The sequence below is a fragment of the Vicia villosa genome, linkage group LG4 (assembly GCF_029867415.1).
Source record: "Vicia villosa cultivar HV-30 ecotype Madison, WI linkage group LG4, Vvil1.0, whole genome shotgun sequence".
NCBI classification, from domain to species: Eukaryota; Viridiplantae; Streptophyta; class Magnoliopsida; order Fabales; family Fabaceae; genus Vicia; species Vicia villosa.
In genome coordinates, this window is record NC_081183.1 from 197,275,524 (window position 1) to 197,347,612 (window position 72,089).

The window sequence follows — 72,089 nt, forward strand, 5'->3', positions numbered from 1 at the left end:
TTCAATTTGGCAATTATCCATACAACACGTCGTCCGACACGTAAGTGGTTTCAACTCTTCTTGATATATAAGAGTTAAGCTCGTCATTTTTAGGTATTTAAATTCATTCACACTCACACATTACTTATAATTTCTTTCACTGACTTGAGCGTTGAAGTGCTAATCTTGCAGACAAGTCCTCTCTATCACATTGGAAGTACTACTCCACTGCAATGAGACACAATTTCACTACCTCGTATTTGATTTCTAGTTCCTAACTGAATAGTGGCGCTATATGTGGCAATTGATTTCGGACTCACACTAATTTCCAATATAAATCACTACTTCTTCACCAAAGATATAGATCATTGATCTTCTTTCTTGAAGTTTCAATCTCCTCCTCAAACAGTTCTATTATCATATTAATCAAGCACAATAACATTCAAAGTTACTTGATTTATCGTTCAATGACAAGTTGTTGTTGTAGTCGCCGAAGTAGTCAACATTTTGCCTCTTCCCCCTCCTCCTCCTCCTTAGGTGGAAGACAATCTAGTTCCTGTGACCTCTCCATATGACCATACGCGACAACATTCATTTCCTTCAAGAGCTGGTTAAGGAGTGTTTCAAGCTCTCACATTATTCATATCCATACAATAGACTCACTAGGTCAATAATAAATTATAAAGCACCTATTTAAGGTGATCATATCCTTCTTTTATCCTTATTCCATCTTTTACTTATCTTACATGCTCTCTAGTTTTTCTCTTTCAAATTTGTGTTAGTTCTTCTCCTAATTCTTACTCATCCTCATGGCACCGTCAAAATCGCTGCCATCCTCCTCTGCCTCATCCTACTTATATGAAGATTTCTCTACCATGGAGCAAAAAGTCATATTGTACCGAGAGTGTCGATAATGAGATTTTGTCCTCAAACTTTTTGGAGGAGAGTGATTTCAAAAGTTGTGAGTTATTTAGGATGCTATAAGGAGCAAGGCTAAAGAGTTTCATTTGTGATGCGCCAATAGAGATCTATCCAACTTCGATGAGGATATTCTACGCCAATCTCATATATGCTCGTGGAGTCATCACCTATAAAGTTAAGAAGCATCAGATCTGGCTCCTTTTTCTACTCTTGATGTTGGTTGGTAACTTCTAATATAGTTTTCTTTTATTCTTTCCTTTGCCAAATTGTGGCAAAAAGGGTGAATATTTAGGTGTAGTAATGATAGTAATGGTGTATAGTGATGTGTTATGAATGGTAGTAATGGTTTGTAGTGTATTGCTCTGAGTGACCTGACTGACTACTGCATTTTATTTGTGTGCATGCATGGTTAATTGTGTGTCTGACTATGGGAGCATTTTGATTCTCTTTTGAGTGTGTAGCAACCACGTTACCTATGTGCTATTTTAGCTAATACTAATTGTGATTGTTGTTCTTATTGTTCTGAATGTTCGTGGTGTGCTTATGATGCGTAGTTTATGTTAATTTTGAAGATCTATCCAACCACGTCTTGTAAGTTTTATAAGAGTTGATTTCGCCAAAATTTTCCAAAGGGGGGAGATACTTGTTTCTTTTTATTTGTTGTATTTTTCAAAACAACATGATGAAGAAAGGACACATGTGGGACACAATGTTCCATCATGTGTGCAACATTTGGCCTTTGTCAATAGGCCGTGATTATTATTATTCTGAACAAAAATTTTGATTATGTTTCAATCAAATTTATTGCTATCTTTTAGAAATGTGTGATTTAGAATTGTTTGGAAGATTATGTAAGGTCAAATTAAATTATTCGGTGATTTAAATTTGAATCAAAACAAATTAAATATTTTTTGAGGCGTTTGGCAAAAAATTGAAACAGAATCCTCTACAAATATGGACGTGGTAAAATTTTATGCCCATTGGAGAAAAGCCCGGATTGCATTTCTATTTAAGGAGACTCGAACCTAAGGATTGAAGGGTGTGAAAGTATTTAAGAATCTTTGTGTTAAGGTTTATATTTTGAGTCTTTTGTTTATGTTATTGTTTATGCACTGCTCTAGCGCCTGTATTCATATCTAAAGGCATAGAGATTGGTTTGATAGTTGAGTATTAATTCAAACACCAATATCTTTATTAGTGTATTGATCACTAGGATTAATGGTTGAGAGAAAATGAGAGGGGTCTCATATTTAAGGGGGATCCTAAATAGAAATACACATGTAGAATTAAGAAGAGAGGTATTGGACAAGGATTGTTCATCTAAGACACTTTGTACTAATTCTATTAAGAGTGGATTTCCTTTATTGGGTTGGATACCCCTCCAGATGTAGGTGACGTTGCATCAAACTAGATTAACAATTATTTGTGTTCTTTATTACTATTTGTTATATTTCATAGTTGTTGTCAAACTATTATCATCAAGTTGTGCACAACTATCCCAGACATTGTGTCCAACATCTGTCCCTTTTAGAACAAAATTTCAATCTCTCTCTCCTCATATTTTCCTTAGTGATTTTGAGAGTGAACTTTTATATTTGTAAGGTGTTTCTAATGTGGTGTAAGGGCAATATTTTAAATTCTCACTGGGAAAAATTTTGTTTTGGTTGTGAGCTAAACCAATTTAAAATATCTTGTTTGGTTGGGGATGTCTCTGTAGTTAAAACTCTTGGTCGATACGTGAACTTAGCTTGTTGTTAAAGGATCCTAGTTGGTTGTGGAGGTCTCCTTAGTTAAAACTCCCCCGTTGGTTCGAAAGTTAGCCATTGTAAAACTTACATCCTTTTATAAGGAGGTTCAAGGGTAAAGCATGTTAAAAGCCCTTATCATTGTAGAAAATCTCAAGAAGGAATTCTTATGAAGGGGACGTAGGTCCCTTTGTTATACCAAACCTCTATAAATGGTGTTTTATCTCCTCCCTTAACTTTTTACTTTCCAGCTATGTATTTCCTTTCCTTTTCAATTTATCTGATTTTTCTGATTTTTGCTGCTTTTACTTTATTTGTTTTGCAAAAGCTTTTTAAACTCTGATTTTGTGAAAGATTTTTATTTGAAAATGTTTTTTCAGACCCACACAAATCACACCTCCTCCTTTTGTGTTTAGAGTCACCTGACCAATAAAAATATGTGTCGAATTATTTGGTCGGACATGATCGCCAGAGATGACCAATGAAACTATTACAATCTGGGGAACGAGTTATCCCCTAATGAAACAAACTCAGAAGAAATACTGAAATAGTTAAAAATAATGATATATTAAAATACACATTGCAAAGTAGGACCCATGAAATGTACATATTCATTGAAGTTACATTGGGTAGGAACACCGCGAACAAAACAAAAAAACAATAAAGGACTATACATCCAGCTCATCACTAGCAGGAATCAGCTTCATATCCATCATTTCCTAATCAAGACAAACTTTCTCTAGCAAAATATGAATTTGAGGATAAAAATATTCACTTGCTGCAATCAATTCTTAAAAGATACATGCACGGTGGAGAAAACCTCTTCCACTGCCTTTGCATACTCCTTAGCCAAGGAAAGATTTTCAAGACGCATCTCCCAAAGGTCAACCTTATTTTTCTTCCAAGCTTCTCGAGTTTCTCTCATAGAGTCCTCTAACTCCTCCACCATTTTATGAGAAGAATCCAACGCCTTGTTGGCCTCAGAGAGTGCAACCTTAGCCTTGGTCAATGTTTCTCGTGTATAGACCGGAGCTGTGTACTTTTTCTTCACCTCCTTTACGAGCAACTGCACATTCTCAGCTAGTATGTCAGGATACTTGAAAGGTTCTACAACGAACCTTATCCCTAGAAGTAAGATAGACGCCCCTTGGAGCTCCTCCAAATACTGATTTTGCTATATTATAAGAGATTTGTCGTTCTTTTCCTTTCGAAGATGATAAAAAAAAGACTTTTTCCCTCCCGACAACACCAAACATCAAGATCTTATAACTTCTTATGGAAAACGACTTCAGCCTGACTTGAAAAGTATGTGTAATCAATCCTCTTCATAAGTAGAAACTCGAAACTCTAAAACCGTTCACGGACAAGGGCAAGCAAGGAGCAAAGGAAATGGCCACCAGAGGCGACAAAGTCCCACCCATAGAGCGGCATTTCCTTCTGTGGCACCTCAAGCATGAGACTAATGGTCAAACTCCTTCCAACCATAAATGGATGTCCTTAACGTAACATCAATTAAATTAGTTTTAATGTAATTTTTGAACATATCAATAGTGTGTAAAATTTTATAAACATAAAAAGGCTTAAATAGTATTTTCGTCCATGTAAATTAGCGTGTTTTTAATTTTGGTCCCTATAGATTTTTGTGTTTCTTTTTGTTTGGATCTAATGTTAAAATGCAAAAGTTTTTTATTTCTTTTTGTTTGGATCTAATGTTAAAATGCAAAAGTCTAAAATTTTGCTCTCAGCAAGGGTTGAACTCATGCCCCTTACCCTCACGTATTACTCTTCAACCACTAGGCCATGCTTAAACGACTAGGTCATGCTTTCTATTTTTTCATTACAATGGAACAACATGTATATTACATAAATGTTTCAGTATTTAATAAATAGTTGAAATATTTGAAAGATTAATGCTTCAATATTTAATAATTAATTAAAATTAGTTGAAAGATTAATAAAAACAAATATACATTTATTTAATACTTCAAATATTTATTTAATAATAATATCAAATAAATATGAAATAGTTAAATATTTAATAAACTAATTGTTTAATAAACTAAATACTTAATAAACTAATTGTTTGATAAACTAAATAATTAAAATATTAAATATTTGAATCATTAATAATTAATATTAATGGTTGAAATATTAAATATTTTATAAATAGTTTATTTAATAATTAAAATATTATTATATAATATATTTAATGCATTGGGTATTAATTTTTGTTTTGTTCTAAATAAATAATAGGGTTAAATATAGTAAGCCCCCTGCCATTATAGCGAGTTTTGGTTTGAGCTCCCTGAAGTTTTTTTTTTACTAAACCTCTCTTATAAAATATAAATCCCGGATTTACCACACCCTTTTATCCTATTTGCTGACTGAACTTTGACTTAATTAATAATGTGGCAAAATGAGACTTGATGTCTGTATATGATCACAGGCTTTTACCCTTTTATCCCACCATTATGAGATTGTTGATGTGATGAATATTGCATATTTACGAAACGGAGAACGCTGTGTTCAAGGTGTTGTTCGCCGCGGATTCGTGTTGAGGTTGTGATGTTGATAACGATCTGAAGCGTTGCTGTTGATGAATTTTTATTCTTGTAAGTGAACTTGATGGGGAATTGAAGGTTCGATTGGTTCTTGAGATTGAAGAGTTGATGAAGGTTGAGTGTTCGGTTGCAAAGATATGAAGATGATTATGCAGAGCTTTTTGTGAGGTTCAACGATGGAGGTTCCTGGAGAGAGGTGAAGGTTCGTTTTTCCCGCCCCATTCTGTTATGAATCTTTTTTCTTTTTGATCTCCTCTTTTTCCCTCTGATTTTCTCTTCTGTTCTGTGAGTTTGTTATCTCATTTTCTGATGTGGCCTCTTTGTTTTTTTTTTCTTTCTTGATATGCTGCAGGTTGATTACGATTTGAACTAATGTGTGGGCTGCAGTGGGGTTGGTCGGGGTGGTGATGGTGGTGGTGATGGAAGTTGGAGAGGTGGTGGTGGAATAAAAGGGTAAAAGCCCATGATCATATACAATCATCAAGTCTCCTTTTGCCACATCATCAATTAAGTCAAAGTCCAGTTAGCAAATAGGATAAAAGGGTTTGGTAAATCCAGGATTTATGTTTTATAAGGGGCGTTTAGTAAAAAAAAAAACTTCAGGGGGCTCAAACCAAAACTCACTATAATGGCAGGGGGCTTAATATATTTAACCCTAAATAATAATATACAGTAATTTATATATTAAATAGTTTAACACATTTTAATTATTATTTAACTATATTATTTTATTATTACAAATTAAAATATTTAACACTTAATATTTAATATTTAATATACTAATTCAATAGTTGAAATATTATGAAATAATTATTTAATATATAATTATTAAAATATTTAATAGTTGAGATATTAAATAGTTAAAATATTTAATAAATAGTTGAAATAATTATAAACCTATTTAATAAATATATTGAAATATTTAATAAATTAATTATTTAGCGTTAATATTTATCAACTATTAAAATATTATTACTTATTATATCTAAAATATTAAATATTTGAATTATTTATTTTAATTTATTAAATATTTTATTTATTAACTTTTTAAATTGAATACTAGTAAATACTTGAAACATTACATAGTAAAAATAATATGAAATATTTAGTAAAATATTTACGGTTATTTATTATTGTATATTATTATTTATTAAAACAAAACAAAAATTAATACCAAAACTCAAAAATAAAATAAAGTTTATTTCAAAAAAGTTACCTAATTATGTAATATATACAAATGAATTGCAAATATATAAATAGTAGAATTGGCTTGGTGGAAAGGCTTTAGAGGTGCACGCCACGTCATTACCTTTTGCCACATATGCATTTTTGTAACGGAAGTTGGACCGCAATAAATATATGGGGATTTGAACAATATCTTACAGGGACGAAAATAGCGAACATAAAACTATAAACTATGCTATAATAGATTTAAATCCAACAAAAAATTAATTTTGTAATCTAAATCTACGGTAAAAGTTTATTGAAGATGTCATAGTATTAAATAAAGGCATACGGTTGAATTGATCATACAGCTAACCTAGAAAACAGAATCAATACACTAGTTTGGAAAAATAAGATAATCAAAACTTTATTTAATCTAACATAAAAGACAATTGACAGAATATATTGCCTGTCATCAGCTTACACATTTTACATCTCATATCGACAATAGCTAGCAGTCTTCTACCGACAAGCCAAATAAATAACACAATCTCAGCAAAACAAGAAAAGAAAAAAAAAAACAATCAAATTAAAAAATAAGATACATCTCCTAAAATGGATTAGTTCGTGCAAACAGAGTCTCTTAGCAAGTAAACTATAAAATGAACAAATAAAATTGAAGTAATCCATATTAAAATTGAGACTAATCACTTCCAATCAATCTAAACTTTAGCCTCACCAAGTTCAACATCTTTCAACGGACTGTTATCTATCCCTTCCCTCAATAGTCTAATTTCTTCTTCTGTTAGGCTGTTTTTTGCATGAGGAAGAGTCTTTACATTTGAGGACTTTTCAAGCTCCACAGCCCAACTATAAATTACCATCCCAACAACTGCAAGAATCATTCCCATGATGTTCTTCAAAGTTAGCTCTGAATCGAATAGTAGCCACCCCAAAGTCAGAACACATACTGTTTTCATGTGGCCTAAAACCTGGAAGGAAACTGCTGAGAAGCGCCCAATGCAGAGGTACTGGCTTATATTGCAAAACACAGCTAGGGTGCATGAAAGAAGAATGAATATCTGCAGAGATTTACAAAGACCCCAAGTAAACAATCTAACACTATATGTAAAGCAGAACTATCTAAACTCAACACAGAAGAGGGTGATAACTTACAATGGCACCAGAAGACATCTTAAAGTTGGTTATCAACTTGCCACTGAGATAGTAATCAATAAATGGACCAAGAATAATAAGAGAGAGGGCTTGAATAGGAGCAGTCTTACTTAGCAGTTCAAAAGATCCAATTGAATATTTCTTTTGTAGAGATCCAATTGACTGTTAACACAAAGGGGAAAATAAAAAATCAGGGGTTAAAAAATCAAACTGATTATTATACCAGTGTAAGCCAACTAATTCATGATTAATTAGTTCGATGACCACGGTTCAATTGAGTGATTGAGTCAGTGATATATAAAATATATTTTTAATTATATAATATATTAAGTAATAAACAGTGATAATCATAAGAATAATCATGTTAGTCAAAATTTAAAATTAGCATAACTGACCATATTTATGTTCTACAAGATAAAAAATTTAAGAACAGGCTAAATAAAAAAAAAAAAGCTAAATAGGCTATTGTAACATTACATTCAACCTGTATTAAACTAATCAATAATTTTGATGAAATTGAAAAACTAAAAAGACTAGTGCTCACTTCGGTTTTGAACTTACCACTTGACCGATTTTAAAAATTATGTATTCAATGACTGATTTTAGAAATTACATATTCAACTCTCCTGTTTTACAATGAAGTAACAAAACCTTCAAAAGAACAGAAATGATGCTCCATTTATGATTCTACATCTATGCAAGTTCCACCTAGTACTGACCTTCTATTACTCCAATTCAAATTCAAAATACACAAAAGAATAAAAAAACTCCCATGCTACCAACACTTGGTTATAAATGACGGCAGAAAAGGAAATCACAATAAATTCCACATTACCCATATGGTGGAATGAAAACATATATAACACTTACAATTTGCTGTAAAGATGATGATACAACAGCTAGACAGGCACACACGAAACCTTTGAGGTTAACTTTTACATCAGTTACAGTGCAAACGCCCACACCAATAACCACAACCATGACTGCAGTTTTCACTTCTCTTGAGTAGTGTTTACCGTGAAGGATCCATTCCATGACACAAACCACCGGAATCATGCTTAGTTTTGATATCTGTTCACATACACAATGAGAAAATGAACAGCTGAAAAATATAAGAAATAAAGGTACAAAGTGAAAACATGAGAGTAGGGTCCTTTAAAAGTTAGAACCCATTGGACAAAAAAGCTGAACCTTGATGATGGAGAGTTAGATAATAGTAATTTGAATTGAGCATAATTTGAATTTATTACAAGATGACAAAGAGCACAATGTTGCTATAGCTTGAACAAGTTTTCCGGAGAGCAAGCATTTACAAAATGCTTTGCTTAAAATTCAAAGCTTACATAGTGATAATCTTGATGAAGATGTAAAATTATACTAGAATAAGTGCATCGGTATTCCTTACATATACTAATACTGTGAGGGTTGACAATGATTACCAATCCCAGTTGCAGAGAGTGAAATAGAAGGAAATAGTATTATAGATTTGAATTAATTAAGTGTAGCACAGAGAAGTTAGAGTAGAAAATTTGAATAAGGAATTATTGTTACATTGGGGTTTTAGAAATGAATCCATGTTGGATTTGAGGCAGAAAGTAGTAATAGAGTGGGAGGGAGGGAGGGAGCTGCTGCTTACTTGGTAGAATCCAACAGAATTGAGCATGAGGCTGAGGTTCATCCCAGTGATAGATATATTGGCAATAGCAGAGAACCAAATAAGCTCCCAAAGAGGAACATGCTTTGAAGCAGAATAACCGGTAGCATTTGAAACAAGACCGACGAGAGCAGTTACGGCGAAGTGGAAGCCGGTCAATGTAGTGGCTGTGTATGAAAGTAAAGTAAATAGATTAGAGATCTGGGTGCAGATCGAGAGGGGCAAACAAGTAGGAGATCTTACCGAAGGTGAAAGCATAACCATTATTGGACATGAGCTGTTTATTAGCCATGATAATTCCAACGGAGCTCACAACGTTCATACCCCATGCTCCAAAGTTTGATATTGAAGACGATTTCTTTTCGCTCTCCATCGACTAGATCTGAATTTGAGTTGTTGTGAATTGTGATGTGAGAGAGATCGATAACTCAAGATCGAATCGAGATGGATAACTCAAGATCGAATCGAGATGGATAACGGAATTGAAAAAAAGAAGAAGAAAGAATAAAGGAAGTGAGGGAGGGAGGGAGGGGCTTTTGCTTTGGGCGTCTTTAAAACACTTTCTTCCTCCCACAACACTTTCCTATTCCTTTCCCTCACATTAATCTTTTCTTCTGCCTGCCTGCGTCTTCCACTTAAACTCTCTGTAAAAATATTTCTTTTATTTTACAGTGCTGCTGCTCAGGACAGCATCGGTGGAAGGAACAAGGGAATCTTCTCTCTCTCACTTGTCTTATGTTTGGTACCCAATAGAACTCAAAAAGAGCTGGAATATCACGTCTTTTTCTTGGCTGCATTGCATAATTAAAGGAAATTAAAAACAAAGAAAATCATTTTTTTAACAATTTTAAAATATTAAGTGAGTTTAATTTGCAATATAACTAGCGCGATGGATAATCATTTATTCTAACCTGCATAATCAATTACAATTTAAAATTCACAGTAATCCCATATCAACTTCTCCTCTTAGTGTGTTTGGTTCTGCGGTGAAAAAAATAATTTTGATAGAATTGATTTTAATATAAAGTGATTTATGTTTGAATATATTCACATCAAAAGTGATTTGTATGAAAAATGTTTGGATATTTTCATCAGAATTGTTTTTGGATGTGTAAATGATAAAAAGGACACACAACAAAAGATGATGAGAGTTATTGATGTTGTTCAATTTAAGGGTAAAAAAGAAAAACTGGAAAAGGGAGAATTGATTCCTAGATTGATTTCAAGAAGTTAGAAATTGTAGCTTCATGAAAAATCAATTCTGAACCAGAAAAAGCACGGTGGCAGCAGATTATTTGAGAATGCCAAACACTCCAAAATTGATTTTAAGGGTTCGGAATTGATTCTGATGCTTTCTACCGGGTAACCAAACATAGGCTTAATCAATTACATATGACAATGATTAAAACACGATCATTTGAGCGCAAGAGAGGGGATACTCTTTCCATGTCAGGCTGACATATGAGCGCATCACGCTTGAGTTCTTAAGCACTGTTAAGCTCCACTTATAAAAAAGGTGGACGGGCACCACAAAATATTTCTTTGGTACTTTAAATTTTCGCCTGCATAATAATGATCATGAACTGTCTGTTGAGGAGTTAGGAGGCATCCTTCGACTTCCATAGTATGGACCGGGGACTATTCTGGATGACTTTGATTCGAAAACTTTTTGGACAACTATTACTGGTAAGACAGATTATGTCGCAAAGGGTGCAAAGACCTTGGGCATCCAAAACCCCTGTTTCAGATATGCCCAAAAGAGCTTGACTTACACTCTGTTTGGAAGAGGTGACAGTACAAGGGTAGCAACTCAGGGGGAATTATTTTTCCTGTATGCCATTGCAAATATGATGTCGGTGAATGCCGCTTCCTTTGCGGCTAGTTATTTGGAAAGAGTGGGCCGAGCATCTCAAGGTGGCATTTCTATTGGGGGTATGATTACCAAATAGCCAAACACTTTGGTTATGGTCCTGTTTTGCATAGTGAGACTCTTGTAGCTAGTAAGGATAAAATTGACATGAATGCTTTTATTCAACAGGGCATGATTCAGATTATTCGTGATTACTATTCTGTAGTGAGTCATAACAGGTTTATTATAGCACTTCTTAATCCTGACAGAATTGGTATATCTGATTGTGCTAACTAGTTGTATGAGAGTGTCGTCCAGGATGAAAAGAACGAGTATGATACTGAAAATGTTTTTGCAGGTGTCAATAATGATGAAGATGCTCATGACCATGAGCAGTTTGTTCCTCCTCCCCAGATGTCACCCCAACTAGGCGTCGAGTCATCATCCATGACTCATGACCAATGGACTGGGTACAGTTTGAATTAGGGGACCTCCGCACGGAGCAATCACAACAAGGATGCAATAATTGATGTTGTATTTCTCACCTCGTCAACCTCCTCAGTAGGGCATTGCGAGTACCCCTCTCTATCTAGTCCTTAAACATTGGTGTCAGTGTTTGGTTCAAGTGTGGGTTTTTTTTTACTGTTTTATTGTTTTTGGTTTTTGGTTTTGCTTTGTGATTTTCTGCTTTTACTCGGTGTTATTTGTTTCATGCACTGTAGATTCTTGTGTTTTTGTCTGGATAGATGACAGAGCTAGTATTAGTGGGTGAGAAAACTCCATCCTCTTGCTTGTTTTCCATGAAGTCCCCCCAGAAGTTGATACTACTGAAAAAGAGAATTGGACGTAACTTTCACAAACTTGACTGACAAAGGATCCATGTGCATCCTGAGCTGAATGAGAAGCTGCATCACACGAGAAGTATTTTGGAATCTGTTAGCCTTACCCAACATGGTGTGACATAAAGGCCAAACACATATTCATCATGAGAGATAAGTCAGGTATGTCTCTATCGCTCCAAGTTTGCGTATGTTATTTTGGAATATCACTGCATAACCACACACACTGAGACACGTTTGTTTTTTTACTCCTGAGCCTTTTCAGCCATTCATGTGTAATTGTTATCCCTTGTTAACCCCGTTGAGCCTATATCCTTTGTTTGTGTTACCACCACATCTGTATAAATCCATGGCCTAAACACGTCCTTACCCTTCTCGGACAGGCGTTGTATCTTAAAACTGTGACAAGTTTAAGTTTGGGGTATTGGACACCAAAGATAGACTAGGTAAGTGCAAAATAAAATTTTAAAAAAAGAAGAACAAGAAGAAAAAAAAAAGAGAAAGTCTTGATAAAAAAGAACAAGAAAAAAAGGACAGAAATTTATGCATTTACCAAAAAGAAGAGACCCGGTTTGAAAAATCAAAGTTGCACACTCAAAGAAAATGAGTGAGTAGAAACTAAGGAGTCAAGTGAAAAAGGTGTCTAAAATACCACTATGATGAATGTTCCAAGTTGACATAGTCCAAAGAATGACAACACTGAGTCTGAGCCCAAAACCATTTGTTTTCCCGTTGTTTTGTTTATCCCACCGTAATCAAAGTCCTGTTACAACCTAAAAAGACCTCAAAAAGTGTGTATTGTGTGAAGTGAAAAGAGAATGTATTCAAACTCATGAATTGATATTGCATAGTTTGATATTTGAGTACAAACACTTAACCTAGAGAGATTTGGTGAGAGTGTGGCAGAATATTCGATTCGGGACCACAGGAAAACTCTGGAAGGAAAGTGAATGTAGGTTGCGAAAGATCTCAGTAGTATTGTGGTGAGTTAATTGTTAACATATTTTAGGGGGTGACTTGTCTTGTATCCCGAGCATTGCTTGAGGACAAGCAACGAGCTAAGTTTGGGGTTGTGATCGATCACCATTTTTACTATGTTTATGCCACTTGTTTGACAATAATCCAGGTAATCTACAACAATTTATTTCATATTTTGTTATCATTTGAGTCGTTTACATCTTCCGTGCATATTGTCCGAGTTTTATTGTTTTAAGTTTTATTTTATCTTTTATGTGTTTTATGTGTTGGTTGGTAGTTTGTGATTGTCTCCAGGTTTAGGTGTACGATCCAAAGGTCTCGGTGCGAGAAAGTGAAGGAATCGGAAGTTTCGAGGAAGAATTGGCAATGTTACAGGAGGCCTGACACGGCCACCCGTGTCAGGATGGGAACCCCTTGGAGAATCATCAACAAAAGGGAAATTATGGGGCTGACACGGGCCATGTCAGCAGGTTTGAGACTTGAACAGTTTGTGGGAAAGAGGCCGATGGCCAACACGACCAACCGTGTCAGCTGACACGAGCTGTGTTTCCCCAGGCGCTGATTTTCTTCACTTTTCTAATTTTTCACTAAGAATTGAATTGGAAGGGTATTTCAGGCAATTCAAAACAGGCAAATGGACTTTCACTATTTAGGAGAGTTTTCACGAGGAAATAAAGGACTTTTGACGGCGAAAGAATTTCACGATTAGATATTGAAGCATATGAGATTATTGGCGAACAGAGACTTTTCATGAGCGGAAGTAATGGAAGATCAAATTTCATCATTAATTTGTAATGTTTAGATTTTATCTTATTGAAATTACTTTGAACAATATGAGTAGCTAATCCTTCCAATGCTAGGGGTGTCATTGATTTAGCTCTGTAAACAACTTTTATTTCAAATTTCTTTAATATATGTGTTTTTCTTATTCAATTTGACACTGAAACAAGGATTGGATCATGGTTAACAATTAGGCTTGACCGCCATTGTTAAGGTTTTTGTGCGATTAAACTATAGAAGTTATTACTTAGGACTAGGATAACCTATGATTACCGGCTAAATCTTGATATAACCAAGGCTTGAGTTTATCATAAATCACTAAGGGCTTATGATTTAGGATAAATAATCAGAAGTTTTCCTTTAAGACTTTAAAGGAAAATACTCTAAAGATCTGGTAATTGAGCATTTTGAACTTGTTGAAGAAATCAGGATTCATGGTTGTAATAAGGCAAATCATATTCTTTACCCTAGCATGGTCCTCATATCTGTGAAAAACCCACTTTTCTATTCTGCTTATTTTTACTTATTGTTATTAACGATCTTCAAGCAAAACCCCATTATAGTACACTTTCTATTTTTCCGATCAAGTTTTTAGCGTCGTTGTCGGGGATTGCCAAAATATAGAGTTTGATTTTAGTTCAATTGAAATTTTGTTGCTCTGCGACTAAAATTTTATTTACTGTTATATTTATATTTTTATTATTATTACTAATTTATGTCTAATACTTTTTATGCGAGGAAAGCCCTCTGCTGAATTTCCTTTTGACGCGGAAATAGAAAGAAATTTTCACGCAAGACGCAGACAAACTCGATTGGTGAAATTGGAATCTGAAGAAGAAGTTTTCTCATTTCATTCAGGTTCGGAGTCTGAAAGTGAAGAATAAAATATGGGTGAAAATCCTCCACCACCCGAGAGACTACTTAGAGACTATGGGGGAGCAGCTGCTCCAGCAGGTCGATTGACTATTGTGAATCAACCGGTAAATATTACAAACTTTTAGCCGCACCCTTCAACACTCTAACAGCTCGAGAAGAGACCTTTCACAAGAAAGATAAATGAAGATGCAAATAAGCATTTGCAAAGGTTTCTTACTATAAGCAATACTTTGAAGATTGAGGGGCATTCCGAAGAAGAAAATAAATTAAGAATGTTCTCGTTCACACTTTATGAAGACGCGGAATAGTGGTTTTACTCATTACCTGCTAGGAATATTACTACTTGGGAAGAGATGGAAAATTTTTCTGAATGAATACTTTCCTGCTTTTGTTTATATTCGCAAAAGATATGATATTATGAATTTTAAGGAGAAAGAAGGAGAGTCGCTAGGGGATGCATATAAGAGGTTCAAGAGGTTGTTGGTAGCTTGCCTCACTCACAATATGGATCAAACTGAGCAGATGAATTTTTTTGTAAATGGCCTCAGGATGAAGATAGAGCAACTTATTAGTGGCTCATATAACTTTATAACAACCACTAGTATTAATAAGATCATTGAAGCCATTGCTGTAAATGAACATATGGAATTATATGACCAGAGTATGAGTAAACCCAAGGGAGTGATTAACTTGAAACTTAAGTGGTAAAGATGGAAGATCAAATTGCTGCAGAGGTTGAAAGAATACTCATGGGTATGAATTTGGATACTCAAACTGTAGCCAAAATTCAACCCGCTCAGACTGTCAACTATGAGATTAGTAGTGGGCCTTACCACACAGCATATTGTTTTGCAACCCTGCAACAAATTGAAGAAATAAACTTTTTGAAGCAGAACAATCCTTACCCTAACACGTACAATCCAAGATGGAAGCATATTGTTCAATAATAGGGTCAAAGTCAATATCACAATCAATATCAACAACAACAACAAGCCCCAAAGAAAGCATATTGGGAAATTGCTATTGAAAAAATGGCTGCTCACAATATTCAGTTCCAAGAAGAAACAAGGAACAATCAGAGGAACACCGCCGCTTCTATCAAAAATCTTGAGGTTCAGATGGGTCAAATAACACAACAATTAGCCTCCTGTTCTCAAACCTGAGGTACATTACCTAATTGCCTAGCCCAATCTTTTCTAGATGGATTCACCACCTTCTCTAAAATTCTTTTTTTCTCCCTATTAGAGATTTCAGCTTGTCCATTACATTGTGGATGATAGGATGTAGTAACTTTGTATTTTACTCCATACTTGCCATTAAATTTTCAAAACTTTTGATGCAAAAGTGGGTTCCTCCATCACTAATGTTCACTCTAGGCGTGCCATGCCTTGACATGATATTCTTAACCAAAAATTTGGTCACTACCCTAGAGTCGTTAGTGGGAGTTGCTATTGTCTCAATCCATTTGGACACACAATCCACAGCTACTAATATGTACAAATTGCCAAAAGAGGGAGGAAACGGTCCCATGAAGTAAATTCTCCACACATCAAAAATCTCAATTTCCAAAATATTTGTTAAAGGAATCTCTTGCCTCATGGAAATGTTTCCTACTCTTTGGCATCTATCATACTTTCTAACATATTCATGAGCATCCTTAAAGAGAGAGGGCCAAAAATAACTTGATTGTAGAATCTTGGCTGCAGTTTTGCCTCCTCTAAAGTTTCCTCTATATGATACTTCATGACAGGCAGACAAGATTTGTCTTGCCTCAGGGTGATCCACGCATCTCCTTAGTAACTGATCAGCACACTTCTTGTATAAGAAGGGCTCATCCCAGAAATAGCTCAGTGTCATGTGAAAGAACCTCTTCCTCTGTTGAGAGTTGAACTTAGGTGGCACGACTCTACACAAGGTAGTTGACAATGTCAGCGTACCATGCAGTCAAGCCATAAGTTATCATCAAAAGCTTCTCATCAACAAAATCCTCGTGAATTTCTCCAGCATATTTATCATGAACTTATTTTGGTATCCTTGACAAACTCTTGCAGCAATAGTACCCATCTGATAAGCATCGAATTGGCATCTAATTTCTTAGCAATGAGGTACTTAATTGTTGCGTGATCAGTATACACAACGACCTTGATGCCCACCAAGTAAGATTTGAACTTGTCAAAGGCGAATACTACAGCTAGCAACTCTTTTTCAGTAGTCGTGTAATTGATTTGAGCTTCAATAAATGTTCTACTAGTGTAGTATATAGTGTGAAATACTTTTTCGTGCCTTTGACCAAGCACAACGCCAATTGCAAAGTCACTCGCATCACACATCAAATCAAATGGAGAAGTAACTAGAGCCTTCACTATAGGAGAAGTAACTAGAGCCTTCTTTAGCAAATAGAAAGAATTCAAACACTCCTTACTGAAGATGAAAGGCACAACATGTTGCAGCAATTGGTAAGAGGTTTGGTGATCTTTGAAAAATCTTTGATAAACCTTCTATAGAGGCCAGCATGTCCCAAGAAGCTTTTAATACCCTTTATATTCGTAGGTGGGGGCAACTTCTCAATAACTTCTATCTTGACTTGATCAACTTCCAAACCCTTTTTTGAAATTTTATGCCCTAACACAATTCCTTCTTTTACCATGAAATGGCACTTCTCCTAGTTCAGCACCAAACTAGTCTCTTTACATCTTGTCAGGACTGTATCCAGGTTGTCTAAGCAATTCTGAAACGACTCCCCGAATACAGAAAAGTCATCCACGAAGACTTCCATGGAACTTTCTATGATATTAGAAACTATAGTCATCATGCACCTTTGGAAAGTAGTTGGTGCATTGCACAATCCAAAAGGCAAATGTGTCATAGGGACAAGTAAATGTTGTCTTCTCTTGATCTTCGGGTGAAATGGCTATTTGGTTGTAGCCCGAGTAGCCATCTAAGAAGTAATAATACATCTTTCCCGCCAATTTATCCAACATCTGATTAATGAAGTGTAAAGGAAAATGATCTTTCCATGTGGCCTTATTCAACTTCCTATAATCCATGCAAATCCCCCAACTAGTGACTATTCTTGTGGGGATAAACTCATTCTTTTCATTACTGATAACTCTCATGCCTCCCTTATTCAGTACACATTGAACAAGACTAACCCAGACGCTATCAGAAATGGGATAGATAATTCTAACATCGAGCCATTTGATGATTTCCTTCTTTACCACTTCTTTCATAATGGGATTCAACCTTCTTTGACTCTCTATATTATTCTTGGCATTTTCTTTCAAAATGATTTTATGCATACAAATAGTAGGGCTGATACCCTTTATATTTGCAATTTTCCAAGCAATAGCTCTTTTATGCTTCTTTAAAACATCCAACAGTGGACTTCAGCAAATTCTTGTGAACAATTCAGTCCTAGTTGAAAATCATTGAACAATCAACCACCTCTTCTTCTGGGTATTGTAATGCATTCAACATATTAAACACCACTTGTTGACCATTTACCCTCATAGTGAGCTCACATTTTTCCACATCAATTAATGTTCTTCCCGTAGTAAGGAAAGGTCTTCCCAACAGAATGGGAATGTCTTCATCAACATCAAAGTCCAATATGATGAAGTTAGCAGGAAATACAAATTTCTCAACCCTGATCAGAACATCTTCAATATTCTCTTGAGGATAGCAAATCCTTCTATCTACTAGCTGCAGAATGATGTTTGTAGGTATGGCAGCGCCTATCCCTAGCTTCTTGAACATGGATAGGGGCATAAGATTAATGTTTGCTCCTAAATCGCAGAGTGTTTTTCCACAAAATGAGTCATCAATGTTGCAAGGTATAGTGAAACTTCCAGGATCCTTTAACTTGGGAGGGAGATTTCCTAGCACCAATTGACTACATTCTTGAGTAAGTGCAACAGTGGCAAATTCTCCCAATTGTGAGAGCAATACATCTCTACCTGTATTTTACTGATGTCAAAACCCTTCCATTGAAGTGAAGGTTCATTAAGAAAATGTGTCAAGATTAGAAGTCAGGAGCAACACTCAAGAAATAAGAGTTTTTGCAAGAAAATATTGGATGTGTCGACTCATGACATCCTTGAGTCGAATCATGAAGCAAAGTTCAGTTTTGGATAAACCTCAGAACAACTCACGCCGACCTAATGGTCGAATCAAAAACTGGAAATGGAAAATTGTTGAAAGTATTCTGGGTAAATATTTTCTAATATATCGTATCCACAGAGACTGAGTAATATTGCTGCCGTTCTATAGTTGGATTATAATGAGTTAGTGAAAAGTAGTGGTTTTGATTGTTTGTTCTCAAATTGCATATAACAGAATAATATTTAACTGATAAAAAGCTTAAAGACGAATAACAATGGTGAATGAATATGTTGAGTTCTAGGGTTCATCAACCTATTCACATATAATAATCAATTAATCCACGAGTGAACATTATTTAAGTTATTATCTTCATTCATCCTCAAAACTGATATTATGTCTAATGATCAATCTAGAACCACCTCTACCGGTATGATATTCGTTCTCTTAGAATAACTATAAAGATAAAGGGAATTAACCACGATGATTTATGAAAACTTCTTCAAAATCTCATTTCTGAGTATTAATCAACAAGTCAATGTAAAAACCTAGGGCAAAAGTATAAACCCTATCTCTCGATTGATAGTTCAACAATGATATAAAATAAAAGCAAGGTTTTTCATTGATAATAAAGCTTAAACAATTGTTCACAGGAATTAATCAAAGTAATTGCATCTTCATAGGTTAACTACTACCTTAAACTCAACACAATGGGGTTTAGCTCTCCATAGTCATGAAGAACACACAAGATTTCATGGAAGGATTCATCTTCATCAAGGGAATGTCTTCAATTGATGTTGAATTCTCCGTCGGAAGTTGTTTTCTGCTCTAGAATAGGATTGCTCTCTGAAATTCGTTCACCAAGGACCTTTCTCTTATGAGGATTAGGGATTCTATTTATAACAATTTATCCTTGTAACGCAACCATCGCGCCTCGGCACGTATTGGCGTGGCGCGAACCCAAGTCAGAAGGGATGGCGCGTCTCGCTCATTATTGGCGCGGCTCGGCCTTTGTTTCACCTTCCTTCTTTGTGATTCTTCCTCTCTAGAAGCTCTACACCTGCGAGTTTCTTCGTCTTTACTTCTAAACTTCAATATTTGCACAAATAACACCCAAAGTGACGCAAGTTGTTCTACAATTAGCATCAAACCTCTAAAGTTCAATTCTAACTATAAAATCCTTAAAAAGCACAAGATATGTTCACTTCCAGCTCAAAAAGTAGTTAATTTAACACATGAAAACACTACTAATTCACTCCTAACACAAATTTTATGTATGCGTCGATGCATGTCCCACTAGGGTTGACGCATGGCTACGAGAAACTTAATTCCACCACCCTTGGGAGAGCTCACACCGACCCCTATGGTTGACGCATGCTGGGAGTAGATACTTTATTTGAATGTGTCGATGCATGGAGTGAAAAACTTGCCTCTTGTCTGCGTCAGGAAATCTCGCGCCGCCTAGGCTCTTTGGAGCGGTCGACCACTCGCTACTGGTATCAAAATTTATGTTGCATTCTGTTATGATTTGGCTAGCGCATATATTTTCATTCTATGACATTTTTCAAAGCACAAGAAAAAGTGAAAGATATAAAGTGCTCTTCATCTTCAATCATTCAAACATTTATCAACAACTACACAATAATTCTTGTTGATCATAGTGCTTGGATAGATTGATAACGTTCAAACTAAAGTTAGACATTCAAAATTGGGTTGAGCATTTGTGGGTTTTTTCTTGGATAAAACCTTTGGGGTTTTCTCCTCTAAGATCTTGAAGATTTAGGAGGTTTTTGCATAAATCGTTGCTTCATCAAATTCAGCCGAGTGAAGGGATTGAGGAAACTGTGGGTTTGCTCAATAGTATCACGCTAACCGAAGGATTGTGAAGAAATATTTAGGGTCAAATTCTTGAGATTGAAATCAGCCAAGTGAAAGGTTTGCGGAATGTTGATAACGTGCAAACGAGTAGCGTTAACCGGAGGTTTGTTCAAAGGATTTGACATACTTGGTTCAGCTCGAATCAAGGGAAGAGAAGAGTATTAGATCAATTTTCTGCAATTGTAAATTGGGTATTGGTAACTATTCTTATCTTGTAAACACTTTGCAACTTAATAGCATATATCCTAATTCTAATTTTAGAATTAGGGGTAGACGTACCCTACGCGAGGACGAAAGGGAACTGCCTAAACAAATCATGTGTTGTCTTTCTTTCTCGCATTTTATTTTCATTCAACTTAATTCGTGTGTTTGTGAACTGTTTTAACTCGGTGTATCTTGCACATCATGTGTTTGACAAATTGACAAACACACAAATTATTGTCGTTACTATAAACAGATCATTGGAAGTAATAATCACTAAGTGACTTCGTTAAGCAATTGATAACATAGACTAAAGTATTGAATTACTTTTCATCAATATTATACCATTCGGTTTCTCATATCCGGTCATTCCAATAACGGATCATTTGTAGACGAATTTGAATCCAGGTGCTTTCGCATAAAATTGAAAAAGCGTGAAAATTAAACAAGGGATCTATTTAACCCCCTTCTAGATCCGTCCTATCGTCTAACATCAATATCTTCCTTTTAGTAAGAATGTCCTTCATGAACAATGATTGAATCATGGTTAACAATTAGGCTTGACCGCCATTGTTAAGGTTTTTGTGCGATTAAACTATAGAGATTATTACTTAGGACTAGGGATAACCTATGGTTACCGGCTAAATCCTGATTTAACGAAGGCTTGAGTTTACCATAAATCTCAAAGGGCTTAGGATTTAGGATAAATAATCAAAGGTTTTCCTTTAAGGCTTTAAAGGAAAATACTCTAAAGATCCGGTAATTGAACATTTTGAACTTGTTGAAGAAATCAGGATTCAAGGTTGTAACAGGGAAAATCATACACTTTACCTTAGCATGGTCCTCATTTCTGTGAAAAACACACTTTTCTATTCTGCTTTGCTTTGCCAATTTTGCTTTACTACTAGAAAGAATATAATCGTAATATGCTTGAAAGATTATATAAGCATTGTTGGTTTCTTTGAGGCTGAAGTTTGTTGAGCTAGAAACATTGATAACACTCAGAACTAAAAATGCTCATAAAGTGCTTGATAAATGCATGAGAAAATGTAGGGATTTAGGGAGGTTTGTAACCCCCTCAATCTAACTAGTTTTTTTAACTTTGATTTTAATTGACGTGGCGTGTCACGTGGCGTGCCACGTCAGCTTCCGTTAGAACAAATAGACGGCAGAGACCAAAATTAGGGACAGAAAATTTTAGGAGGACCATTGTTTAAAGGAAAATTTTAGAGGGACTAAAACCGAAAGTTGAGATATTTATAGGGACCACAAACATATTTAATCCTTTAAAGTATTTTCAAAAAACTCAATTTAACAGTATTTTCAAAAAACTCAGTTTGACTGTATTTTTAGAAAAACTCGATTTTACTGTATTTTCAAAAAACCAGATTTTATTGTATTTTTGAAAAACTCGATTTTACCGTATTTTCAAAAATCACAAATTACGGTATGTTAAAAAGCCTAATTTTATTGTACTTTTGGAAAAAATCAATTTTACTGTATTTCTGAAAAATCCGATTTTATTGTATTTCCCATAAAAATCGATTTAACAGTATTCTAAAAAAAATCGATAAAACTGTATTTTGAAAAAAAAACTTGAGTTTACAGTATTTTCAAAAACCCTAATTTTACGGTATTCTGAAAATAGAGTAATTTTGTTTTTCAAAATACAGTAACATCAAGTTTTTACAAAAATAGAGTAAAATCAGATTTTTTGAAAATACAGTAAAATCGAGATTTAAAAAATACTGGAAAATCATATTGTTTCCAAAGATATAGTAAAATTGGATTTTTCTCATAATACAGCAAAATTGAGTTTTAAAAAATACGATAAAATCAGTTTTTTTTTTAAATATAATAAAATCGAGTTTTTCAAAAATACACTAAAATCGCTTTTTTTTTAAAAATATAATAAAATTAGGTTTATTGAAAAATACAGTAAAATATGTTTTTTTGAAAATACTGTAAAATCGAGTTTTTTGAAAATACAGTAAAATCAGGTTATTTAAAAATATAGTAAAATCGAGTTTTTTGAAAATACAGTATAATAGTGTTTTTTTAAAAAGACAGTAACATCGAGTTTTTCCGAATATTCAGTATAATTGGATTTTTTGAAAATACTGTAAAATCGAGTTTTATAAAAAAACTGTAAAATCGAGTTTTTAAAAAATACAGGAAAATCGCGTTTTTCCAAAAATATAGTAAAATAGGATTCTTCTCAAAATATAGTAAAACCGAGTTTTTCAAAAATACTGTAAAATCAATTTTTTTTAAAAATATAGAAAAATTGAGTTTTTAAAAAATACAGTAAAATCGATTTTTTTGAAAATATAATAAAATCATGTTTTTAAAATACAGTAAAATCGGGTTTTTTGAAAATTCAGTAAAATTGAGTTTTTTTTTTAAATACAGTAAAATTGGGTTTTTATTTTCGGAGAATTTGACTTCTTTATTTTTCGTAAAAAATCAATTTTTTTTGTTTTTATTCTTTCACAAAATTCGATTTTTTTCTTATTTAAAAAAAAAAAAAAATTTTCTAATTTTTTGGAAAGAAATCAACATTTTTTATTTTCAAATAAAGTGACATTTTTTATTTTTCGTAAAAAATCTACTTTTTTATTTTTAAAAAAATCAAAATTTTAATTTAATTTTTTTGGAAGTAAAATTCAATTAAGAAACAAAAATAACAAACAGTTCGGTTCTGAGTTAATTTTAGATTGGTTAATTGTTTAACGATTCGATTCTTGAACCATTAATAATATATAAGTTTGGTTCAATGCCACACATCTACGAAAGTAGGATGACATTTTAGGCAACTCGCATGATGTGTGAGAAAATCAAGGGATGGGGTAAGAGTTTCTCATATTTTATTATAAATTTATAAAAACAATATTAAAACAGATTATCGTATATAAATTTAGATTATTATATATATATATATATATATATATATATATATATATATATATATATATATATATATATATATATATATATTAAGAAAATAGATTATTATATATAAGTTTATTAAAACAAATTTTTTATTAAATATTATAGAATATATATAAAAAAGATTATTATATATATTAATATAATTTTAAAAATTAAATATATTATATATAATTTTAAAAAACTGATTATATTGAAAAACTGAATATATCAATATATAACTTTAAAAACTGAATATATTAAAAATAGAAATAGAAATAGAAATAGTTTTTAAGTTATTTGAAATAGAATTTTCATTAAAAATATAATAGAAATGAATTTTTTAAAGAATAAAAATAGACTTTAAGTTATCCAAAATAGAATTTTCATTAGAAATACTATTAATGTTTTTCATTAGAAATAGAAGTATACTATATATAACTTTAAATAACAAAATATATAATATTTAAGTTTATTAAAAATAATGAAATTGTTATTGTTTTAAATGATATAAAATTTCTTAAGTAAATATTATATATTGAGTAAATATATTTTATAAGTAAGTGTTATATGTTATTAAACATAATAAAATATATTATTATTAACTAGGAAATATATTATTAAACATAATAAAATATATTATTATTATTATTATTATTATTATTATTATTATTATTATTATTATTATTAAGTAGGAAATATATTGTTAAGATATTATAAAATTTTGTTAAGTAAGTGTTATATATTGAATATGTATTTTACATTAAGTGATTATATATTTTAAGAATAGTTATAAAATTTATTTGTTATTAATATATTAAGTAAGTATATATTATTTTGTAAATAGTATAAAATTTACTTGTATGAGAAGTAAGTTTATTAAAAACAATGAAATAGTTATTATATTAAATGATATAAATTTTCTTAAGTAAATTAAATATTATATATTAAGTAAGTAAATATTTTTTTTAAGTAAGCGTTATATATTATTTAACATAATAAAACATATTATTATTAAGTAAGTAAATATATTGTTTAAACATTATAAAATTTTGTTAAGTAAGTGTTATATATTGAATACGTATTTTATATTAAGTGGTTATATATTTTAAGAATAGTTATAAAATTTATTTGTAATTAATATATTTAGTATATATTATTTAGTAAATAGTATAAAATTTAATGGGTTAAATATATAAAATATCTCCGTAATGTTAGTGAGATTTGATTTTAATCTCTGGTAAAATTGTTTTACCCTCCCTTGTAATTTTCAGATTTCTTCAGGTACACCCTTGACTACCATATTGCAGCAAAAGTTCTCTTTAGTAGCCTATGTGGCAATCATGTGGTATTTTCTTTTAATTTTTAAATCTAAGTGGATTTTTTTTAAAAAAAACTTAATATTTTAATTTTAAAAAAACTTTTAATTTTTTTAAATAATTTTATTACTGTTTTAATTTTATATTTTTGAATATAAAATATTGTCCTTGTTTTGCATTCAATTAAATATATATATTTTAAAACAGGTCCAAAATTTCAAATTTTGAACTTCATCTTCAACCTCAAGCTCCTGGATTTTGAGAAAATGCAACTCACTCATTTCTCAACCAATTCAAATAATGTAAACTTGAAACTTGTTCAAAATTGCAACACGAATTCAACGAAGTAACTCTCATAAATTTATTCAACATGTGACTCTTTAATTTTGCAAAAAAACTCTAAGTACCCTAAAATTTCAAAATAAAATTAACTGACCTATAACAATGATAAATGATAAACAATTGAGAGCTTTCATTCATTACATCATGACAAACATAATATAATCGAGAATTATCAAAAATGATGCTCACGTGATGGAGTTTGAAAATTCAAGAAGCTTACCTATTGGAGAAAGTCCAATGCTTCTTCAAGCACTTCAGTTGTAATGTAACGATCCTAAAAGCTTCATGGGACCTTCCTGAAGTTAACTGAATGCTCAATTGACTTTGGAGTTGCTTGAATTCTTCTGTTCACTTCAAGTTGCAAGTGACAAAAGTTGAAAATGGAGGATGGTGTTAGAGCTGTTACAGATGCAATGTTAAGGTTACAACTTCTATGTGATATATGTTAAGGTTCCAATGTGATCAAGCGAATTATGGAAGGAGGACAAGTAACCAGCTAACATGTTTTAATGAATTTGGCTCCTTAAGAATTTGGGATGATCTTTCAAAGGACCAATAAATGATTATTTCATGAAATATTTGGGGGCTACAAAAGACAACCAAGAATAAGGAGTGACAATGCAAACGCAAAAATTCAAAACAAGGACAATATTTTATATCCAAAAATATAATTTAATTAAAAATTTAAATAAATAACTTTTTTTATATCCAAAAAAAAAAAGTATTTACCCTTGTAATGTTAGCGAATTTTGATTTACTCCGTCATAAATAAAAACAGAAATAAAACAATAATTTTTTAAAAAAATGTTATTTTTAATTTTAAAATAAAAAATAAGGCTTAAATGCACCTTTAGTCCTTCTATTTTGTCTTTTTCAGGACTTTGATCCCTCTATTTTAAAAGCCACTATTTTAGTCCCCTTTTAAGTTTTTAGTGCAATTTTCGTCCCCCTATTTTACTTTTTTCTGCAAAATTAGTCTTTATGTTCATTTTCAACAGAAAACTCAAAAGGGGAACTAAAATCGTGGTTTTAAAAATGGAGGGACAAAAAACGAAAAAAAGATAAAATAGAGGGACCAAATTTACAATTAAGTTAAAAAATAAAAAATTCCATGTGAATTTAAAAAATAATTAAAAATTAAAAGAAAATATCATGTGGACTGACACGTAGGCAAATTTGAAGATTTCGTGCCACTTTGTCATTTGAGGGGCTAAAGACATGAAATCTTAACATTACAATGGGGAATCCAATTTTTTTTTACAGAGACTAAAATTAAAACTCGTAAACATTACAGGGGTTTCATATATTTTGAACTACAACCATAATTAAAAATTAAAAGAAAATACCACGTGAATTGTCACGTAGGCAGCTAGAAAGAATCTTTGCTGCAATGTCACAGTCAAGAGCGTACCGGAAAGAATCTAAACATTACAAAGATGAATAAAAAACAAAACTTTACCAGAGATTAAAATTTAATCTCACTAACATTACATGACATGAGTGTTTCATATATTTAATCTTATGTAATATTATAAGAAAAATGTATAAATGATAGAAAAACAACAAAATGTAAAAAATATTTTAAGAAATAATTGTATGCATAAATATATAAGTATTATTTGTATTTATCAATTTGATATGTTGTTTGAAAATTTAAAGTTATAAAGTTTATATTTTCTATTCTAATTTTTTAAATATTTAAACAGAAACATAAGTGATTAACTAAAATGAAATTTAAAAGAATATATATATATATATATATATATATATATATATATATATATATATATATATATATATATATATATATATATATATATAGTGAAAAACTCATGCTGTATAAAAATAAAACAAGTGAAGCTTACTTACATTATACAAGGTTTATTAATATCAATAGCTTCCCTAAGAAAAAATGGATAGAAGTATAAATTCAAGGCATGTCGTCGGCATTGCTCATCAAATTACAAATATCTGAACACTCCACCAAACTGCACAGAAAAAGTACATGGGAGGGTAAACATCTTGTGGCAATAACAATAGTCAAGCAATAAAATCCTTGGATCAAAATTCAACAATTCATATGGTAAGTTTCAATTTAACAAATTTGCATATAAAGATGGATAAAATAAAATTTGGATTCAAGGTGGTTATTGTTGGATTTGGTTGAAATTATATGTTGAAAAAATCTCTCATTGCTTAGTTTTTTGAAGGAAAAGGGAGTACAAGGTTATATATAGGATTTAAGTTTTTTTTTTTACAAGATGTACCAGTCAAAAACACTTTAAATTTGTATTTGACTTTTTGTATTTTCTCTTATACTCTTGGTTTATAGTGTTGTGAGAGGTAGTTAAATATTTATTTTTGGAGAGTGCTGGTGTATTGGGACCTTGGGGTGGTTGAGGGTAGCCTATGTATTGTAACAATTTTTACATAGTGTTTTTCTCTGTTTGTTATTTGACAACGGTAGTGGTTTTTTCTCCGATTTTAAAGATTCTGATAACGCGAATTGTATCGTATATTTGACTCAATTTGAATGAGTTTTTATTTATTTATATTTTATTATGTCAGTATTTTGTCGTATCTCAAGTATTCAATTATTATTTTTTTTTGGAAGAAATAAAGATTTTATTAATCCAAAATAAGTGAGGTACAGAGCGATCTACTGATCCAGCATCAAACTTACAAAGAAAACTAGCTAATACTCAGTCAGCTTAACATAAGAGTAGCAATATGAGATTTAAGAGATTTATGGTACCAGCCCCTATAAACAATCTTCTCCAAAATAGCATCAATAGTGTGATTCAAATCACTAGGAAGCCCAAAAGAAACACGGTTTCGATGCTGCCATACTCCATAAACCGTTTCAGTTAAGGCCAGCTTGAGAATTTTGGCTCTCCAGCCCTTACCCTTGCAGATGTTCAGTGCCCAAGGAAGATCATTATCCCATTTGCCAGGTGAATGCCCAATCTGAATCCACTTAAGGACAGCAGCCCAAATTTTTCGCATTTCAGCACAGTCAAAAAATAAGTGATTATAGTCCTCTTCATTTGCACAGAAGCTGCATTTATTATCAAGAGCAAAACCGAACCTCATTAATCGGTTTCTAGTAGCCAGACGCTTATGACACAGTAGCCAAAGAATGATTACTGCACACGGTCTAGCAGGGTTATGGTAGCACAGAAAACTCCAAGGTAATGTGGGTCCAGTATTAATTTTAAGGTAGAAATCACCACACTTGAACCTGCCTTTTTCTGTCAATTCTGTCCAAAGGATATTGTTCTCCACAGCATAAGCTCTCACATTTAGAATAGCACGCATAATCCAAGAGCTATTTGTCTTTGGCTGCATTTCAAATAGATTTCTGCTTTTTATATAGTAGGAGTGAACCCATTTAACCCATAAACTCTCCGGTTTGTTGCAAATATTCCATAAGAGTTTAAGCATAGTGCACTTATTCCAAGCTCCTATGTCAATAATACCCAGACCGCCTTGTTTAATCGGTTTGCAAACCATTGACCAAGCTACTAGGCTCTTTCGACTAATACTATCCTTGCCCGTCCAAAAATAAGAACGACACAGTGCATCAATTCTATTAATAATGGATTTAGGGATAGGGAAGCAAGTCAACCAATAATTAGCAATAGCAAAGGATATACTCTTCAGAAGTTGTAATCTACCTGCATAGGTTAGCAGCTTTGCAGTCCAATGTCTAATACGCCCCACAATTTTATCAACAAGAGCTTGGTAGTGGTGGGAAGCTAGCTTTTTAGATGAGATAGGGACACCCAAGTATTTAAAAGGAAGGCATCCCTCCTTAAAACCCGTCATGTTAAGGATACTAGTTTTAACATTATTCGGCACCGAACCCATATAAAGCTTACTTTTAGACTTGTTAACTTGCATACCTGTGGAGTTCAAGAATTTGGTAAAAGCTGCAAGAAGAAGACTAATAGAATCAGTATCACCTCTGGACAGTAGAATGACATCATCTGCAAACATCAGATTAGTGAGCTGGAGCTTTTTGCAATTGGCATGATGGTGAAAAGATGGATCAAGCTGCATCTGGTGAAGGCATCTTTGAAGGTATTCCATGAGAATGACAAATAGGTAAGGGGAGATAGGGTCCCCTTGCCTAATGCCACGCTTAGCTATAAGAAGATTAGAAGGGGCTCCATTAATGATGAATCTGTAGGATACACTGGTCATGGTATTCAAAATCCATTTAATGAAAGTTTGGGGGATCCCAACTTCCTGCATTATTGTAGCTAAGGCCTGCCAATTCACAACATCATAAGCTTTCTGAAGATCAATTTGAAAGAGGCATCTAGGGGGACCATTTTTGCAATCATAACCTTTAAGAAGCTCATAGGCCATAAGAATATGGCTATGGATTTGTTGGCCAGGAATGAAGGCAGTTTGATTATTGCTCACTATGCTCCCAATGACATGACTAAGTCTAGTGGTAAGAATTCTAGATATGATCTTGTAAAAGGTAGTGCAAACAGAGATTGGTCTAAAATCCTTAATGTGCTTGGCTGAGGCATGTTTAGGGATAAGGGAAACCATGGAGCAATTGAATGCTTTATAGAGTTTACCATTATCAAAGTAGTCATGAACTGCAGCTATAACATCCAATTTGATGACCTGCCAGCCAGCTTTAAAGAATTTAGCCGTATAGCCATCAATTCCAGGAGCAGAATTGTCATTGATTCCTGTCAGGGCAGAATATATCTCTTCTTCACTGATTCGATTCTCAAGCTGCATTCTTTGATCTCTGCTTAATTGAGTTCCTTTTCTCAGCACATCAATGTCCACAGCTTCCAAAGAATTTTGACTGGAACCCATAAGATTGCCATAAAAAGATAAGACTTCCTTCTCTATATCCTCATGAGTGTTGATATGTTGCCCATTGTCCTTTTCCAGCATAGTGAGAGTTTTAGAGGCCTGTCTACTTTTAATTGAGGCATGGAAATAAGTATTATTTCCATCCCCTTCTCTAAGCCAGTTAAGTTTAGCCCTTTGTTGAAGAATGCAGTTATCTATGTCCTGCCATTTAAGTAATTCCTCAGTGCAGTTCTTGACATCAATAATCAGAGCACTATTCATCCTGTCCTGCATTAATTTTTCTTGAGCAACAGAGAGATTCAAACGAGCTTGGCAAATGTTCTGCTGAGCTGCTAGGAAAGGCTTGTTCATTTTGTAGAGAATGAGTTGGAGTCTTTTTAGCTTGCACCATAAAACAAAGCTAGGGTTGCCATGAACTGGTTCCTGCCAGATTTGTTCAACTGTTTTAAGAAATTCATCAGATTCAGTCATACAATTTAAGAACCTAAACCGCTTATGCCTCCTCACATTAGGTTCATCAGCATGAAGATAGAGTAAGGAATGGTCAGAAACATTAGGAGAAAGAGTTTGCAATGAGTATCCCAAATGAGTGTGAAACCAATCAGAATTGCCTAGAATTCTATCTATCCGAGAATAGATAGTACCAACATGTTGCTTGTTTGACCAAGTATAGTAATCCCCCTTATTAGATAATTCAGCAAGGTCGTTGTCAATCATGAATTTTTCTAGTTCCTTAAATTCTGATTCACAGACAGGATTACCACCAATTCTATCTTGTGAACAAAGAACATTATTAAAATCGCCTGCCAAGCACCAAGCTCCCTGAACATTAAGGTTATTCAGGTCATCCCACAGTTTTCTTCTTTGATCTAGCTTATTTAAACCATAGATAGCTGTAATCCAGAATTTAAAAACACCATGAATGTCATAGGCTCCCATATGAATAAACTGACTAGAGGCAGCAGTGATGCGAAGATCAATGTTGTATGGATTCCATTGGATCCAAATTCTACCATTAGGGTGGTAAGAATAATTATCTACAAACTTACCTCCAAGATGGAGTTTATTCCTTATAGCAGTCGCTTGATCCTGTTTTACTCTTGTTTCAATGAGGATGTTGATCTCAGCCTTGAGATCGTGGAGACGGGAGCTAATCTCCTTAAGCTTTGCAGCTTTATTTAACCCCCTAAGGTTCCAGGCTATCAGCATTAACCAGAGTCCTTTAGCTCTTGCAAGTCATTCAAAACTTGAAGAGCATCAAATCCATTCACACAAGCCAAGTTAGAAGATGATGCCTCCCCCATTGGTCTCTTTCCCTTGTCTTTTGCACCCTTGTTAACTGCTGTCCAGATATGTTCAATAGGTTCTTTGATGGGTCGTGTTTCACTAACATGTGCTGCAGTGTTAGTAGCTATCACCTTATCTTTCTCCACAGTTTCAATTGGAGGCTCTGTATTCTTTTTGGGAACCCATTGCTTAACCTGTGTCTTAGGTTGCGTGCAATTGTGGCCAGGTTTTTGGCATCTATTGCAGTATAATGGCTTCCATTCATACTCAATAGGCTGCTGCATTTTGTTACCCCATTATCTCTGATAATGATTTCAGTAGGCAGATCCTTGGTAATGTCCATTTCAACGAGAATTCGAGCATAAGAAACTCGCAATTTGTTGGCTGTACATTCATCGGTGACTAGCGGAATCCCAAGAGCACTACCTATTTTGTTTAAACTCATTTCACCCCACAGGTACAGAGGAAGCTGAGGCAGTTTGACCCAGATAGGTAAAGTTCTTAGAAATTCATCCTTTAGTTTGAAATCAGGGGACCACTCCCTAATAAGCACAGGTGTTCCTATAGGTATATGGGCCTTTCATAAGAACATCGTCTCTATCACTGAATGAGTTAAACCGCAGGATAAAGTAGCCTTCATCATTGTAGTACATGTTTGGCAATTGAACAAAATTCCAGGTTTTCGTCATGAAGGTTTTCAGCGCAGTCATGCTCAGTTCACCTCCTATCACATAGAGGATAAGGGATGAAGACCAGAAATCGATTTCAGAAGCTACATCCTCTACACCAATTTCTACTTCAATAGCTCCATTAATAACCTTCGGAGCAACAAATTTCATAGAGCGACCTTTTGCTGGGTTCCGGTTATCATTGAGAACATCCACCCATAGTTTCCGATTTACAGCCTCCTTAAGGGTTTCGACACCCTTAGGTTCTGCAGCAGGAATGGGGGTTTTCTCAATCATTGGGGTTGCCAATTCCTTGTGTAGTGTGCTAGGGCTAGCCGCTGACGGAGTAGGGTTAGGACTGTGTGGTACAGGCGTTTTCCTAGTTGCAGATTCCGGCGGCGGAGGAACCGGTTTTTTCGGCCTCCCTCGCCCCATCCTTCACAATCTAAACTTTTTCCAAGTATTCGATTATTAAAATAGCTAAAAAAAAATGAGAAGAAAGAAGGAGAGAAAAAGAGAGGAAAGAAATCGGAAGAAAAGAAGAAAGAAAAAAAAGGAAAATAAATAAAGAAATGAAAAAAAATAAAAATAATAACTTGGTGGAGGTGGCGCTCACCACTCTCCTAGTGGGGCCTACGCCCCACCAACAACTAAAAGGGACGCCCGTGCCCTTCTAAAGTGCCCCCAACCACTTCCTCCATTTTCTCCTTGCAGTCCGTGCGGTATTCTAGCTTCAGTAATTTTATGCGGTCATTTTGTCCGGAATTTTTGACGGATATTGAATTTGGACCCATTTCGAAGCACTATAAATAGAGTCAAATGAAGGAATTTCGGGGGGAGTTTTTTTTAAGTATGAACTAGTAACAAACCCGTGCATACGCACGGGTTCTGTTCGGTTATACGAATTTGGATACATCATTTATTTTAAATAAAAATGTTAAAAAAGAAAAAAAAATTAGATAAATAATTGATTATTTCGTTTAGGTGTCATTTACAAAATATTTGGATCAATATTAGATTTTCGTATATTAAAATATTTAGATCAGTAATATATTTTTTCCCGTATACCATTTTTTAATCAAAATATTTGATCATAAATATCATTTCTCGTATATAAAAATATTTAGGTCAATAATAGATTTTTTTCCGAATACAGACTTCATTTTTGTTTAGGTATCATTTACAAAAATATTTGGATCAATAGTAAATTTCGTATATAAAAATATTTACATCAATTGTAGATTTTTTCCCATATACCATTTTTGAATAAAAAATATTTGGATGATAAATAACATTTTTTGTAAATAATAATACAAATATTATTTTTATTTAGGTATCATTTACAAAAATATTTGGATCAATATTAAATTTTCATATAAAAAAATATTTAGATCAATAATAAATTTTTTTGGCCTATTCCTTTTTTGGATAAAAAATATTTGATCATAAATACCATACTGCTATATAAAAATATTTAGATCAATAATAGATTTTTTTTCCGGTAAACAAACCTCATTTTTGTTTAGGTATCATTTACAAAAATATTTGAATCAATAGTAAACTTCGTATATAAAAATATTTAGCTCAATAGTAGATTATTTTCCCGTATACCATTTTGGAATAAAAATATTTGGATCATAAATACCATCTTTCTTAAATAATAGATTTTTTTCCATATACAAATATTAATTTTGTTTATGTGTCATTTACAAAAATATTTGGATCAATATCAAATTTTCGTATATAAAAATATTTAGATCAATAATAGATTTTTTTGTCCTATTCCATTTTTGAATAAAAAATATTTGGATCATAAATAACATTTTTCGTATATAAAAATATTTAGATCAATAATAGATTTTTTTTACCGTATACAAAGTTTATTTTTGTTTAGGTATCATTTACAAAAATATTTGGATCAATAGTAAATTTTGTATATAAAAGTATTTAAATCAATAGTAGATTTTTTTCCGTATATCATTTTTGATTAAAAAATATTTGGATCATAAATACCATTTTTCGTAAATAATAGTTTTTTTCTGTATATAAGTATTATTTTTGTTTAGGTATCATTTACAAAAATATTTGGATCAATATTAAATTTTCGTATATTAAAATATTTAGAGCAATAATATATTTTTTTCCGTATACCATTTTTGGATTTAAAATATTTGATCATAAATGTCATTTCTCGTATATAAAAATATTTAGGTCAATAATAAATTTTTTCTCGTATATAAACTTCATTTTTTTAGGTATCATTTACAAAAATATTTGGATCAATATTAAATTTTTGTATATTAAAATATTTAGATCAATAATATATTTTTTCCCGTATACCATTTTGGGATCAAAAATATTTGATCATAGATATCATTTCTCGTATATAAAAATATTTAGGTCAATAATAGATTTTTTTCCGGAATGCAGACTTCATTTTTGTTTAGGTATCATTTTCAAAAATAGTTGGATCAATAGTAAATTTCGTATATAAAAATATTTACATCAATAGTAGATTTTTTTCTCATATACCATTTTGAATAAAAAATATTTGGATCATAAATAACATTTTTTGTAAATAATAATACAAATATTATTTTTATTTAGGTATCATTTATAAAAATATTTGGATCATTATTAAATTTTTGTATAAAAAATATTTAGATCAATAATAGATTTTTTTCCGTATATCATTTTTGGATCAGAAATATTTGATTATAAATACCATTTCTCGTATATAAAAATATTTAGATCAATAATATATTTTTTCTCGTATACAAACCTCATTTTTGTTTAGGTATCATTTACAAAAATAATTGGATCAATAGTAAATTTCGTATATAAAAATATTTAGCTCAATAGTAAATTATTTTCCCGTATACCATTTTAGAATAAAAATATTTGGATCATAAATACCATTTTTCATAAATAATAAATTTTTTTCCATATACAAATATTAATTTTGTTTAGGTGTCATTTACCAAAATATTTGGATGAATATCAAATTTTCGTATATAAAAATATTTAGATCAATAATAGATTTTTTTGTCCTATTTCATTTTTGAATAAAAAATATTTGGATCATAAATAACATTTTTCGTATATAGAAATATTTAGATCAATAATAGATTTTTCTTCCCGTATACAAACTTTATTTTTGTTTACGTATCATTTACAAAAATATTTGGATCAATAGTAAATTTCGTATATAAAAGTATTTAGATCAATAGTAGATTTTTTTTCCGTTTATCATTTTGAATAAAAAATATTTGGATCATAAATACCATTTTTCGTAAATAATAGATTTTTTCCGTATACATATATTATTTTTATTTAGGTATCATTTACAAAAATATTTGAATCAATATTAAATTTTCGTATATAAAAACATTTAGATCAATAATAGATTTTTTGAATAAATTTTTCCCGTATATCATTTTTGACTAAAAAATATTTTGATCAGAAATACCATTTTTCGTATATAAAAAAATATATATCAATAATAGTTTTTTTTTTGTGGAAGAAAGAAATGAGAAAGTGATTAAAGAGAAAAAAAATAGAGAATTGAGAGAGATTTGATAAGTTTGATAAAATATTAGAGTTGTATTATTTTAATAATAAAATTAAGAACATTATGATGCAAAGACCAAAAAATCTCAATTTTAATGTGGTGGCAAAAAAATCAAATAAGGGTATTTTTGACTTTTCCACAACCATTAATTTTCTTATATTATAGATAAAATTTTCCCGTACATCATTTTTGACTAAAAAAATATTTCGATCATAAATACCATTTTTCGTTTATAAAAAATATATATCAATAATAGTTTTTTTTTTTTTGTGGAAGAAAGAAATGAAAAAGTGATTAAAGAGAAAAAAAATAGAGAATAGAGAGAGATTTAATAAGTTTGATAAAATATAAGAGTTATATTATTTTAATAATAAAATTAATAACTTTATGATGCAAAGACCAAAAAACCTCAATTTTAATGTGGTGGCAAAAAATCAAATAAGGGTATTTTTGACTTTTTCACAACCATTAATTTTCTTATATTATAGATTAGACATATATTTCACTCTGTAAAATACCGGATTGTCCACATCGGGCAACCGGTATACCATTAATTTTCAATTCAAAATTTATTCATGTAGTTGATTCAAAGAGCTATTTAGTTTTGCCGTTATTTTTCCATTCCGAAGTTTTCCTTTCAATCAATCCACCGCGTTATTCTTCCGTAAGTTTTCGTTTACCTTTAATTTCCCGCATTTAATTATTTCAATTTTTTTATTCCGTAAACTTTATTATGTTTATGCCTGTCATTTATAATTTTAATAGCATGTTTCGGTTTATATCCACGTCCGGCTAAATCATTTGATATCAGTATGTGATAACCGTCGTCCGGGCGAGATTCAATAATAATTGGCGTTACTTCTATAAACTATTTTTCTAGTCTTAGTTTCTAATTCTAAAATTAAAACGGTTTTTGTAACGAGAGTAAAAAGTCAATAAAGGTTAAAATCGACAGAGCGACAATTTGAGGTTTTAACCGGATAGTAGAAACTATACATTAATCCTAAACATAACAAGAGCGCTTTAGGATTAATTAGATCTTTTTAATTTCCAAAAATTACTTTTAATTCGAATGAGTGAGCGACAACAAAGCATTCTGGTTTAAGAGTATAGTCAGAGTCAATAGCACGACAGTGTGAGATAAAGTCTTTTAAATTATTATTTTCTGCTGAAAAGTATTTAGACACATTTTACGCTAACATTTTATCGAATCTCCGAAGTACGATGAGTTACATATCGGTATCTCGTTCTTGAATATTTTCATTAAAGTTTTATTTCCTCGTTTAAATTTTATTTCTTATTTTTGCAACTAAAAATCCTTTGTGATAGCCTTAGATTTACAAAGCAATAGTAGATAGCGGTAGGTTGACTCTTGGTCTCTGTGGGTTCGACAATCTTATATATTACTTCGATATTTCTGTGCACTTGCAGATGCATCAGTTTCCACGTTAATATCTTGTGTTATTATTTTGTTCCTTTTTTTCTCTATGTTTGTTATTTTCTCAACAGTGGTGTCAAGAGTCTTGATTTGGTGGGGTATAAATTTTTTAGTATGCTTTGCTGTTGTAGTTTAGTCCGATCTTCCACTTCAAAAAATAAATTTTATACTCTGTGTTGTTTGAAAAAAATTTTGTTTTGCTGCAGGAAATTTTTGGTTACAATATCAAGTTTTTCAAGTGCAGTGAAGACTGACTTAGAGAAATTTGATGGAATAATCAATTTGGTTTGTGGAAAATTCAAGTCAATGATGTTTTGATACAATTAGGATTACACAAGGCATTGAAAGGAAATATTTCCAACATGGAAAACGAGAAGGGTGAGGATAATACTTCATCAAACTCAGTGTTGGTTTCACATGATCTTAGTCCAGGTAAAGACAAATTGTTTGCCAAATATCTTAAATGTATTTTCTTAGGCTACTCACGTATACAAAAGGGATATCGTTGTTTTTGTCCTCAACTTCAATGATACATAGTTTCTTCCGATGTTACATTCTTTAAAGGTTCCCCTTTTTCCTCTGACTTTGTGTCGCCTGATGAGATTTGTAATTTAGATGTTCGAGATATCCCTTTTGTTATCCTCACACCCATTAAACATCCATTGCAGGTCTACCAGCAATGGGCACCCCGTCGATCGAAAGTTAGAAATGATATTGATCCACCAACACCATCTCCTGCTCCAACTGTCCCTCCAGCTACGTCACTTGAACCTGGCCTTCCAATAGCATTACAGAAAGGTATTCGATCTCATAATCCAAATCCTAAATATGCTTGTGTTTTAAATAATGACCGTCTCTCTACTTCCTATGTTTCTTTTGTGTCCGGTGTGGATTCTGTGTCTATTTCTAAGTCTGCAAGTGAAGCTATGTCTGATCCCAATTGCCTTCAAAAGATGGTGGAAGAAATGGTTGCATTGCATTCAAATAATACTTGGGACATTTTTTCTTTACCTTTAGACAAAACTACAATGAAAATGGACCAGATGGTCAAATTGATCGTTTCAAAGCTCGTCTGGTAGCCATGGCTTACACACATATATTTGGTTTTGATAATGGTGACACTTGGTTTTGATTATGGTGACACTTTTTCTCTAGTAGCCAAGATTAGTTCAGTCTGTCTCTTCCTTGCAATGGCTGCTATTAATCATTGGTCGCTCCATCAGTTGGACATTAAAAATGCTTTTTTACACAAAGAATTGGAGGGGGAAATGTATATGGATCAACCTATAGGTTATACTGTTCATGGCAATTCAAGACTTCTTTGTCGGCCTAATCGATCTCTTTATGGGATAAAATAGTCTCCATGTGCTTGGTTTGGTCGCTTCAACTCTGTTTTGATATAGTTTGGTATGACTAGATGTGAAACAAATCACTCCATTTTCTTCCTTCATTCCTCCACAAGTCAGCACATCTTTCTTGTGGTCTATGTTGATGACATTGTTATCATTGTAGACGATACAAAGGATATCTGGCAACTCAAAACTCATATTTTCAAAAACTTTCAAACAAAAGATTTAGGTCCACTCAAATACTTCTTAGGTATTGAAGTTGCTTAGTCCTCATCAGGCATTGCAATTAACCAACGTAAGTATGCATTAGTCATCCTGACTGAAACTGGTATGCTTGACTGTCGTCCGATTGATACTCCTACGAATTCTAACGTCAAGCTTCTTCCTGATCATGGGAGCTGTTGAATGACCCGAGAAGATACTGATGTCTAGTGGGTAAACTCAGTTATCTTACAATCACCAGACCAGATATTACTTTTGTGGTGAGCATTGTAAGTCAATTCTTGAACATTCCTTGTGATAGTCATTGGAATGCAGTTATCCGGATTCTTAGATATATAAAGAATGCACCGAGAAAATGGTTGTTATATGAAGATAAGGGTGATTCTAAAATCACTTGTTATTCAGACGCATACTAGGCAGGATCACCGTCGGATAGACGATCTACTTCTGTATATTATGTTTTTATTGGAGGAAATATGATCTTATGGAGGAGCAAGAAACAAAACACAGTTGCATTGTCTAGTGATGAAGCTGAATATTGTGTTATGACAACAACATCAAAGGAACTTGCATGACTTAAGAATTTACTCTCAGAACTTAAGTTAGGAGACCTTCAAGCCACAAAACTCATATGCAACAATCAAGCGGCACTTCACATTGCATCCAATTCGGTTTTCCATGAACGGGCCAAGCACATAGAAATAAATTGTCACTATGTAAGGGACAATGTATTGTCAGGAGAAATAACCACATAATTCCTAACTTAAGTTCCTTAAAAAAGTTATTGATAAACTTGAGATATTTTCAATACGAGTTGAGGTTAATATATTTTCCAATCAACAAATTCCTTAAAAAGTTATTGATAAAAACTGTTGTTGCAAAATAAAATAAAAATGAGTTGAAGGCATTTACCAGTAGTGACGAGTTCGAAAACCTTGCTTGAAAACAACCAGTGGTCTGAAAAGTTGAAGATCAGAGGGGTAAAACAAAGAAATCGTGGCGTCAATGTTTATTTAAAAATAAGGTATAGAATTTGACATTGTGTACCTTCTGACATTAAGAGGGCCTTCACCAGGAGAGCCTTCGCCTCCTCTGATGCAAGTGGTAACACACTTAACCGTGCAGGATTCCGCTTTCCTTGACTTGGGTTTCTGTATTTTAGTTTTCTTACAGTCTTGGGCCGATATGCAGTCACCGGATAGAGTTTGAGGTATGTTTGATAGAGTCTCTTCTTGTTCATAAATTGCATCGGCTGTTGCAATTGAACCTATTACTGCAGCCGCTGTGAGGAAGGATACAAGTCTGAGACTGTAATTGCGGCATACTTTACTCACAATCTCGCTCTGGGATTTGCAACTGATACTCCTCGACTTCTTCTTGTTCGGACAATTGCAATTTTGGAAACCCCCCACGCGTAGGAATAAACTCGGGCCACAAATTAACATTATCTTTCTCTGCTCTCCGATATTAAAAATCTCATTCACTCTCTTTATTTATCCTCTTTAGCTTTTCAATATTATATTTATACTTGTTTTAAGCTATTGTTTGGCTCAACAGAAACTACAAGGAAAGATTTTGAAATAAGTGTCTTCCATCGTTTGGTTGTATTTAAATTTGTGGTTTTAATTTTTATTTCAACATGTTGATGTTTTGGAAAAAAAATGAATCATTGAAAATCTACATATTTCGGATATACATATCCAAAACAACTTCTTGGTGATTTTGGATATGTATATCCGAAATCATTGAAATCTGATTAATGGTGATTTCAGAGATGCATATTCGAAATCTTTAAAATTAAGTATTAGTGCTTTCGGAGATGGACTTCAGAAGGGTAATATGGGGTTTTCGATAGGGGTTTTCACCCCATATGGGTGTACAAAGAAATTGTCAAAAATAATAGAGAGATTAGTGGACCTAAAGAGAATTTTCAGAATGGGCTATGGACAGAAAATTGCAAGTTTTTTTGGGAAATTTTACTTTGTACCCTTACAATTATACTCATACCCCTATACAAAAAAAATCTCGACCGAAATACCCTCGTATAAATAGTACATATTTTAAAATTTTTCATTTTTTTCTCGCATTTCAGAAAATTTTTCGAGACACCATAAAATTTATAAACTTGAACACTTTTTCAAAGTCTTTCGGTTTAAAAAACCACATTGGAACACTTAGAAAAAGAGTTTCGGTAGTTTTGTAATTGTTTAAAGTTGCATACCTGATCTTTACGAGCAGAACAGGTGGCCAGCAACGGTGAAGCTTGAATTCCGGAACTGTTGAGAGAAAAAATGTGGTTGTACCTGCAAGACACTCCGATGCCAAAGTATTTGGACAACAAGGTACAACAGAAAAGTGAGAGATTTTGGGTAAAAAAGTGATTACCTTGCCCTCTAGAGCTAGAGGGATATTTATAGGGCAGCTCTATGAAACAGACTCCACCTTTTGAGGGCCTACGCATGGTTTTCGACAAGGAAACGCGGATAACTTGCCGTTGCCGAGCACGAGGCTTCAGCGTGCTTGGTTACGTCTTGTGTTTGCCCAGAGCAGGCCGGGGAAGGTTGTCGCGTGTATGGATCAGGGTGCATTGGGTCGAAGGGTGGATTGGGCCAATTGGACTAATTGGGCTAGTCCAGAACAGGAGCTCCTCAAGTCGTTGCTTCCGCTCGTGGGAGTGACGACTTTAAGGAAGCTGGGCAGAGGAATTCTGCCGGGGAGATGGATCTGGTGCCTCTGGTCGGGCCAGGAAAGCACGGGGAGAGAGACGGTTAGGCCGGGAGCTAGGAGGCGTGTAACTTGGGAGTTAGTTGTTCGAGATACGTGTCGCATTTAATGCGTAATGATGGCTAGTCTAGCCGTAGGCTCATAGGGTTAATGATGACTATCCAGTTGTAGAGGTTACGTGCGGCGCGCGTGTGACGTCTCTTAGGCGCCTATAAATACCTTGAAACGTCTTCTTTTTCAAACTTTCCAAGCTTGTTCCCTGTGCGTTTCTACTCCTGTCGCCGACCACGTCCTCCGCCGTGACGTTTCATCAGCTACAACCGTCGTTTTCATCAGAATCTTAATCGTAAGTTCACACCTTCGTTTTGTCCCCTGTTTTCTTTCCTTTTGACTGTCTAGAAATGTATGGAATGCGGTTAGGGTAGGGTTTTTAGCGTGACTTTGGATGTAAGCTTCGTGGTTTGTTGGTGGTAGACGGTGGAGAAGATAGGTTTTCTCCGCCGTTGACGGTTGCGAATTGATAGGCTATTTGTTGTGAACTTAGCTTTTGCATCACCGATTGTTTTTAGGGATTTTGTGTTTCCCTTAGTGCGTTTTTAGGTTTTCTTGTGAAAGTGTTGCCCCCCACGCAACGTGCATGTTTAGGCTGAGTTAGTGCGAATGACTTTTTGTTTGACAGCCACTCGAAGAGGGGCATGGTCAGGGATCTTTCGTCCTTTGATCGTTTGTGCGCCCTTTCACTTTGAATAATGGTGGAAGGGTGGATTTGATTTTACTGTCGAATTCACTATTCTCCCCTGCTTTTCAGGTGATTATGGCTGATCAAGGACGTCTGTTGCGCCCCAAAATTTGCCCACCATATTTATTCCTAACTGGATTTCATATCCCATTCATGTGCATAATCCATATAGGTCATTCATTCAGTACATGCATTCATTTCATGACCACTGCTCAGAATTGATAAGAAAGGAGTTCTATTGAAAGATATTCCTAATTAAAAGGAGAAGATCTGAGGTTTGAGTGTATGGAACCACGTTCATTGAAGTTCTCCTGGATTTAGGGTTTCACAATCTTCAACTCAAGGCACTAATTGAAGGGTACAAGCTGGCAAGTCATTGGATCTCCCTAAACTAGGGTTTTGCCCAAAAGTCAATGTAGTTGACTTTTTGGTCAACATTTAATCAGGAGATGACTTTTGAGTATGAAATTGTGTGTGTCCTGAGGAGGTAATCAGTGGAGTTTAATGATTGAAGATTGATTGAAATTGGACAGGAAGCTGATTAATCGGGAAAATTCATCTGGAATGGAGAAAATCAGAACAGTTGACTTTTTGGTCAAAGTCAAGGTCAACTGTCCAATATTGAATTTTGGATGAAAATTGGTCAAAGAAAGTCAATAAAATAATTAAAATCAAGAAACATTCAAAGTTACCAAAAATGAAAGTTGGTTAAAAAGAGAAATGCTATAAATGGAAAGTTCTTAACACTTTGAGAAAATTTGGAAGTTTTGAGGGTTTTCAATTTTGGCTGGGCAGCTGACCTCAGGTCATATTTGCACATGGATCCAGGCCTTATTTCAAGACAAGGTCAAGAGCAACAATGTTCTTTTCGTGGCATATTTCAATTGTGTAGTTGAGAACTTTTCAATTTGAGGACTGGATTGAGAGATACAAAGCTATGAAGTTAGAAAATTAAAACTTGTGCAAGTCAAGTTGCATGGCAAGTTTCTGGGCAAGCAGCAAGCAATTCATCGAACACGTGGTGGGCCATATTTGAGGCCAATTTTAAGGGGGTACAGGCATCTCTATGATTCAATACTAACATCATGATATTCTATTAAATTCCCTCTATACATTGGTCCAAGAATTATGACAATTGGTGGTGTGTGGGTCAATATACAAGGCTTCAAACTCTTGCCCATAGAATCTGTCAACATGACTGGCCAACGACAACGACACGTACCCATGCCATTCAGTGGTGATGCCATAAGTTTGCAGTCATTTTTCTTCCACTTGCAACCATTATTTCAAGGGCTCACTAATACCAACCTTGATCCATGTCATCTCCTCTTCATGATGACACCAAACTCAAGTCAATCAGTGACTTATGGTTGAAGTTATGAGAGCACAAAGCCAGTCAGTTGAAATGAAGTTTTTGCCCAAGTCCGCGCGCGCGCGTATTGCCAACTCATGCCCAGCATACGGTCAGTCATAGGGTACGTCTTCAAAGCTCGTTCTAATGCACGGATAGCCATCATTTCAAAACCTTTTCAACATTGATAATGTTCCATTAAATTTCCTCTTCAATTTGATCGTAAATGAAAGGCAGATGAAGGAATAAGGAGAGAAGTACATAGGTTCAAAGAGGGCACCATGAGTAGGATACAAAAGGCAGTTGCAAGTCTTGAGATGTCCAGCTGCAGTATGTTACACGCATAAGGTTCATCAGCATTTTAATCCAATTACACAAAACAAGCACTGCAAAATAAAAGGAGAAAAGAGCTTGCTTCAAAGAGAAAAAGGACGTGTGCTCTAAGTTGTTGTAATCAAATATGCTGTGATACAGTACCACCATAAGCTATATACACACTCACACTATATAACACATCAAATCCTCTCATTTTCACTAGAAGCTTTCATACTTTTTTCTCAGTTTTGAAGACTCTCTCCTCTCTCTTATCTCTCGTCCTCCATTTCCTCTCTCACTCTTTATAACCGTTTTGGAACAAATTTTGCTATCACCACCATAATCAGCCTTCACCTTCCAGAATCTCTTCTACATCTTCATCTTCACCACCACAACAACAACAACTTGAGACTCTCGTTTCAATCTTCTTCTCTTCAAGATTTTGCATTCTGACTTCTTCGGTACACGTTTATTTCGCGATAACAGCATGGCATAACTCTGAGTACCATGGGGTTCAACGTCAAACTCCAAATTATAATCCGAAACTCTTGGAGATGTAAGAAATGTTGGAGATAGTTGTTCATCATCATCATTAACAATGGAAGCAGTAGAGTTTTCTAGAATTGTCGCGGTTCGACGTCAGGTGAGTTTCTTGAATCTATTTCTCAGCATTGTAGAAACATGTTAGGGTCATATTGCATCTAGGAGCTCCTCACACCAATGAGGATGGAGCATTAGGCTCACATGTTTTCGGTGTTGATTGTGCATATGCTATGTTGTAGGTTCAGATCTTTGCTTGGTTGACTTTGGCTCGTTTTCGTTGATTTGAATGAGATATTTGGACTATGTGTGTAAAAGCGAGTTGATTCATTGTCTTATTGCATAGTTTGGCATAGATTAGTGATCTAGGGTTTTGAATGTGTGTTCGGTTTTGATATTAGAGGAAGTATTAGAGAAAACGAAGGGTATATTCGGAATCTACGTAAAGTTTTGAGTCGGAAGTAGTTAGCTTTATGAATTTTTGGGCATTTGCTCATATTACCGGCAGGTGGTGTTAATGGAGAAGATGACCGGAAAGAGAGTTTCCGGCGTCTGTTTGTTTGATCAGTTCCTCTTCCGTAGCGTGCGTGGCAGCTTCTGGTTGGGTCTTGTTCCCAGCTTTTGTTCGTTTGTCCCTTAGCAATGATTGGGGCGCGTGGTGTTGCAATATGATTGGCCCATGTGATTTCTTTGTCTTTTCTGACTTAAGTTGGGAATTCCCAATTGATACATGTATAGGTAGTCACGTTATTTATTTTATTGCAAACCTTAGCCTAAATAATAATAACATGCTGATTGATTAAAAATGGAAATGAAAATGAAATACAAAATGAATAATAAAATGGAATAGTGTGATAAGAGATTCTGGGCCACGTTTACATCACTGGGCTTTAGCGCTTTGAGTTTCACACCCCCTCCTAATGAGCCCACGCATGCATAACAATAGAGCTTCAGTTCATATCTTTACTACTTTTACACCCCCTACGCTAAAGCAGATTTTAGTGTTATTCTAATTTTGCTTTCTCCTAACTTTTGATTCATAAATCAGTTTCCATTGAAATAAAAAATGTGAAAAAAATATGTTTTAAATACTTTAGGGTGTTTAGATAATTTTGATATTTTTTGTAGAATTTTAGGAATTGTTTCATTATTTTTAATAAATCTTTTTCTTCAAGGTGTTCACATTTCCTCATATTTTGGTATGTTTTACAAACTAGTTTGATTAGAGGTCTTAGGAATAGAATTTTATTACCATTTTTTGTGTGGTTTTAGTAGACTCATATATGATATTGTGTATAAAAAATAAAGTTCTAGTCCTATTTTTGAGTAGGTTTTTGCTTAGGGTTTTAGACCCGATTAATGTGCATTTCTAATTGATGTTCGTGTCGTTCTTTGCTCATAATGTGAAGTGCACTTGTGCAATTGACTTAGATCCTTTTTTATATATAATTAGAGTTGTTTAGGGGCTTTAAGACCTGAAGTTGGAATTTTAAATCACTTTTCTTTACTTTGCTTGAAGTTTTCTTTTCACATGTAAATGCCTTTATTTTTGGTTATCGATTGTATCATATCTTGTAAAATTGAGTTGTAATTTTGTGTAAATATTTTGACATGGTTCCATAATAGTGTAGACAACTCTTATCTCTTTACTTATCTCTTACTTTATGTTTATCATGTTCCCTTAGGGCAGTGACTTCAATCTTCATTAAGATTAGTCACATATCACAACTTAGGTTGTAGTCTATGCATGTTAACATAGGTAGAGATTCCCTTATCCTTGACCTTAGGGCCATTAGTATGATAATACTAGGATAGTTAGAGATGTAGGTTCCCTTTGTGCATAAAGACAAAAATCAATAAAACACAATAAAACATTAATAAAGGTTAAAAAATAATAAAAAGGGAATGGAAGCTCTCGTCCCTCTTGTTTAAGGGGATCACTTGAGTGGAAGTTCCCAATAATAAAAAATACCAACCAAGAGCCGCTCGAGTCTCGCTTGCTTAAGGGAGTCCCTAGAAACACTCGACATACTTTTCTTTTCTTTTAAGAGCACGTTACTTCCGCTTCATTCCCAACTTAAGTCTCCAAAGTTCGAGCAGCGGAGTGTTATGTAACTGTTCACTAAAAATACCAACAAATAATAAAAAACATAGAAAATCTTGAGCAGAACTACGACGCTCTGATTCTTCATAAGAGGATACGTAGGCATAGAGGCAACTCTAGCGAGCACAATAATTATTAAAAAAACTTTAGGTTTAATCATGCATTGCTTTAGTAATAGATACACCCTTTAGATAGAAACAAACATAGGTGGATCCCATCGCGTACGATGGACGTGAGGTGTGCTAGCACCTTGCCCTTGCGTAACCAACTCTCGTACCTTATTCGAGTTAGGTTTTCTGATATTCCTTTCCCTCGATGGGATGAATATATTAGTGGCGACTCTGATCCATTTTTCGCGGTAGCGACAACTTCCTTCAACCTCGGGTTCGTCGTCAGCGACGCCTCCGGCCCAACGAGGGGTGTCTCCGAACTCCTAGGTGCTGAGGGAGGTGCTCGAGACTGAAAGCTACTTTGTCGAGGACCTGTCAGATATCTTTTTGGAGATCGGGGGTCATGTGGATCCCGAGGGGGATGCGAATAAAAACGGGTGGTCCGTAATTGTCCCCGAAGAGGAAGGTCGGGTGTGTGATGTGTATGCCCCTGACCTGATTCCCATGTATGAGGTGATGTTTCGGAATATGGGCTTTCGGGTGCCCTTTACTGAATTTCAGAATGTTGTGTTTAATCACTTGGAACTGGCGCCCGGTAAGCTTCACCCCAATGCGACTGCGTTCATCCGGGCGTTCGAGCTAACTTGCTCGTTTTTGAAGATAGCGGCGACCACTCCGTTATTTTTCTATTGCTTTTGCATGCAACGAAATGTTACCAATGGTCAGTTTGGCTGGGTCTCTCTAAAACAGACGAAGAAGATCTTTAAGTCGTACTCCGACTCCCTCAAGAATTATAAAACGTGTTTCTACCTTATCCGACCTCAGTCCAAGGAAGCTAGGGACTCTATTTTCTCTCGGGAGATGACCTTGGATGTGCAACGTCGTCCGATCCTCAATGATATAGGGGAGAATGTTCGAACCTCTTTGTGGGCCTCAAAACCCTAATTTGCTCAGTCTCCTGTCTTGGAACATGGTGAAAAATGGCCACAAAGTTGGAAGAAATCCACGTGAAAACACTTAAAATTTCTCTAAATTTTTTGAACATATACTTCTTAATCCAATATCTCTCAAATTAATAACTTTTTGAAGAAATGCTATAAGTGACAAAGTTGTTTATTTGATCAAAATCTAAAACTTTCATGTTCGTGTTTGAAATCTAGTGTTATGGAGCCATATTGACAAAATCATATCTCATTGCTCAAGTAATTAAATTCCATGCTATTGGTCTCTTGTGAAAGCCCTTGCTACGTAGTTCAATTCACGTGTTAAAAGTTTTCTCAAACTACTTTTGGATCAAGCTGAAAAATTACCACAAAGTGGGAAGAAATCCAAATGAAAACACTTAAAATTTCTACAAGTTTTTTGAACATAAACTTCTTATTCCGATATCTCTCAATTTAATCACTTTTTGAAGAAATGCTACTAGTGACAAAGTTGTTTATTTGATCACAATCAACTACTTTTAAGTTGGGAGATTTTTAAGTTTGTAGGTGAAATTTGAAGTTCCCAAAATGAGGCCAAAATCACTTAAAACCCTAATTTTGACTTTTGTTGACTTTTTGATTTTTGATTGATTTTCATGATTTTCCTTGGTCAAATGACTTTAATAATCATAGGTTGATGATTTTGATCTTCAAAAGTTCATAGTTGACCAAGTTTCTCAAAAGTCAAAGTTTGACCCACACAGTTGACTTTTTCCAAATGAACTGCAATCTCGTGGATTTCAATTGAATCAAGCTCTTCTCTTAAAATGGATGATATGAATGGATAAGAATGTTGATTTGGAGACCCTTGAATTATACTTTGAGCCATGGAGCAATGGCTTGATAAAAAGTCAACTCTCCAGATGAATTAATTCAAAACCCGAAGTTGGGCACCAGATTAATTTGAAAGTTGTCAGTCTTGAATTAATCCATCCTTGGGATTTGATTTTGATGGGAGAATCCTTTGAACATATGAGAATGTTCGAACCTCTTTGAGGGCCTCAAAACCCTAATTTGCTCAGTCTCTTCTTGATTTGTCTCCTATTTCGGAACATGGTGAAAATGGCCACAAAGTTGGAATAAATCCATGTGAAAACACTTAAAATTTCTCTATGTTTTTGAACATATACTTATTAATCCAATATCTCTCAAATTAATAACTTTTTGAAGAAATGCTATAAGTGACAAAGTTGTTTATTTGATCAAAATCTAAAACTTTCATGTTCGTGTTTGAAATCTAGTGTTATGGAGCCATATTGACAAAATCATATCACATTGCTCAAGTATTAAAATTCTATGCTAACGGTCTTTTGTGAAAGCCCTTGCTACATACTTCAATCAACTTGTTAAAAGTTTTCTCAAACTCCTTTTGGATCAAGGTGAAAAATAGCCACAAAGTGGGAAGAAATCCATGTGAAAACACTTAAAATTTCTTCAAGTTTTTTGAACATAAACTTCTTATTCTGATATCTCTCAAATTAATCACTTTTTGAAGAAATGATACTAGTGAAAAAGTTCTTTATTCAATCAAAATCTACTACTTTCAAGTTGGGAGATTTTTAAGTTTGTAGGTGAAACTCTAATTTTGACTTTTGCTGACTTTTTGATTTTTGATGGATTTTTTTTATTTTCCTTGGTCAAATGACTTGAATAATCACAGGTTGATGATTTTGATCTTCAAAAGTTCATAGTTGACCAATTTTCTCAAAAGTCAAAGCTTGATCCACACAGTTGACTTTTTCCAAATGAACTGCAATCTTGTGGATTTCAATTGAATCAAGCTCTTCTCTTAAAATGGATGATATGAATGGATACGAATGTTGATTTGGAGACCCTTGAATTATAGTTTGAGCCATGGAGCAATGTCTTGATAAAAAGTTAACTCTCCAGATGAATTAATTCAAAACCCTAAGTTGGACACCAGATTAATTTGAAAGTTGTCAGTCTTGAATTAATCCATTCTTGGGCTTTGATTTTGATGGGAGAATCCTTAGAACACATGAGAATGTTCAAACCTCTTTGAGGGCCTCAAAACCCTAATTTGCTCAGTCTCCTCTTGATTAGTCTCCTATCTTGGAACATGGTGAAAATGGCCACTTAGTTGGAAGAAATCCATGTGAAAACACTTAAAATTTCTCGAAGTTTTTTGAACATATACTTATTAATCCAATATCTCTCGAATTCATAACTTTTTGAAGAAATGCTATAAGTGACAAAGTTGTTTATTTGATAAAAATCTATAACTTTCATGTTCATGTTTAAAATCAAGTTTTGTGGAGTCATATTGACAAAATCATATCTCATTGCTCAAGTACTGAAATTCCATGCTAACGGTCTCTTGTGAAAGCCCTTGCTACATACTTCAATCCACTTGTTAAAAGTTTTCTCAAACTCCTTTTGGATCAAGGTGAAAAATGCCACAAAGTGGGAAGAAATCCATGTGAAAACACTTAAAATTTCTTCAAGTTTTTTGAACATAAACATCTTATTCAGATATATCTCAAATTAACCACTTTTTAAAGAAATGCTACCCTTAACTACAATCTTGTGGATTTCAATTGAATCAAGCTCTTCTCTTCAAATGGATGATATGAATGGATATGAATGTTAATTTGGAGACCCTTGAATTATAGTTTGAGCCCTGGAGCAATGACTTGATAATGTTGTTTATTTGATCAAAATCTATAACTTTTAAGTTGGGAGATTTTTAAGTTTGTAGGTGAAATTCGAATATCCCAAAATGAGGCCAAAATCAATTAAAACCCTAGTTTTAACTTTTCTTGACTTTTTGATTTTTGATTAATTTTCTTGATTTTCCTTGGTCAAATGACTTTAATAATCATAGGTTGATGATTTTGATCTTTAAGAGTTCATAGTTGACCAATTTTCTCAAAAGTCAAAGGTTGACCCACACAGTTGACTTTTCCAAATGAACTGCAGTCTTGTGGATTTCAATTGAATCAAGCTATTCTCTTCAAATGGATGATATGAATGGATATGAATGTTAATTTGGAGAACCTTGAATTATAGTTTGAGCCATGGAGCAATGTCTTGATAAAAAGTCAACTCTCTAGATGAATTAGTTCAAAACCCTAATTTGGGCACAAGATTAAATTGAAAGTTGTCAGTCTTGAATTAAGCCATCCTTGGGCTTTGATTTTGATGGGAGAATACTTTGAACACACGAGAATGTTCGAACCTCTTTGTGGGCCTCGAAACCCTTATTTGCTCGGTCTCCTCTTGATTTGTCTCCTGTCTTGGAACATGGTGAAAAATGGCCACAAAGTTGGAAGAAATCCATGTGAAAACACTTAAAATTTCTCTAATACTTCTTAATCCAATATCTCTCAAATTAATAACTTTTTGAAGAAATGCTATAAATGAAAAAGTTGTTTATTTGATCAAAATCTAAAACTTTCATGTTCGTGTTTGAAATCTAGTGTTATGGAGCCATATTGACAAAATCATATCTCATTGCTCAAGTAATTAAATTCCATGCTATTGGTCTCTTGTGAAAGCCCTTGCTACGTAGTTCAATTCACGTGTTAAAATTTTTCTCAAACTCCTTTTGGATCAAGCTGAAAAATTACCACAAAGTGGGAAGAAATCCATATGAAAACACTTAAAATTTCTACAAGTTTTTTGAACATAAACTTCTTATTCCGATATCTCTCAATTTAATCACTTTTTGAAGAAATGCTACTAGTGACAAATTTGTTTATTTGATCAAAATCAACTACTTTTAAGTTGGGAGATTTTTAAGTTTGTAGGTGAAATTTGAAGTTCCCAAAATGAGGCCAAAATCACTTAAAACCCTAATTTTGACTTTTGTTTACTTTTTGATTTTTGATTGATTTTCATGATTTTCCTTGGTCAAATGACTTTAATAATCATAGGTTGATGATTTTGATCTTCAAAAGTTCATAGTTGACCAAGTTTCTCAAAAGTCAAAGTTTGACCCACACAGTTGACTTTTTCCAAATGAACTGCAATCTCGTGGATTTCAATTGAATCAAGCTCTTCTCTTAAAATGTATGATATGAATGGATAAGAATGTTGATTTGGAGACCCTTGAATTATACTTTGAGCCATGGAGCAATGGCTTGATAAAAAGTCAACTCTCCAGATGAATTAATTTAAAACCCTAAGTTGGGCACCAGATTAATTTGAAATTTGTCAGTCTTGAATTAATCCATCATTGGGATTTGATTTTGATGGGAGAATCCTTTGAATATATGAGAATGTTCGAACCTCTTTGAGGGCCTCAAAACCCTAATTTGCTCAGTCTCTTCTTGATTAGTCTCCTATTTCGGAACATGGTAAAATGGCCACAAAGTTGGAAGAAATCCATGTGAAAACACTTAAAATTTCTCTATGTTTTTTGAACATATACTTATTAATCCAAAATATCTCAAATTAATAACTTTTTGAAGAAATGCTATAAGTGACAAAGTTGTTTATTTGATTAAAATCTAAAACTTTCATGTTCATGTTTAAAATCAAGTTTTGTGGAGCCATATTGACAAAATCATATCTCATTGCTCAAGTATTAAAATTCCATGCTTATGGTATTTTGTGAAAGCCCTTGCTACATACCTTAATCCACTTGTTTAAAATTTTCTCAAAGTCCTTTTGGATCAAGGTGAAAAATAGCCACAAAGTGGGAAGAAATCCATGTGAAAACACTTAAAAATTTCTTCAAAATTGTTGAACATAAACTTCTTATTCCGATATCTCTCAAATTAATCATTTTTTGAAGAAATGATACTAGTGAAAAATTTCTTTATTCGATCAAAATCTACTACTTTTAAGTTGGGAGATTTTTAAATTTGTAGGTGAAACCCTAATTTTGACTTTTGCTGACTTTTTGATTTTTGATGGATTTTTTTGATTTTCCTTGGTCAAATGACTTGAATAATCACAGGTTGATGATTTTGATCTTCAAAAGTTTATAGTTGACCAATTTTCTCAAAAGTCAAAGTTTGACCCACACAGTTGACTTTTTCCAAATGAACTGCAATCTTGTGGATTTCAATTGAATCAAGCTCTTCTCTTAAAATGGATGATATGAATGGATACGAATGTTGATTTGGAGACCCTTGAATTATAGTTAGAGCCATGGAGCAATGTCTTGATAAAAAGTCAACTCCCCAAATGAATTAATTCAAAACCCTAAATTGGGCACCAGATTAATTTGAAAGTTGTCAGTCTTGAATTAATCCATTCTTGGGCTTTGATTTTGATGGGAGAATCCTTAGAACACATGACAATGTTCAAACCTCTTTGAGGGCCTCAAAACCCTAATTTGCTCAGTCTCCTCTTGATTAGTCTCCTATCTTGGAACATGGTGAAAATGGCCACAAAGTTGGAAGAAATCCATGTGAAAACACTTAAAATTGCTCGAAGTTTTTTGAACATATACTTGTAATCCAATATCTCTCGAATTCATAACTTTTTGAAGAAATGCTATAAGTGACAAAGTTGTTTATTTGATAAAAATCTATAACTTTCATGTTCATGTTTAAAATCAAGTTTTGTGGAGCCATATTGACAAAATCATATCTCATTGCTCAAGTACTGAAATTCCATGCTAACGGTCTCTTGTGAAAGCCCTTGCTACATACTTCAATCCACCTGTTAAAAGTTTTCTCAAACTCCTTTTGGATCCAGGTGAAAAAATGCCACAAAGTGGGAAGAAATCCATGTGAAAACACTTAAAATTTCTTCAAGTTTTTTGAACATAAACATCTTATTCCGATATATCTCAAATTAATCACTTTTTAAAGAAATGCTACCCGTAACTGCAATCTTGTGGATTTCAATTGAATCAAGCTCTTCTCTTCAAATGGATGATATGAATGGATATGAATGTTGATTTGGAGACCCTTGAACTATAGTTTGAGCGATGGAGCAATGTCTTGATAAAAAGTCAACTTTCCAGATGAATTAGTTCAAAACCCTAATTTGGGCACCAGATTAAACTGAAAGTTGTAAGTCTTGAATACTTTGAACACACGAGAATTTTCGAACCACTTTGTGGGCCTCGAAACGCTAATTTGCTCGGTCTCCTCTTGATTAGTCTCCTGTCTTGGAACATGGTGAAAAATGGCCACAAAGTTGGAAGAAATCCATGTGAAAACACTTAAAATTTGTCTAAGTTTTTGAACATATACTTCTTAATCAAATATCTCTCAAATTAATAACTTTTTGAAGAAATGCTATAAGTGACAAAGTTGTTTATTTGATCAAAATCTAACAATTTCATGTTCGTGTTTGAAATCTATTGTTATGGGGCCATATTGACAAAATCATATATCATTGCTCAAGTAATGAAATTCCATGATAATGGTCTCTTATGAAAGCCCTTGCTACATACTTCAATCCACTTGTTAAAAGTTTTCTCAAAATCCTTTTATATCATGGTGAAAAATGGCCATAAAGTTGGAAGAAATCTATTTGAAAACACTTAAAATTTCTTTAAATTTTTTGAACATAAACTTCTTAATCCAGTATCTCTCAAATTAATCATTTTTTGAAGAAATGCTACAAGTGACAAAGTTGTTTGTTTGATCAAAATCTACAACTTTTAAGTTGGGATATTTTTAAGTGTGTAGGTGAAATTTGAAGTTCCCAAAATGAGGCAAAAATCATTTAAAACCATAATTTATACTTTTGCTGACTTTTTGATTTTTGATTGATTTTATTGATTTTAATTGGTTAAATGACTTTAATAATCATAGGTTGATGATTTTGATCTTCAAGAGTACATTGTTGACCAATTTTCTCAAAAGTCAAAGGTTGACCCTCACATTTAACTTTTCCAAATGAACTGCAATCTTGTGGATTTCAATTGAATCAAGCTATTCTCTTCAAATGGATGATATGAATGGATATGAATGTTAATTTGGAGACCCATGAATTATAGTTTGAGTCATGGAGCAATGTCTTGATAAAAAGTCAATTCTCCAGATGAATTAGTTCAAAACCCTAATTTGGGCACCAGACTAAATTGAAAGTTGTCAGTTTTGAATTAAGCCATCCTTGGGCTTTGATTTTGATAGGAGAATACTTTGAACACACGAGAATGTTCGAACCTCTTTTTGTATTTATAACTCTCCCATAAGGTAGAACATAATTTCACCTCTTCGTAGGCTCAAACGACACATTAATCCGACACTCGGAACTCAAGATATGAATTTTCCAATCGTTATCCGAAATGCAACATCGACATCATGCAGCGACGCTCTATACGGTATTCCCAAAACTCTTCGAATGGTACATCCAGTTCTTAAAATTACTTCTCAACAAACCTTCTAATTATTCCTTCAATCCGTTCGACACTGACACTGACATCCCGTGCAGTACTAATAAACAAGTCTAGTTATAAGAACAAGAGCAACCGCAACTTCACCTCTTTCCAACGTCATCCTGTCACAATTAATTATGTTACAGCTGCTGAAATTATTTTTATAACAAAGTTCATCTCGTTAGCTTTCCGACGCTTCAAACGGAACTCAATTCGGATGTCCAGAACTCCAGTTATGAATTTTCGAAGTTCTGCAGCTATTCAGCGATTTTCCTGCGTTTTGCTTACGAAAATCTCTCTCCAAAACTCATTCTCTTCAACCCTATCACATTCCAAACAGCCCCTTATCGTACCTCTTCACTTCCAAACATCCCTATGACTTGAGCAACACATCCTATCGCCAAAGTGCGATTTCTGGAACATTACGACAACAATCCTCTTTGCCAACTTGCAGCTGAATCTCTTCCGAGACGTAAAGCTACTCACTGACATCTTCGCAGTACACCAGTAGAGCTGACACGCCTCAACTTTCCAATTTCCTTCTCTTACAATAACGGTCAATTACCTCTAATCCTCTTCCTTCAAGATGTTCCAACTCAATTACCAGTGAAGTCTTAATTCCATGTCACCTTCAACTCGGGAAACAACAAACTCCAACAATGCTCGCACTGTTGCCAACAACAGTCTACTGAATCAATCTTCTTACAACTGAAACATAACCGAGAAGCGAAGCTTCTCCCCCACTTGTTTCAATCCAACACCTGCAACAAACAACCAAGTACCGACAGTGATTCACTCACATGTCGCGTACCAAGGATTAAAATGCCGACAATATGCAACTGTCGCGCAACTCAACTGACTCAACAATTGGCCGGACGGACCGACCTGCTCTGATACCACTATTGTAACACCCCTCTAATACCCCGCGGAAATTAACAAAATTAAATCAGAGTAAACATGCAAAGGGTGCCACAATTCAAAAATTAAAGAAAACACACGTTCGGCATATGTCATGCATTCACTGAAACATCTGAAATTATAACTCATTAGATAAAAATCATGTTTACACAGAGGAATCAAATCATCAAGTCAACATTACATCGTTAATGTATCCGACTTCAAATAAAATAAACAATAGAGTTATAATCGAAACTCAAAACATCGCGTCCCCAGTGTTACATCTATCAGAGCATGACACCGACACAACAACTAAACCGACTTATGAGCTAATCCTCACCAAGTCGAAAGCAGCTATCCTCAATCTGAAAATGTCAACAGTAAGGGTGAGTCTCATCACAGTTAACAAATGTTATTGCATCTTAAATAACAACACATCATAGTTATATTATTCACCCAATTTGTCATATATTCAGATTCACATCTATTATTCATCAATTCACACAATAATAGAATACATTACCAAAAGACAACGCCATAACAATTACACCATCATCAAATATTATAACATTGGACAATCTTCCATTCATGTTATAATTATACACAACAACCTAATGCAAATGCAACTATATGCATGTGGTACCAAACATGGGATAACCCATCTCACCGATCCACCACCATAAAGATTCGGCTACTTCTCTCACCAATTCCACACAATGGGAATTAGCTACCGCTGTCCCACCACCATAAGGGATACAGCCCACAACATGATTATGAAATGCATGTATCAACCATAACATGCTCACCATCAACATTAAACAACCAAATGTCATAATCATCAACCACCACGATAATCAATAGCCACACACAGTTATGCTATTTCTCAACTACAATTAAATACATATTTTACATCAACAATATATGTATATCAATTACCAGTTACAACCACGATATCATAACAGATAAAACATTCACCACACAGTGCAACAACAATAGCACCCCTCACAATCGTGTACCAAGTACAACAAATCAACCCAACAATAACGGAGCATTTACATCATCATTCATCAAAACACATGATAACCATATTTACCATGAACAACATCCATTTTTCATAACAAGCAGGAGCAATCATATTATAACAACACCCATCATTGCACATATTCAATTATGCAAACAACAAACCATTGCACCTCCTCATTTATGCAAAACAAGAGTAAACCAGATTTGAAGAAAACGATACTTTTCAAAATAAAATCAAGTTATTGTTGTTATATTTATTTCATAGGGTAGAGTATTCAATTTAAGGAACAACGTCCAAAACGGCGTCTAAAACAGACTTACGGTTTGAAAGTTACACATCATTTAACTTTTTCAAGAAAACAACTATCGCTACAGCACGCGGCGCAACCAAGGCTCGCGGCGCGACCTGAAGCACACAAACATGTTCGCGGCGCCAACCTATGCACGCGGCGCGATGCGAGAAACAAGTACGCCTTTGCGGCGCCAACACTAGGACGCGGCGCGAACTGGCGATTTCAGACTTTCAGGTCTGCGTCAGACCCTGCGATCTCACCCAATCTAAGTCCAAAACTGACTCTAAACATCATATACAGGCAGTTAATCATCAATTGCATCATTATTCCACATCACACATCAAAACAACACATAATCAATCAATAATACATGCAATTTTCATCAATTCATAACCTCCCTAAACCCGACATATAATCCAATTGACTCAACAACATCGCTAATCAATATTATTATCCAAGAATACGATAATAGATGATAACCGGAGAGTCCCCCCTTACCTTAGCCAAAGATTCTTGATTGGTCTCTCCCTCCATTGCTCCTCTTCACGTACCAGCTTCCCAATCCCTCATCTCCTCTGCTCTGCTTTTCACGTTCCTTTTTCCTTTCTCCCCAATTTTCCTTATTTTTATGAAAAATAACATTTTAATTAGTAAAGGGCTTTACTAACATAGCACCCCCTATTTACTTATACCACACTTGGCCCAATACTATAAACCATCTTTCTTCCAATTAAATCCCACAAACCACCAATAATTCTAATTATAAATTAAATTTCCATTTAAATTAAAATTAAAATATACGGGTGTTACAACTCTCCCCCACTAAAAGAGTTTTCGTCCTCGAAAACATACCTCAAGTAACCAGCTCGTATAAGAGTCCTCCACCTGACTCTCCAGCTCCCAATTAACGTTACCATCGGTCAATCCTCAAAATCCATCTGACATAACCAACAGGAAACATGTTTCATGCATTCAAATCCCAGTTCTTACGTCGCATTTGACCATCCAATAGTATATCACTCGCTATATCTCCAAAAGTTTAACAACAATAGAACATTGAGGTACAACCTATACAATACGCTCAACAGCCGAGCAATACAATTACACAATCTATAGTATGATCACACTGATCAACACTGCAGTAATGCATACCATCTACCAAACATACCATCCTTAGACATACTTTTCCATCTGAGCGATAAAATAATACTTACACTTTTCACCAACCGCTTCCTTCAAGAAACTCAATACTCATATTCCTATACCATTGAATTCCAATTATCTGACTCCTCTTAAGTCAAGCCATCGATTATCCAACACTTTACATTCCGTTTCTTCCGCACTACTCTGACTACTCATCACAATCATCTATACCAAATAGATTTCTGAGTTTTACCCGATTCCGACTCTCTTTACTCATTCGTTTCAAGAATCATTCTTCATCATTCATGGTACTAATCTACCATTTAGCAATCCTTACTCGCATCCAACGAAAACCAATTCCTGATTTACTTCCTCTATTTAAACATCCTAACCATCAGAACAAGTACACACTCATCGGCCCCAATATACCATCGCTTACAAGATAGCTCAACTGAGTCACGCTCTCTACTAAGAATTAAATCAATTCCTCCCTTCATAGAGTATAATTTCTCATTATATCTGGAATCCACAATACCACCTTAACAACGAAACAAAATTATTACAACATCATATAACATCAACTCTTCGTTTTAATTTCGCCGAATACATACTCGTTAACTACGTACAACCGTAATAACATATTCATCATCTCGGCAATTATTCAAAAGAGTTATAATTCTTCGACACGACATCCTCACATCCACTGGATTCTAAATCCAACATATAGATCAATATATATTCTCTATGTAGGCTTCCGACATATTAGTTCCTCACTTGCCACAAGTAGTACTCATAACACTACTCTACATCACACTTTCGCTGCGCGACTCTGATTACCCGTCTTAAGTCATTTGCCCATCATGTCGCACTCTTCCATATTCACCTCTTCATAAGTCCACACAACATAGTGAGTGATTATTCTCGCGGCTTAGTATTCATCACACCTTATACCATTAAGGTAACAAAACAAGCTTATCTCTTCTATATGATTCCATCTACTACCAACAAGAGATTTAGGGTGATCAAGTCCTAAATTTGTCAATATTAGTTGAAAATCATATTTAAGCATAAACCGTCGTTACTACATAATAGTGTCCCTTTCCGAGTTTGCACCCAAACTCATTAGCATCATCATAGTTCAATAATTCACTATGGTGTCCTTCTTCTAGAGTATTCTTCCGAAGCTCAAAACATCAGGAAATCCAATCACTCAACCTCATTACATCGTTTTCGTCGATTCTGAATTCACCGCCTTTACTTTGGTAATTCAAAGTCAACCTATCGATCAACTCAACATCATCTTTCTGACCTTCTCTAATCTCGTTAAAAATACCACTAGTCATCTTCTAGCATACTCAATCTAACACTATTAGGAGTGCCTTCACATACCAACTCAAGTCTCTAAATTGTCCAATTAAATCCAACTCCTTCACCATTAGCACCGACATATTTAAAGACTTCCTACGCAACGCAGTAACACAACACTCGTAACTCGTGGTTTTACTCCAAATTCTATGACATCCTTCGTGCCCAAATATCATCCCACTCGACATCTCAACAAAGTCTTCCTCATATTCAATAGGTGTCAGAAATCCTCTAAAATTCTTCTGTTATACTTATCGTTACTCTGCCATCACAAATACGGCTCCAAGAGTTCTAAAGTTTATTCCATCTTTTCTACCAATTCACTTCTCACTAAAATCCATCGGTACTCAAACCATCTTTTATTATCGAATATCTCATCAACAACATATTCCACTCAATTCTGTTTCAAACAATCACGATAGTAGGCATTCCTATTCAACAAGTTTCACACTTCCTTAACCGACTTCACAATATCTCCTTATAGGATCAATCTATTGTATTTATAACTCTCCCATAAGGTAGAACATAATTTCACCTCTTCGTAGGCTCAAACGGCACATTAATCCGACACTCGGAACTCAAGATATGAATTTTCCAATCGTTATCCGAAATGCAACATCGACATCATGCAGCGACGCTCTATACGGTATTCCCAAAACTCTTCGAATGGTACATCCATTTCTTAAAATTACTTCTCAACAAACCTTCTAATTATTCCTTCAATCCGTTCGACACTGACACTGACATCCCGTGCAGTACTAATAAACAAGTCTAGTTATAAGAACAAGAGCAACCGCAACTTCACCTCTTTCCAACGTCATCCTGTCACAATTAATTATGTTACAGCTGCTGAAATTATTTTTATAACAAAGTTCATCTCGTTAGCTTTCCGACGCTTCAAACGGAACTCAATTCGGATGTCCAGAACTCCAGTTATGAATTTTCGAAGTTCTGCAGCTATTCAGCGATTTTCCTGCGTTTTGCTTACGAAAATCTCTCTCCAAAACTCATTCTCTTCAACCCTATCACATTCCAAACAGCCCCTTATCGTACCTCTTCACTTCCAAACATCCCTATGACTTGAGCAACACATCCTATCGCCAAAGTGCGATTTCTGGAACATTACGACAACAATCCTCTTTGCCAACTTGCAGCTGAATCTCTTCCGAGACGTAAAGCTACTCACTGACATCTTCGCAGTACACCAGTAGAGCTGACACGCCTCAACTTTCCAATTTCCTTCTCTTACAATAACGGTCAATTACCTCTAATCCTCTTCCTTCAAGATGTTCCAACTCAATTACCAGTGAAGTCTTAATTCCATGTCACCTTCAACTCGGGAAACAACAAACTCCAACAATGCTCGCACTGTTGCCAACAACAGTCTACTGAATCAATCTTCTTACAACTGAAACATAACCGAGAAGCGAAGCTTCTCCCCCACTTGTTTCAATCCAACACCTGCAACAAACAACCAAGTACCGACAGTGATTCACTCACATGTCGCGTACCAAGGATTAAAATGCCGACAATATGCAACTGTCGCGCAACTCAACTGACTCAACAATTGGTCGGACGGACCGACCTGCTCTGATACCACTATTGTAACACCCCTCTAATACCCCGCGGAAATTAACAAAATTAAATTAGAGTAAACATGCAAAGGGTGCCACAATTCAAAAATGAAAGAAAACACACGTTCGGCATATGTCATGCATTCACTGAAACATCTGAAATTATAACTCATTAGATAAAAATCATGTTTACACAGCGGAATCAAATCATCAAGTCAACATTACATCGTTAATGTATCCAACTTCAAATAAAATAAACAATAGAGTTATAATCGAAACTCAAAACATCGCGTCCCCAGTGTTACATCTATCAGAGCATGACACCGACACAACAACTAAACCGACTTATGAGCTAATCCTCACCAAGTCGAAAGCAGCTATCCTCAATCTGAAAATGTCAACAGTAAGGGTGAGTCTCATCACAGTTAACAAATGTTATTGCATCTTAAATAACAACTCATCATAGTTATATTATTCACCCAATTTTTCATATATTCAGATTCACATCTATTATTCATCAATTCACACAATAATAGAATACATTACCAAAAGACAACGCCATAACAATTACACCATCATCAAATATTATAACATTGGACAATCTTCCATTCATGTTATAATTATACACAACAACCTAATGCAAATGCAACTATATGCATGTGGTACCAAACATGGGATAACCCATCTCACCGATCCACCACCATAAAGATTCGGCTACTTCTCTCACCAATTCCACACAATGGGAATTAACTACCGCTGTCCCACCACCATAAGGGATACAGCCCACAACATGATTATAAAATGCATGTATCAACCATAACATGCTCACCATCAACATTAAACAACCAAATGTCATAATCATCAACCACCACGATAATCAATAGCCACACACAGTTATGCTATTTCTCAACTACAATTAAATACATATTTTACATCAACAATATATGTATATCAATTACCAGTTACAACCACGACATCATAACAGATAAAACATTCACCACACAGTGCAACAACAATAGCACCCCTCACAATCGTGTACCAAGTACAACAAATCAACCCAACAATAACGGAGCATTTACATCATCATTCATCAAAACACATGATAACCATATTTACCATGAACAACATCCATTTTTCATAACAAGCAGGAGCAATCATATTATAACAACACCCATCATTGCACATATTCAATTATGCAAACAACAAACCATTGCACCTCCTCATTTATGCAAAAAAAGAGTAAACCAGATTTGAAGAAAACGATACTTTTCAAAATAAAATCAAGTTATTGTTGTTATATTTATTTCATAGGGTAGAGTATTCAATTTAAGGAACAACGTCCAAAACGGCGTCTAAAACAGACTTACGGTTTGAAAGTTACACATCATTTAACTTTTTCAAGAAAACAACTATCGCTACAGCACGCGGCGCAACCAAGGCTCGCGGCGCGACCTGAAGCACACAAACATGTTCGCGACGCCAACCTATGCACGCGGCGCGATGCGAGAAACAAGTACGCCTTTGCGGCACCAACACTAGGACGCGGCGCGAACTGGCGATTTCACAGACTTTCAGGTCTGCGTCAGACCCTGCGATCTCACCCAATCTAAGTCCAAAACTGACTCTAAACATCATATACAGGCAGTTAATCATCAATTGCATCATTATTCATCATCACACATCAAAACAACACATAATCAATCAATAATACATGCAATTTTCATCAATTCATAACCTCCCTAAACCCGACATATAATCCAATTGACTCAACAACATCCCTAATCAATATTATTATCCAAGAATACGATAATATATGATAACCGGAGAGTCCCCCCTTACCTTAGCCAAAGATTCTTGATTGGTCTCTCCCTCCATTGCTCCTCTTCACGTACCAGCTTCCCAATCCCTCATCTCCTCTGCTCTGCTTTTCACGTTCCTTTTTCCTTTCTCCCCAATTTTCCTTATTTTTATGAAAAATAACATTTTAATTAGTAAAGGGCTTTACTAACATAGCACCCCCTATTTACTAATACCACACTTGGCCCAATACTATAAACCATCTTTCTTCCAATTAAATCCCACAAACCACCAATAATTCTAATTATAAATTAAATTTCCATTTAAATTAAAATTAAAATATACGGGTGTTACAAAAAATGGCCACAAAGTTGGAAGAAATCCATGTGAAAACACTTAAAATTTCTCTAAGTTTTTGAACATATACTTCTTAATCCAATATCTCTCAAATTAATAACTTTTTGAAGAAATTCTATAAGTGACAAAGTTGTTTATTTGATCAAAATCTAAAACTTTCATGTTCGTGTTTGAAATCTAGTGTTATGGAGCCATATTGACAAAATCATATACCATTGATCAAGTAATGAAATTCCATACTAATGGTCTCTTGTGAAAGCCCTTGCTACATACTTCAATCCACTTGTTAAAAGTTTTCTCAAACTCCTTTTGGATCATGGTGAAAAATGGCCATAAAGTCGGAAGAAATCCATGTGAAAACACTTCAAATTTCTTTAAGTTTTTTGAACATAAACTTCTTATTCCCATATCTCTCAAATTAATCAATTTTTGAAGAAATGCTACCAGTGACAAAGTTGTTTATTTGATCAAAATCTATAACTTTTAACTTGGGAGATTTTTAAGTTTGTAGGTGAAATTTGAAGTTCCCAAAATGAGGCTAAAATCTCTTAAAACCCTAATTTTTACTTTTGTTGACTTTTTGATTTTGATTAATTTTCTTGATTTTCCTTGGTCAAATGACTTTAATAATCATAGGTTGATGATTTTAATCTTCAAGAGTTCATAGTTGACCAATTTTCTCAAAAGTCAAAGGTTGACCCACATAGTTGACTTTTCCAAATGAACTGCAATCTTGTGGATTTCTATTGAACCAAGCTCTTCTCTTCAAATGGATGATTTGAATGGATATGAATGTTGATTTGGAGACCCTTGAATTATACTTTGAGCCATGGAGCAATGTTTTGATAAAAATTCAACACTCCAGATGAATTAGTTCAAAACCCTAATTTGGGCACCAGATTAAATTGACAGTTGTCAGTCTTGAATTAAGCCATCCTTGGGCTTTGATTTTGATAGGAGAATACTTTGAACACACGAGAATGTTCGAACCTCTTTTTGGGCCTCGATACCTTAATTTGCTCAGTCTCCTCTTGATTAGTCTCTTGTCTTGGAACATGGTGAAAATGGCCACAAAGTTGGAAGAAATTCATGTGAAAACACTTAAAATTTCTCTAAGTTTTTGAACATATACTTCTTAATCCAATATCTCTCAAATTAATAACTTTTTGAAGAAATGCTAAAGGTGACAAAGTTTTTTATTTGATCAAAATCTAAAACTTTCATGTTCGTGTTTGAAATCTAGTGTTATGGAGCCATATTGACCAAATCACATACCATTGATCAAGTAATGAAATTCCATGCTAATGGTCTCTTGTGAAAGCCCTTGCTACATACTTCAATCCACTTGTTAAAAGTTTTCTCAAACTCCTTTTGGATCATGGTGAGAAATGGCCATAAAGTTGGAAGAAATCCTTGTGAAAACACTTAAAATTTCTTTAAGTTTTTTGAACATAAATTTCTTAATCCAATATCTCTCAAATTAATCAATTTTTGAAGAAATGCTACCAGTGACAAAGTTGTTTATTTAATTAAAATCTACAACTTTTAAGTTGATAGATTTTTAAGTTTGTATGAGAAATTTGAAGTTCCCAAAATGAGGCTAAAATCACATAAAACCCAAATTTTTACTTTTGTTAACTTTTTGATTTTTGATTAATTTTCTTGATTTTCCTTGGTCAAATGACTTTAATAATCATAGGTTGATGGTTTTAATCTTTAAGAGTTCATAGTTGACCAATTTTCTCAAAAGTCAAAGGTTGACCCACACAATTGAATTTTCCAAATGAACTGCAATCTTGTGGATTTCAGTTGAATCAAGCTCTTCTCTTCAAATGGATGATATGAATGGATATGATTGTTGATTTGGAGACCCTTGAACTATAGTTTGAGCGATGGAGCAATGTCTTGATAAAAAGTCAACTTTCCAGATGAATTAGTTCAAACCCCTAATTTGGGCACCAGATTAAACTGAAAGTTGTAAGTCATGAATTAAGCCATCCTTGGGCTTTGATTTTAATGGGACAATCCTTTGAACACACGAGAATGTTTGAACCTATATGTGGGCCTCGAAACCCTAATTTGGTCGGTCTCCTCTTGATTAGTCTTTTGTCTTGGAACATGGTGAAAAATGACCACAAATTTGGAAGAAATCCATGTGAGAACACTTAAAATTTCTCTAAGGTTTTGAACATATACTACTTAATCCAATACCTCTAAAACTAATAACTTTTTGAAGAAATGATATAAGTGACAAAGTTGTTTATTTGATCAAAATCTAAAACTTTCATGTTAGTGTTTGAAATCCAGTGTTATGGAGCCATATTGACAAAATCATATCTCATTGCTCAAGTAATGAAATTCCATGCTAATGGTCTCTGATGAAAGCCCTTGCTACATACTTCAATCCACTTGTTAAAAGTTTTCTCAAAATCCTTTTATATCATGGTGAAAAATGGCCATAAAGTTGGAAGAAGTCCATTTGAAAACACTTAAAAATTCTTTAAATTTTTTGAACATAAACTTCTTAATCTAGTATCTCTCAAATTAATCACTTTTTGAAGAAATGCTACAAGTGACAAAATTGTTTGTTTGATCAAAATCTACAACTTTTAAGTTGGAAGATTTTTAAGTTTGTAGGTAAAATTTGAAGTTCCCAAAATGAGGCTGAAATCACTTAAAACACTAATTTTTACTTTTGTTGACTTTTTGATTTTTGATTAATTTTCTTGCTGTTTCTTGGTCAAATGACTTTAATAATCATAGGTTGATGATTTTAATCTTCAAGAGTTCATAGTTGACTAATTTTCTCAAAAGTCAAAGGTTGACCCACACAGCTGACTTTTCCAAATGAACTGCAATCTTGTGGATTTCAATTAAATCAAGCTGTTCTCTTCAAATGGACAATATGAATGGATATGAATGTTGATTTCGAGACCCTTGAATTATAGTTTGATCCATGGAGTAATGTCTTGATAAAAAGTCAATTCTCCAGATGACTTAGTTCAAAACCCTAATTTGGGCACCAGATTAAATTGAAAGTTGTCAGTCTTGAATTAAGCCATCCTTGGGCTTTGATTTTGATGGGAGAATATTTTGAACACATGTCGCGGGCGAAAAATCGTTTTGTTCCTCTTTTTTGTGGATGAGACACCTGATGCCTTCTTTGGGCTCGAGTGCTCATAAAAATGATTTTTCTTTTATTTCGACCAAACTTTTTATTATTTCCAAAGGAGGAAAAGGAAAAAAGCTGCAATAACCTAAAAGTGGGGGGAGAGATCTTTGGGTAAGAGGGTTGGTTATACGAAGGGAAGGTATTAGCACCCAACGTATCTGTAGTACTCTACAGGGTTCTTTATTGTTTTTTATTCCATGTTACGGTGGAGGTTCTGTTGTGAAATAGGTGGGACCTAAGGTGTTTGTTTGATTATGCTCGCAAAGATCATCGCGATCCTCTGCATACATATCCCTTAGAGGGAATCAGAGCATCTGTAGCTCGGGGTCTACGGGTGCTAAGGTTTGAATGGTTTTTTTGTTTTGTTTTGCTCGCCAAGGATCGACCTTGTGCCTACGTATTCTCAAAGGGATGTTGAGAAAGTCAGAGCAATCGTAGTTTATGCTAGTGGAAGCAAAGAAAAATAGACAAATGTCGTCTAAATGCTAGATGTATCTAATCTATATCATCACATACATCTGTTTGATTTTGTTTGTTTAACCAGCCTTGTGGCAAAAACTTTCAATGAAGTCAGCCTTGTGACAAAAAGTTTTGATTAATCAGCCAGCCTCGTGGCAAAAGTTTCAATGAAGTCAGCCTTGTGACAAAAACTTTGATTAATCATCCAGTACGGTGGTAAAACAGTTTGATTTGATTAGCCAGACTTGTGGCAAAAAGTTTGATTGATTAGCCAGACTTGTGGCAAAAAAGTTTGATTGATTGATTGTTTGTGATGATATATAAGAGATACTCCTAGCATAGAGATGAAAAATGTCTAATCTCCTAGGGTATTTGGTTTGGATATTGGGGGTGCTTATAAGAAGCCCGTGGGTCCTTGTACGAAGCCCAAGAGGAGGCTATCCGAGGGTCCTTGCATTGTAAGCCCAAGAGGAGGCTATGGGAGGGACAATCCAGGGTCCTTGCATTGTAAGCCCAAGAGGAGGCTATGGGAGGGACACTCGTTTGTACAAAGCCCAAGGGGAGGCATGGTATAGTTGGTTTGAGCTCTTAGAGCGATTTCACCGGGAAACCATACTCTATGTCCTAACCTAAACTAGTGGAGATTCTTTGCACAAAGCCCAATAGGAGGCTATGGGGAACCTAGTGTTGTACTAAGTTGAACAAGTATATATAACACAAACACACATATGAACAAGTACGAACAAATATGCACAAGTACATGAACAAATATGAACAGTTACAAAGTGTGTGTATATAATGGAGTTTATGAAGGAAATATACCTGTAAGCATGATCCATTTGTATACACAGGGCTCGGGACTCATACTCGGGGAGAGGTCCACTTGAGTTTATTCAAAGCTATGCAAACAGGTATTTACAAAGGGGCTTGGGACTTATACCTACATGGAGGCCCATGGTATTTTTGGGAAGATTTAAAGAAACCTTCATTTTTGGTTTGTTATTCAAAGTTAAAAAACAGATTGAGATATGTACAAAAGGTGTATGTACAAAAAGGCGTACAATGAAATACCTAATTTCATGTACTGGAATGGGTATGTACGAAAGGGCTCGGGACTTATACCTACATGGAGGCCCATGGTATATTGAAAAGTTTTGTTTCTTTGGAGTTTTGTTGCTTTGAAAATGATTTGAAAATTGTTTGAAAATTGTTTATTTTGAAGAAGTTTTATTGTTTTTTAAAAAAAAATGTTTTGAAAACGGTAAGAAAAGAAATGAAATGGGACTTACACTCTCTAATATTCGAGAGGCCCCACTTCGTTTTGAAAATCAATTGATCAATTAAAAAGATTTAATCAAAAGTTTTCTTTGAGAATCAAAAAGAAATGGTTTATCGTTTTTGAAAAGAATCGCGATCGCTTGTTTTAAAACCATTTGATTTTGACAAAAGTCAACTTAATCAAGTTAAAACAAGTTTTAAGGCTTAATTAAGACCTAAATGATTATGGTTTGATCACAAAAAATATTTACAAGTGATTAGGTTAAAAAATTAAATGAAAAAACAATATTTAAAGTATTAAAAATACTTAAAAATAAGTCATTTTAAACCTAAATAAAAACATATTAAATAAATATTTTTGATGATTTTTTTTGATATTGTCAAAATAGGTATATTAAATAAGAAGTGTGTAAAAAATGAAGAAAAAATAATGAATTTTGATTGGTTAAATTAATTGATGAAGTTTGTTAAAAAATGAAAGAAAACAAGTGGTAAAAAATTGGTTTTGTCTCCACTAGGGTTTGAACCCACGCCCTCTCTCTCACAACTCAAAACACTTGCCAACTGAGCTGCGCGCGCAGCTTGTAATATACATGCTTCTATTGAATTATATTTTAAACTTAGCATTTGAAATTTCCAAACCAAAACTGGCGCCAAGAACACACCTTCAACTGATTTTCAAAAATCTTCAAAACTGTGTTGTTTTGATTAATCAAAGGGTCTATCTCACTCGGTTTTTCACGAGGAACATGATGATGGCCTTTAATTTCATTTATTTTCACTCTAAGGGGGTCAATTTTCGCATGAACATGAAGAACCCTAAAACTGAATTTGATCGTGAAATCGTGTATGTGCAAGTTATGATGCAATTGATTGAGGGTTAATGATCCTCATGTGTGCAGAAATGAGATGGTATGTTCATATTTCATTTATGATGCGTGGAGAGTAGAGTTTGAAGTTCAAGTGCACTTACCTCAAAAACGGCCAAACTGAGAATTGGATTTTGATCTGGAGGTGTTACAGATGCTTTATATCAATCTGAATAGCTTCTATGATGATTATGGAAGGTGTCTGGATGTCTGGAACAAATTGAATTCATCTGAGCATAGTCATGGGACCCGATCTGCAGTTGCTTGGAGTGAGGATCGAATCTGATGATGGAGGTGTTTCAGGTCATGGATGATGATTGGTATAGCTCATATATGATATATGGAATGTGTTTGAAGCATTAGTTTGGACAGAAATGAGCTTGTGTGGATTTTGGCATGATAAGGCTCATTTGATGTTCATATGGAGGTTGAAAAGTGAATCTGAGTTTTGGGGTGATTTGGGGTGTGTGAGTGGTTCAAACACATCCCATATGATGTTTATGAGTTGTTAGAACCATCACTTTGGCCATAACTTCAATGATTTGGAGGTTGAGTTTTCTACCTCTTTGAAAACTATGAAACTTGTAATTCAAGAAAGAAGAGAGAAAACCTATAATTGTGAGGTTTTGGTGTGAATTGAAGAGTGATTTGCACCTCTATTTATAGGCCAAAGTTTCTGAATACAAAGCTCTTGCAAGTTGATCAAGAATGATGATTTGGCTTAAGAGATAAAATGGAATCTTTCACATTAAATGCAAATGGTTAAAAGTGACTTAACCATGGTTATTTCTCAAGCTTCTTATCCTCTTCCATTCTGATCTCAAATCAGAAAATATCTACCAATTATTGCTTCTATGCATCATTACTTGGATCATTTGGCAAATTGGTTCATAACTTAGTGAAAATGGCATGTAATTTCAAGTGAAAAGTTCACTAATGTCAAAATTCAAAACCATGGCTACACTCCATATTTTTTCATGCTCTTGGACATTTTGGAAAGCTCATATTACACACTTCAAAACCCTAGTTGAAAGTTTCTTCAAGATCCTTAAGGAAGTGGGTGAAAAAGATCCATGAACTTTGAGAAAAATGAAGTTTTAAGTGAAATTTTCATAAGATACCAACTTTGATGCTCCATATCTCTTAAATGGTTGATCTTATGAAAAAAAATTATATGTGACAAAGTTGTTCATTGGATCAAAATCTACAACTTTCATGTTGGAAGTTTTTTCAGTTTGTAGGTGAAATTTTGAGTTATTCCCTTTCAAAGTTTGGAAAAAACCATTGAAAAACACTTAGAAATTTTTCTAAGTATGAAAGTCAAACTTTTGACTTTTTGATTCTTGATTGATTTTCTTGATTTTTCTTGATCAAATGACTTCTCATATCATATATTGATGATTAAAAACTTCAAAAGTCATGGTTGACCAAAATTCCCCAAAAGTCAATGGTGATCTTGTACAGTTGACTTTTTCAGACGAATCGCGTTTCTGGAGTTTTCAATGAAACAGGCTATCCTCATCAAATGAATGGTATGAATGGATCACATTGAAGCATTAGAGGATATTGAGCCATGGTTTGAGTTGTGACACCATGTCCTGATTAAAAAGTCAGTTATTCAGTGAATTAGGTCAAAAACCCTAATTGTCGACCAGATGAAATTGATGACTGTGGATCTTGAATTGAGATGTAATCTCCATTGGATATTGTCATAGGGATTATTTGAGGATGATTGAAACCTTTGATTGACTTCCTGGGGGTTTTTAGGGTTTCCCAAATGTGATCCCTGATTTCAGTCCCTGATAGTTCAAAACTCTGATCTGAGGATTTGTCTGATCAATCTTTGTGTAGGAGATGTCATGAGCCAATGGATTAGGCCAAAATGATGCACTTGGGGTCTTGAGGTCATGTCCCAAGTCATTAGGTCAAATCCTGAGCAAAAGTCAGGAGTATACTGTCTTCAGTCAAAACCCTAATCTGATTGATTCAAAGCTGCTGAGCTTGTTGAAATGAATCTCTGAGGACCAAATGTTGATTGTTGATGAAGATGATTCATTTGAGATGAAGGGAGAACAAAACCCTAGTTGATTGTTACTTGTACTGATGAGTGGTTTCTTGATTAAACCCTGCTGAGTCACAAGTAGCAAACACAAGCTATGCAATTTGTTAGAGATGCAAATGATGCATATGCAAATGATATGAGGTGGTATCTTAGGTCAAAAATTGGGGTATGACAACACACGAGAATGTTCGAACCTCTTTTTGGGCCTCGAAACCCTAATTTGCTCGGTCTCCTCTTGATTAGTCACCTGTCTTGGAACAAGGTGAAAAATGGCCACAAAGTTGGAAGAAATCCATGTGAAAACACTTAAAATTTCTCTAAGTTTTTGAACATATACTTCTTAATCCAATATCTCTCAAATTAATAACTTTTTGAAGAAATGTTATAAGAGACAAAGTTGTTTATTTGATCAAAATCTAAAACTTTCATGTAAGTGTTTTAAATCTAATGTTATGGAGCCATATTGACAAAATCATATCTCATTGCTCAAGTAATGAAATTCCATGCAAATGGTCTCTTGTAAAAGCCCTTGCTACGTACTTCAATCCACTTGTTAAAAGTTTTCTCAAACTCCTTTTGGATCATGGTGAAAAATGGCCATAAAGTTGGAAGAAATCCATGTGAAAACACTTAAAATTTCTTTAAGTTTTTTGAACATAAACTTCTTAATCCAATATCTCTCAAGTTAATCAATTTTTGAAGAAATGCTACTAGTGACAAAGTTTTTTATTTGAGAAAAATCTACAACTTTTAAGTTGGGAAATTTTTAAGTTTGTAGGTGAAATTTGAAGTTTCCAAAATGAGGCTAAAATCACTTAAAACCCTAATTTTTACTTTTGTTGACTTTTTGATTTTTGATTGATTTTCTTAATTTTCCTTGGTCAAATGACTTTTATAATCATAGGTTGATGATTTTTATCTTCAAGAGTTCATAGTTGACCAATTTCTCAAAAGTCAAAG

The 72,089-nt window shown here is 34.0% G+C and overlaps 2 protein-coding genes across 4 annotated transcripts; both read right to left on the minus strand.

Moving 5' to 3' along the window:
- Positions 1–6,771: 6,771 nt before the first annotated feature.
- LOC131596721 (UDP-rhamnose/UDP-galactose transporter 2) lies at positions 6,772–9,949 on the minus strand. Its single transcript, XM_058869464.1, has 5 exons — positions 9,444–9,949; positions 9,183–9,367; positions 8,417–8,617; positions 7,547–7,708; positions 6,772–7,452 (listed from the first exon to the last, which is right to left on the minus strand). The coding sequence occupies exons 1-5, from the start codon at positions 9,571–9,573 to the stop codon at positions 7,093–7,095; spliced, it is 1,038 nt and encodes a 345-aa protein (XP_058725447.1). The 5' UTR covers positions 9,574–9,949; the 3' UTR covers positions 6,772–7,092.
- A 14,741-nt stretch (positions 9,950–24,690) lies between these two features.
- LOC131596722 (uncharacterized) lies at positions 24,691–40,162 on the minus strand. 3 transcript variants are annotated; one of them, XR_009282363.1, is made up of 4 exons: positions 39,716–40,162; positions 39,581–39,625; positions 27,158–27,276; positions 24,691–25,639 (listed from the first exon to the last, which is right to left on the minus strand). XR_009282363.1 is itself a non-coding variant. In XM_058869465.1 (3 exons), the coding sequence occupies exons 1-3, from the start codon at positions 40,111–40,113 to the stop codon at positions 27,219–27,221; spliced, it is 501 nt and encodes a 166-aa protein (XP_058725448.1). In that variant the 5' UTR covers positions 40,114–40,162; the 3' UTR covers positions 27,116–27,218. The 3 variants fall into 3 exon arrangements, 1 of the variants encoding a protein (XP_058725448.1); XR_009282362.1 differs by having other exon boundaries at positions 24,691–25,687; XM_058869465.1 differs by lacking the exon at positions 24,691–25,639 and having other exon boundaries at positions 27,116–27,276.
- Between the last annotated feature and the right edge of the window lie 31,927 nt (positions 40,163–72,089).

What these genes read in the sequence shown, in the direction of transcription:
- LOC131596721 (XM_058869464.1), bottom strand. Translation starts at nt 9,573, where the DNA reads ATGGAGAGCGAAAAGAAATCGTCTTCAATATCAAACTTTGGAGCATGG. An exon ending in TGGTTATGCTTTCACCTTCG is followed by an intron (nt 9,368 to 9,443) that starts GTAAGATCTCCT and finishes TTTCATACACAG; the next exon opens with CCACTACATTGACCGGCTTC. An exon ending in ATTCTGTTGGATTCTACCAA is followed by an intron (nt 8,618 to 9,182) that starts GTAAGCAGCAGC and finishes GTATGTGAACAG; the next exon opens with ATATCAAAACTAAGCATGAT.
- LOC131596722 (XM_058869465.1), bottom strand. Translation starts at nt 40,113, where the DNA reads ATGTTAATTTGTGGCCCGAGTTTATTCCTACGCGTGGGGGGTTTCCAA. An exon ending in GGCCCTCTTAATGTCAGAAG is followed by an intron (nt 39,626 to 39,715) that starts GTACACAATGTC and finishes TCAACTTTTCAG; the next exon opens with ACCACTGGTTGTTTTCAAGC. An exon ending in TTTCGAACTCGTCACTACTG is followed by an intron (nt 27,277 to 39,580) that starts GTAAATGCCTTC and finishes TTTTCTGTGCAG; the next exon opens with TTTGGTGGAGTGTTCAGATA.